General features: G+C 37.1%; 5 protein-coding genes across 10 annotated transcripts in view; 2 read left to right on the top strand and 3 right to left on the bottom strand.

Annotated features, from left to right (window-relative positions):
* Window positions 1-1916: 1916 nt before the first annotated feature.
* On the bottom strand, window positions 1917-2801 carry LOC121970809 (dof zinc finger protein DOF1.2-like). Its single transcript, XM_042521776.1, has one exon. The coding sequence runs from the start codon at window positions 2728-2730 to the stop codon at window positions 2050-2052; it is 681 nt and encodes a 226-aa protein (XP_042377710.1). The 5' UTR covers window positions 2731-2801; the 3' UTR covers window positions 1917-2049.
* A 7535-nt stretch (window positions 2802-10336) lies between these two features.
* Window positions 10337-13583, top strand: LOC121970807 (VAMP-like protein YKT61). Its single transcript, XM_042521774.1, has 6 exons — window positions 10337-10703; window positions 11359-11456; window positions 11869-11973; window positions 12684-12749; window positions 12922-13008; window positions 13303-13583. Exons 1-6 carry the CDS (start codon window positions 10493-10495, stop codon window positions 13351-13353), a joined length of 618 nt encoding a protein of 205 aa, XP_042377708.1. The 5' UTR covers window positions 10337-10492; the 3' UTR covers window positions 13354-13583.
* Window positions 13584-22585: 9002 nt separating this feature from the next.
* Window positions 22586-37172, bottom strand: LOC121970806 (putative aconitate hydratase, cytoplasmic). The gene is made up of 20 exons (XM_042521773.1): window positions 36799-37172; window positions 35058-35162; window positions 34268-34428; window positions 34099-34191; window positions 33304-33489; window positions 33003-33164; window positions 31174-31318; window positions 30945-31087; window positions 30365-30421; window positions 30193-30272; window positions 30015-30090; window positions 29353-29538; window positions 29016-29083; window positions 28816-28934; window positions 28589-28710; window positions 27267-27365; window positions 25763-26242; window positions 24819-24917; window positions 24445-24687; window positions 22586-22961 (listed from the first exon to the last, which is right to left on the bottom strand). The coding sequence occupies exons 1-20, from the start codon at window positions 37106-37108 to the stop codon at window positions 22887-22889; spliced, it is 3009 nt and encodes a 1002-aa protein (XP_042377707.1). The 5' UTR covers window positions 37109-37172; the 3' UTR covers window positions 22586-22886.
* A 14561-nt stretch (window positions 37173-51733) lies between these two features.
* Window positions 51734-64835, top strand: LOC121970805 (starch synthase 3, chloroplastic/amyloplastic-like). Its single transcript, XM_042521771.1, has 16 exons — window positions 51734-52145; window positions 52722-52782; window positions 52867-54198; window positions 55270-55463; window positions 55605-55875; window positions 56563-56738; window positions 57548-57655; window positions 58516-58625; window positions 59377-59482; window positions 61545-61715; window positions 62451-62579; window positions 62920-63102; window positions 63244-63375; window positions 63449-63560; window positions 63948-64071; window positions 64542-64835. Exons 1-16 carry the CDS (start codon window positions 52044-52046, stop codon window positions 64669-64671), a joined length of 3441 nt encoding a protein of 1146 aa, XP_042377705.1. The 5' UTR covers window positions 51734-52043; the 3' UTR covers window positions 64672-64835.
* Window positions 64836-66180: 1345 nt separating this feature from the next.
* LOC121970803 overlaps window positions 66181-72089 on the bottom strand; it is a 7252-nt gene continuing 1343 nt past the window's right edge. For 3 of the 6 annotated variants that reach the window (XM_042521770.1, XM_042521765.1, XM_042521769.1), the window contains 7 exons: window positions 72064-72089; window positions 71279-71450; window positions 70716-71013; window positions 68214-68286; window positions 67971-68061; window positions 67690-67769; window positions 66801-67598 (listed from right to left, as the gene is read on the bottom strand). The exon at window positions 72064-72089 is cut by the window's right edge. In XM_042521770.1, coding sequence (XP_042377704.1) covers window positions 67344-67598; window positions 67690-67769; window positions 67971-68061; window positions 68214-68286; window positions 70716-71013; window positions 71279-71450; window positions 72064-72089 — 995 coding nt within the window. In that variant the 3' untranslated portion in view covers window positions 66801-67343. Of the gene's footprint in view, window positions 66545-66800; window positions 67599-67689; window positions 67770-67970; window positions 68062-68213; window positions 68287-70715; window positions 71014-71278; window positions 71451-72063 lie in introns of those variants that run through there. The other 3 variants (XM_042521766.1, XM_042521767.1, XM_042521768.1) reach the window with 3 other exon arrangements.

The raw sequence follows: 72089 nt of genomic DNA, 5'->3' as shown, positions 1-72089 counted from the left end.
AATTTAACTACTTTAATTGATTAACATCTGGTAATCGATTAAGATCACTTTTTAATCAATTAAGACTCACAAAACTACAAGAGAAACAACTCTTTTTCTACGGTTTAAGTAGATACAAAGAGCACTGTTTGAAGTAAATTGTTCTATTGCGATCAAGTGTTCTCCATTGCTCTCCAGTGCTCAAGCTCAACTTCAAGTTCAACTTCAAGTGCTCAAGCTCTCACTAGTACTATAATCTCAAGCCACTCAAAGAAGAAGGTGTACTCAAAATCTTAATCTCTTGACTTCTTCTTTCTTATAAGGTATTCTGTTGAGAGGGAGATTTGTAGGTGATTGTCTAAGGTTTCTCCACCTTCGATGTTGATTTGAGAAGGAGAAGTTTCATAGTACAAAGTATGACTGTGGTGTGAAACCATAAATTAGTCACCTCAACGAGGTGGATACCAAATAAATACAATGAGTTAACATTGTCTTCAAATTTTTGCTGAGTAAATCAAGTTAATCAAGAAATCAAAGTATCTAAGTCATTCACCTCCGACCTAATACTTTATACTTACTATAATATTATTTCTTACTTTAGTAATTGCTATTATTATTTTTAAGTGATTTTTATAATTTAAAATGATTTTTATGAAGTTTAAACAAATTTTCCCAATAAAGAGCATTTTGATATAATAGTATTCCAGGTTTATAATTTATGATTCAAAATATTAAACTTTATAATTTAATTATAACTGTGTGTAGTAGCTTCTTTAGTAATTGCTATAACTATTTTAAAATAATTTTGATGAACTTGAAATGATTTTAATTTAATTTAATTAATTTTGATCGAATTAATAAAAAAATATTTTTAAATAATAGTATTTGTGTATAATAATTTTGATTAAAAAAATAATTAAAATTTCATATTATAATAGCAATCGAGTAGCTACTATAACATCATTAGGATAAAGAGTATTTTGGATACAAAATATATGATCGGCTACTCTTGATCTTTTCAAAATGGAGTAGAATTAGGGGTGGAGCCATCCTTGTGCTTGGATGGTCTCCAACCCCTTTTTTTTTTTTTTTTTTTTTTTTATTAATAATGGCTTTTAATTTTATATTTTTTTTTAGTTTCATCACAAACCATTGTTCATTCCGAATTGTAGTCAACCTCAAGTAATCAACGTCAACCTAATAGGCAAAAGGTGGAACCGCCACCCTAGCGGTCCCCTGGCCCCGGCCCCACAAGATTTCAGAGGGAGTAAATCACGGTTAATGCTGGGCAGGATAGGTGACTGGGTGTCGAAGGAATTTTTGACGCAGCAGACCAGGGTTTTATCTCCGAGTGTAACTGGCGACCTTCGACCCCACGACTTCATTGGTAAGCTGCAGACACTTAACCAGCTGATCCAGCTCATGGGGATAGCGTCAACCTAGTAGGGATGGAGCCAAAGGAGGAGCGATGAGTGCAACCATCGCAATATAAGTTATAAGAATAGGAAATGAAAGAGAGATAAATAGAAAATAATAACATAATCATTTTCTTTCAACATAAAAACATATCTTTCGTTCCTCGATATGGAATTCTTACATCTGTCCTTGCCCTGATAATTTTGAATTTGACTACGCCCTCGAGTAGAATGCATTTGGTATGATATGAGTGGGCTAGCAAAAATTTCTCGAAAAAATAATATCAAAATTTTATGATTAATAAATAAATTAAATAAATAATTGTTGTCATTGTCGTAAGTGTCGCAATCTAGAGTGATGGTTGATGTAAAGCGTATACTTACTCTTAGGTCCACTCCATGTGGATTTCATCGTGAGCTATGTGATCTAGTTTGTTTCATTTCACTATCATCCTCATAAAAGAGAAAGTACAAGTATTGAGTGAGCGAACCAACTTGATAATAATTTATTTTTTTTTCACTAATTTATTATTCACTTATTTGTATTTGAGATAATATATTAATTCTCTATATTTCCCCCTTTTTAAGGAAATAAATGTGTATAAATATATTTGAAAATTACATGAGATGGGGTAAAACGAGTGAAATCGTGAACCTAGTATTTATAAAAAGCCTCCAATGAGCTCCAATCATCGCCGTTCAATAGAAAATCCGGATGATGGATCAATTCGAATTCCTCCAAAATTGGGCTCGTGAATTCAAAATTGGGCTCAAACTGGGCCTGACCCAGCATTCCACCGTCACAGTCGGGCGGTGGCTGAGCGATCTGTGCGCCGCCGAGTTGGTAGTTTCTGGAACTCGACTCGCTCGACGTGGCCACCGCCGGAGGTACGGGATCCAGATCGGGAGGGCGCTGGCTGGTGTACTTGGCGTATAGAGCCTCCAGGTCGATGTTGCCGCTGGAGGCGGAGGCGGAGGCCGAGTCGGAGTCCAAGGCGACGTCGTTTAGCATCAGATCCGGGCGACGAAAGGGGATGGTAGGAGGAGATACGGTAGAGGAGGAGGAAGAAGACGAAGAAGAAGATTTTGTGCGGCGGTTCTTGCGGCATCCGCCGCCGACGGGAACGTTGCGGAGGGAGCCGCCCTTGGTCCAGTAGCGGCGGCAGGACTTGCAGAAGTAGCGGGGCTGGGCGAGGCTGTAGTTGTTGTAGTAGCAGAACTTGGTGTTGGGCGAATCGCAGCGGGGGCAGTTGGGGGCGGCCTCCTTCCACGGCCGCTCCGCGATCGGCCGGGAGGCGTAGGGGAGGAGGTCGACGTCGTCTGCCGAAGGGAACATGGGCGGCGGATCGACGCCGGAACCGTAAGGAAAATAAAAAAAAAAGAAAAGAGGAAAGTGAGGTCACCGGAGGGGGTGAAGGCGGGGTGGGTGCGGGGGTATTTATAGGCGGTTACGGGGTGGGTCGCGGTCACGAGCGTGCGCCTCGCGTGCTACTGTTAAATTTCTATTATCCTCCAAATTTATCAAAAATGTCCATTTCACTTCCTTAAATTTTGGCGATCACGAAATTCTGAAGCTACGTTAAAAGGAGGATAAATTTCAGAGCTTAAACGAAAATTTCTATTGCAATTTTATTTTATTTTTATTAAAATAAAATGTGTTTTCGGTTTTATTTACTTATTTATTCTATTAAAATCAGGTGACAGTGGCAGCGTAGTCGAATTGCAATTGGATTCGCATTTTTTTTAACAAAAAAATAATAAAAAATTAAAACGCACACCCACATGCAATGGCTGACGTGGATGGGTTCGATAACTAGAGAGGGAGGGTTGGACGAGTAGGTAAGTAGTTGGGTGGGTGATCTTTAGGTTGACATTCGGACAGGGATAACTCATTCGACATAGGAATTAATTAAACATGTGGTTTTGTTTAGGTTAAAAATAGTCAAAGGAGTATTATTATTATCGGGCTGGCAATGTGTTATTCGCAATCTTGACTTATTTAACACGATGCATTAATTGTTATGGAGTTGTTAGCGTTCCAAGTTAAATCGATTTTATTTAATTAATTAAAATTATAAATCACGATTTGCTCCTGATTCAATGAACTAACCTTCTCTCCCTCTCTATCTAAGATACTGCGTGCCCGATGGATTAGTCGATCGTCAGTCAGTCGCTGTCTGTCCTACTTAGGTTAGTACTAAAATGAGAATTTGTTTTCATGATTTGCGATGTGTTTTGACTTGTTTTTTGTTTTTAATCTGATTTTCGATTCATTTTAATGAATTTGTACTTTGATAATCGAGATTCGCATGTAATGGCTTCAGTCCATCGTGTACTTGCTACTGACTCAAGCTAGGGGCATGACCTCGATGGTCGGCAACCCAAGCGCGCACCTGTCTTGGCAACTTGAGCATCTGCCTAGCTCAGCCACTCGAGTACTCAGTTAGCTGAGTACCTCCCCTAGCCCAACAACTCGAGTGAATTAGCTCAGCCTCAGCTCCCAAAGGCATCTCGACTCAAATAGGTTAGCTGAGTAAAATGATAAGTTTAGATATTTTAATGAGATTATGTCAAATAGTTTCAAGATTGATGACTTTAAAAAGTCACTGCTCTTAATTGAGGTTCTGGAATCTAAGTCTTAAAGCATGATTGTATTCAAAAGGCTCTTAAAAGTGTAATAGTTCTGGTTCAAAATGACTATGAAGATTTCTAAAATATCAACCAATCTAGTTGCAATTCACTACAATAGGCATCTTCAAAACATTTCAAAATAAGGTCGCTGCTTTGCAGCTTCATGAATATAACCATATCCGTGGCATGGATTTCATAGTTTAAATAAAAAAGTGAGTCTTGAAATTGACATAGTATGGTAAAGGTGATTTGCTTGTCTTTAATGCCCTCATTAATTTATCCCTAAGTTAATTCGAAAAAGATAAATCATGAATAAATATTAACTATTAGTACAAATAGTCAAGATATTTTAGAAATTTAGTTCATTAGGTTACCACGTAATGGTAGCACAAGAAGAATAACAATTAGACAGATGGATATAATGAAAAATAATTATGATTTTAGTAAATATAAAAGATATTTTTATCCTCTGTATTTTCTATCAAGTAGTATTTTACCTCCTTGAATTTAAAAAATAATATTTAATCCTCCTTTAACCAAAGTCAAATGTAAAAAAAATTGTAAAAGATAATTATGTTCTTGTCTTTTTAATATTTTTTATAATCTCAAAAGAAAAAATAAAATATATTGAATTTATTGATAATTTATGTTTACTTATGTTTCGTTAGTTGATATATGAACAAATTTTAGATTATTCAATATCCTAATTGATATTTTCATTAATATTGATTTATTAATTAAAATCAATAAATTGTACATAAACTATAATAATATATAAAGATTAATATTTAATTATACGAAAAAAATAAAATTAAGTAATTTAAATGTATATTTTCGTCACTCCGGTTGTGCAATCTTTGAATATAATATATGATAATTATTTTCTTCACTTCCTCCTAAATTTAAAATTTTAAATCTATCCCTATTCACGATTATATAAGGTTCGTGAAAATATTTGAAAGTATAATTTTCTTTTATTACGTGATTGGTAATTTTTTTTTTGTCTTCTTCAAACTCTTTTACTTTCTCATGCATGCATGTGAACTTCACATCTTAGTTCATCACTGATTTAAGCGTCAAAAAGAGTAATACTTGTTGGAGCAATCCCAATGGTCCGCGGGACCATGTGTTTTGGTATTTAGGTAAAGGGTTTAAGTTAGGTTTACCCTTGTTATTTGATATGTGTACTTGAGTTGTGCAGGACTGCAGGTGACACATATGACTCAGGTTGACGACTTCGGGTCCGGTGAAGGATGAGCATCCGAGGGACCGTGAACAAGGCAGCAAGGACAATGGCCGAGGGAAGCGACTTCGAGGCATACGCGAAGGATGGCATTGGGGACAAGTCGCGAGCTTGGATGCATCCGAGGGACGAGAGCCAAAGGAAGTAGGCTTGAAGGCAAAAGGTCAAGGCTGCAAAGAAGAGTCAAATGAGTCGTGAGGGTACGAGTGCATGAGAGATTGTACTCGGAGTAAAATCTTAGTTTTAGGGGTTTACTGTAGCGGCAATGTAGCAGTACTGTAGCGTACTATAGCAGTTACTGTAGCGCACTGTAGCAGTCGACTGGTGATGGATCAGTCGACTGATGCACTGTAGCAGAGCCGTTGAGATAGTCGTTGGGCTGGCACCAGTCGACTGGTGCAAGGACCAGTCGATTGGTAACGGGCAAATCAGGTTCTGATTTGTTCCAAGCTCTATAAGAAGGAGCTTGGTATGGCCGGCCAAGGTGACGAAATTGGACTTGGTTAAAGTCTAATTAGTAGTCTACTTGTGCTCAAGAGATCTTTGTGTGCCAAGAGATCTTGGTTGGAGTTGTGGTGAGGTTTCTCCACCCACAAGGAGGTTGAGCTAGCCGGAGTTTGCCGGGGACTAATCCACCGACGGATTGAGGGATCGTCCACCTTACGGACACGCCGTGGAGTAGGAGCAAGTTATCTCCGAACCACGTAAACACCTTGTGTTAGGGTTTGTGTTTGGTTTGTTGTCTTCTTCCTTCTTGTTTTTAGGTTAACTTTCGTATTTGTTAGTTTGTTTTTGTATTCCGCTGTGCACTAACATTATAGGAAGTAAAGTTTTGGGTGAGATGCTATTCACCCCCCCTCTAGCGGACGTCAAGGTCCCAACAAGTGGTATCAGAGCGAGGGCGCTCTTCTACGAACTAACCGCCAAGAGAGCAAGAAGCTAGAGGAAGAAGAAGATGGAGTCCGAAGGACCACTCGGATGGGATATCCGAATTCCACCTCCGTATGACAAAGAAGACTTCAATTATTGGAGGAAGCGGTTGGAGACATGGTTCCAAATGGATTGGAACAAATGGGTTGTCTTGAGTGACCCATTTGAAGCTCCTACGAACAAAAAGGGGAAGCCCCTCCGACCTCGACATTGGACCAAGGAACAAAGGGAGCAAGCGGAGGCGGATAAGGAGGTAACAAAAATTTTGTTAAATCTATTACCTTCTAATATCATTGTGAGTGTAGGTGAATGCACAAGTGTATGTGATCTTTGGAAAAAGATCATTGCTTATCATGAAGACACGTCACAATTCCAAGGAGTAGAGGAGTCCAAGGAGAAGGGCTCATTGGTCCAAGAAGAGAAGGACCAATCCGATGTTGACATAAGGCCAACATCCGAGGAGGAGAAGGAAGATGAGGAGGTATCATCCACATCATCAAGGGAGGAAGAAGTAGAACCGTCCATATCTTCAATTGAAGGGGGAGGTCAAACTTCGGATTCGGACTTCTCGGTAAAGGAGGTAAACCCTAAACTCACTAAAGTTAATTTAGAAACTAATGTGAGTTGTAGGAGGAAGAAGAAGAAGGAGAAGAAGCACATTAGGTGCTTTACATGTGGTGAGTGGGGTCACTACCACACAAAGTGCCCAAGGAGAGGAGAACTCAAGAAGTTGGCGCATTTGAGGATGTGGGAAAAGAAGTGGGAGAAGAAGAAGAAGAGGAGTTCAAATCAAGGGGGAGCTTCAAGGGTAAGAGAGGTATACCCTAATTTGAAGTGTAATTCAAATTCGAATTCTTATGTTCCCATGTATGCTAGGAAAAATAATGATTATCATTATATAGCAATGAAAAATTTTGGTTTTAAATATTATAATAGAAATAGGGTAAATGTAGATCATAACCCTAGGAGACCCATTTATGATAAATCTAGTAATGGTAGACCTAAGGAGACCCAAGACATTAATCCTAAGAAGGGAAGACACATGCCTAAAAAGGGTAGGTCTAGGAATGTCTAAGGTGGACATGTTGACTCTAGGGTTAGGAACCTAGAAAGGGAAAATCAAGCTTTGAAGTCAAAGCTTGATAATTTGGAGAAATTCCTTAAGAGATTCATTATTGGATCTAAGGAATTAAATATGGTGTTGGGTAGCTAAAGACCCAACCATGATAGATCGGGCTTGGGATACCGATCTAGTCCCTCCAAGGCTAATAAGAGATCATATGCTAGGGTGGCAAATGATCATGGCAAGGGAGAGTTCTCCAATGCTAAGGGAAAGTCTTATGCTAGGGTTGCATATGACTATGACAAGGAGAAGTCAATAAATTGCAAGGGAAAGTCATTTAATGGTAAGAAGAAATTAACCAAGGACAAGGTGTCCAAGGTTAAGAAAGTTACGTTTGTAGGCCAAGTGTCACCGGGGGTGGACCGATGTTGCCTAGCCATTGTGGATGAATCACCTAGGGAGATGGCTAAGGCTAAGAGCTCTAGGGGGAGCTCAAAGAGTCAAATTGGGACCCATGGTCAATGGATCTCAGGTGGGTACTATTTGGGAGTCTAGAGGAGCCATGGAGTGTGCCAAATGGTTTGGAGACGAACTTGAGTCTCAAACCTAGGGATTTGGCACACATGGATTGTGTTTCATGCAAGAAATATGACATTTGGGGTCATATAGTATGATAATTGGTTTTGGATGTATAGATGTCATATAAACCAATGCTAGGGATGCATTGTGGGTTGGTATGGGCAAATACATCAAAAGGAAGCCAAAACTAGGACTTTAGGTCAAGGTTCAATTGAACCATTTAGCTAGTTTTAGATTTTGTGTCAATCTTGGGATTGGTAATAGATACATTTTGTAATGTATTTTTCCCAAGTAGAAAAGGGTACAATAGACCTCTCCACAAAATTTGGAAATTTTTGGAGGTCTAGGGAATTTCTGGTGCATTTCTGAAGTTGGCCTGAAAAGACTGATTTTTTCATAAATAGGGTACCAGTCGACTGGTACAGATACCAGTCGACTGGTAACAGTGTTTTTGAGCACAGAATGCCTCTGTAAGCTCATTTTGTCGATACCAGTCAACTGGTAACAGTAGATTTCGACCACAGAATGCTTCTGTAAGGTTGTATCGAAGGAGGCAGTCGACTGGCACTTGGGGCAGTCGACTGATACCAGCCTGATATTATTTTTCAGAGCTGTTCTTGACCATGTAAACTCGTTTAGATGTATGGAATCTATGGGGGATAAATACATGAGTTTATGGTCAGTTTGAACGATAAGTTTTCAACAATTGGGATATTGTTGGAGAACTTTTTGGATGTTAGGCAAATGGGGAGAAGTAAGGTTTAGTTAGGAAAACCTTAGTGCCTTTGCGTAGGGGGAGCCTTATGATAGGTTCTTAAAAAGCCTTGTGATAAAATCCTAGCTCAATGGGGAGCCTAGGTGTAGGGGGAGCCTTGGCATAGGTTCCAATGCATGGTGCATTTTTCATTCGGCGGTTGCCAAGTGTGTAGCCTTAGCAACGTAAGTTCATTCGGCGGTTGTCAAGTGTGTAGCCTTAGCAACGTAAGTCCATTCGGCGTTGTAAGCCCAAGTGTGTAGTCTTGGCATCGTAAGTCCATTCGGCATTATAAGTCCAAGTGTGTAGCCTTGGCATCGTAAGTCCATTCGGCATTATAAGTCCAAGTGTGTAGCCTTGGCATCGTAAGTCCATTGTATTAGCATGTTTATTTGCTATTTGTTTTCCCTAACTTAAACGTATTGCCAAACACCAAAAAGGGGGAGATTGTTGGAGCAATCCCAATGGTCCGCGGGACCATGTGTTTTGGTGTTTGGGCAAAGAGTTTAACTTAGGTTTACCCTTGTTATTTGATATGTGTACTTGAGTTGTGCAGGACTGCAGGTGACACATATGACTCAGGTTGACGACTTCGGGTCCGGTGAAGGATGAGCATCCGAGGGACCGTGAACAAGGCAGCAAGGACAATGGCCGAGGGAAGCGACTTCGAGGCATACGCGAAGGATGGCATTGGGGACAAGTCGCGAGCTTGGATGCATCCGAGGGACGAGAGCCAAAGGAAGTAGGCTTGAAGGCAAAAGGTCAAGGCTGCAAAGAAGAGTCAAATGAGTCGTGAGGGTACGAGTGCATGAGAGATTGTACTCGGAGTAAAATCTTAGTTTTAGGGGTTTACTGTAGCGGCAATGTAGCAGTACTGTAGCGCACTGTAGAAGTCGACTGGTGATGGATCAGTCGACTGATGCACTGTAGCAGAGCCGTTAGGCTAGCACCAGTCGACTGGTGCAAGGACCAGTCGACTGGTAACGGGCAAATCAGGTTCTGATTTGTTCCAAGCTCTATAAGAAGGAGCTTGGTATGGCTGGCCAAGGTGACGAAATTGGACTTGGTTAAAGTCTATTTAGTAGTCTACTTGTGCTCAAGAGATATTTGTCTGCCAAGAGATCTTGGTTGGAGTTGTGGTGAGGTTTCTCCACCCACAAGGAGGTTGAGCTAGCCGGAGTTTGCCGGGGACTAATCCACCGACGGATTGAGGGATCGTCCACCTTACGGGCACGCCGTGGAGTAGGAGCAAGTTATCTCCGAACCACGTAAACACCTTGTGTTAGGGTTTGTGTTTGGTTTGTTGTCTTCTTCCTTCTTGTTTTTAGGTTAACTTTCGTATTTGTTAGTTTATTTTTGTATTCCGCTGTGCACTAACATTATAGGAAGTAAAGTTTTAGGTGAGACGCTATTCACCCCCCTCTAGCGGACGTCAAAGTCCCAACAATACTGACAAAAGCCAATCCTGACAAGCTTTACTTTATAAAACACTGAGAGCGGATACACCGACAAATCGATATCATGTAATTAATTTTTACATTAATATATTTTGTTTCTTCTTAAGATTATAAAAAAAATTATAAAAAAGTTAAAGACATAATTATCTTTTATAAGTTTTTTTTACATTTGACTTTTGTGAGGTTAAATATTATTTTTTAAATAACGAAATAAGGGTTTAAAGGTATTTTCCCAAGGTTTTAATTTGAATTGGTCGGAGAGTTGGCGGAATCGAACTTCTTCCACCCCTTTTGCACCGCCATCTTTAAGGAATTGTTCGATTCCAAGCGCGTGAGGGGAGCTTGAGATCGAAGGGAACGGAATCCCGTCTCTCGATCTCTTCGCCTTGCGTCCGCCCCACGCGTTTCCTCTTCCTCGCTTCGGGACAGGGGGACGCCGCGATGAGGGTTACGGCGTTGGTGATCCTCAATTCCGCCGCCTCGTCGTCATCTTCGCCTGAGGCGGCGGACCCGGTGGTGCTGGCTAACGCCACCGACGTCAGCCGCTTCGGTTACTTCCAGAGATTCGCTGCCCGTGAGTTCATCCTCTTCGTCGCGCGTACCGTCGCCAACCGGACGCCGGCCGGCCAACGCCAGTCGGTGCAGCATGAAGGTATTCCCTCGATTCCCTACAAATTCGAGTCTTAATGTTTTATTTTCTTTATTTTTTGTCTCCGCAGTTTGAATCTCAACATCATTTTCTGGTTCGATTACCCTAAACCTTGAGGGATTAAATCGTTCCGCTTATTGCGAATTTTTTGTGCACTTTTTGTGATTTCTTGGTTTAAGGCATTATCTGCTATGATCATCAATCTTGTCGAACAAACTACCTTAGTTTTAGTTTCGTTATGCAAAATGCAGAAATTAAAATGAAATACAGAATCCAAAATATATTAAAAATACAGAATTGCAAAAATATAATTGGTGCAGCGCTGACACCAGAATGCCAGCAGAGGCGGCTTCATCAATGACGAACACAGTTTCCTTGAATTAAACCGTGAGAAGGAATCACAAGAAGCTAGAGGGGAGCAGAGAAGAGGCTGTGGATTCCTGTTGGATGGATGATTTCAGCCTGTATTTATAGACTTAAAATCTAGGCAACTCTAATTTCTGCTCAACCTTCTTACCTTAATTTTTTGATTATTCCACTTTGAGCCATTCGTAATCCATTTACATTGACATTTCTAACAAAGTTTTTCGTAAATGAAGTATTTATCCTTCTCAAACTACCCTAGTTTATAATCTATAAAAAACATTCTTCTGTATAGAATACAAGGTGCATTCTTACAACAGACATGATCTTTGCGCTTTGGCTTTCATGGATGATCATTACCCTGTGCGAAGCGCCTTTGCCCTCCTAAACCAGGTATTGATTCATAATGTTTGCCTGTAACATTGTAATTGTTTTGAGATTTTTTACATCAAGTTATTCTGTTAGTATTGGATAATTTATCTGTGTGCACCTTTACCTCAGGCAAATGATTGTGGCATTGTGCTATTCTTGTGAACCAAGTTGTAATGCCTTGTTGATATTTAAGTGCCGTTTGAGGAAATCTATTAGAATGGAGACTCGTTCGAATTATCCTGTTGTTTGCTTGTATAGATAAATGGTGTTGCATGACACGCTAATTTTAAATTTGTTCCGAATAGTAGTGTGCCGCTTATTTAGGTAAAGGTTGTTGAAGGACTCTTGTCACTGAGATCAGAGGAGATACTATTTGATCATTTTGATGTGTCTTTGCTAATGATAGGTTACTTCAATACTTTTCATGTAATAGATACTGGATGAATATCAAAAGGCTTTTGGTGAATCTTGGAGAGGTGTAAAGGTTGATGCTACTCAACCTTGGCCATATCTGACTGAAGCATTGACAAAATTTCAGGTTTGTTCCTTTCTAATTACTATAAGGCAAATAATGACATGGAGAATTATTATACTGCTCATTCCTCTAATTCTGAAAAATAAAATTTAAGCCTCAGTCCTACCTCAACAACTCACTGGCTCATTCGACTATTGGAAAATAGTCATTTTAGTCTCTTAACAAGATCAAAAATAAGAGGTAACTATCTTATCTGTAATCCTTAAGCTGATGTTGCATCTGCAGAGATTGTCCACGTGGCTGTGCTAATCAGCATTGATATTGAGGCATTGCTAAGTTGTTTATTTGATTTTTTTTGTGTATTAATATTCCAAAATCCAAGGTGTACTCGGTACTTGTCAAGCGAGATCCTCTTATAAGTTGGTAATTGTCGTAAATGTTGCATTCATGGGTATTAAATTATCATCATACAACAAAATTTGCATTTAAGAGTCTGAGTTTATAATGCAATTTTAAAGTTCAAGGTCGATCCTGAACCTGCAAATTCTGACTTTCATGTCAAAATAAGGAAAAACAAGAAATAGAAACATTAGACTGCAGACTATTCAACTCCTTAACAAACAAAGTTCAGAACAATAGTGATTCGCATGCAGAACCTTATCAATGTGAAAGTTCATTGCAATGACGTTTGTTGGTTAACTATTACTTGAATTTTCATACTTAAGTTGAAGTGTTGTTTTTTTTTTATGTCTTTTCCTTTTTTATTTCTTCAGGATCCAGCAGAGGTTGACAAATTGTTTAAAATTCAAAGGGACTTGGATGAAACTAAAATTATCCTGGTAAGTTATTGTCAATGAAACTACTGTGGATTCATAATTTTGCAAGGTTTTCTTATTGGTTCCTTGTTAAAGTGCGTTATCTAATCATTAGAAATGTGACCGTTAAGAAATTGTGCTTTGGTCGCACTTACAAATATATTTTTTTCTCATTTTGATTCCTTCTGTTTTCCAGCATAAAACTATTGAGAATTTATTAGACAGAGGAGTGAAATTGGATGATTTGGTTGAGAAGAGCTCAGATCTTAGTGCTGCATCACAGGTAATGTGCTCCTCTAGTTGAAGTAGACAATCCAAGCTTCTGTATTATTAGGAAATTCAAAACATAAGCTCAAATCTGATGAATAAATCTTTCTCAGTAGGTCTGCTTGTTATCTATCATATATCATTATGGAATTCATTCCGCTTGAAGAGTAATATTGTTATGGCATAGATATCTTCAATCCGAATTGAGGATGCACGCTTGTGTTTTGTAGAACCACACGCTAGACTCCATATCTTACTCTACTATGGATCATCTGATTGATCTTGGTATCATTTTGTTTATTTGGCACAGATGTTCTACAAGCAGGCCAAGAAAACAAACCAATGTTGTACGATGCTATGAGATGATGGTAACTTTATGCTGCTTCACGCTTCTAATTTGATTGGAAGGCGAGTTTGCTTATATAGTGGCATATTGATGTGGTTGTTTAGTCATGTTGTTTTATCTTGGTTACTAAAAAATTCTCAAACATTTTGGAGATATGTATAGGTGATACTATAATGTATAATTGTAAGTTTACGGGAAGTACAAACTGAACAAGTTGTAATATCACTCTCTTGATTGCATGTGTCCATCTGTTCTCTTTTCTTTGATTTGTTGCTTGTGTTACTTCAGTCTCATTTCCTTACTTGTGGTCATCAAACTACTTGCATAGTTGCATCATTCTAACTGTATTGAATTAGTTTTCAAATTTTTAATTTAACCTGTTGAACTGATTGATTCGATGTGATTTAGTAGAGAAGAATGGACTTGCATAGAATCTCAAAAACAAATTCCCTCCTACCAGAAAGTGCCCCATTCTATTACCCAGTCTAGGGTTGCCACTCAACACCCTCATCGAGCCTGTTTGGACACAGTCAAGTACAATCGAAGACTGAAGGCAGTGCCATTTCCCAAACCATTCAGAGAAGACCTCGTCTTCCCTGGCCTCACAATTTTGTGGTCAGCTTCGGTGAAGAAGGTACTGAATGCCATATCTGTCAATTATTTCTATTGTTTGTTTCAAGGATCAATACTTGTTTATATCTTGGACAAACATAATAACTAAACCTCTGTTAGGTGCTTCCTTTGCTTTCTTAAGTTGGCATAATGGGACAATTAGCAATAACATAGTTCAGTGCTGGTTTTGATAGACTTTATTTTTGGCTTTTCTTGACATATTTAGTTAGAATCGGCTTCTTAAGTGTCTCACCAAGCTAGCCATGAGCCAATGACAATCTTTTACGTGTATGACTTGTTCTCGAGCTTTTCTGTTTGCATATCCATAGTTTTGCAGTCACTGTCTTAGTCCCCAATCTGTCTGGATTCTTGTTCTCTGCTAAACTGTTAGATTGAGGTGAATTAACAGTCACTGCTTGATGAATCATATCCGATTCTGAGTAGAATTTATTTGATCTTAGTGAAGTTGATGATAGCACTCCTTGTTATTTCTATATATGTGATCTTTTTGCTCTGTTTGTAGAATAGGTTCCAAGAATTTGACTTGAATGTTTTCCCTTTGTTATAGCAAAGCAGACATCGTCATCTTCTTTGGAAGCCTCATTCTTCTCGGCTATTAACTCTTTTAGAGATAGAGCTGTCATTTGTATGCTGAAATAGAATGTTTAACACAAGCATATGAAACTTTAACTTTTGAACGAAAATCTTCCAGATCTAACTTTATTTATCCTTCAACCAAATAATTGTTTAACTTTGGAAAGAATTATTTATTCAATTCAAGGCTTATCTCTTCTCATACGACTCTTCCAAGAATTGTCTCTTCTTGTTAGCTAAAAGTTATTCTTGCTTTATTTATTTATCATGCCGAGTAAAGTGTTATTATATATATATTGTTTTATGGTGGTCCTTTTTCTTTTATTTCTGTTGACCACTTTTTTGTTTTTTTTCTTTGGACGAATTTGATTGAGTAAACGTCGTCCCTCAAACACAGACTGACTGACTGATGGCTTAAAAAGAAGTGTCGAGTGGCGATCAAAACATCCAATGTAATTGAAACAATAGTGGAAAAAAAATATGCCTTTTATTATGGCTCCACTTTAGAAAATTAGAAAATTATGAATAAAATAAGACGGACACTCTTTTAATTTTATTATTATTCTTATTATTCTTTAAAAAAATCAATTAAAATTTTGAATTAATTGCTTTAACTTTCTAAATCTATATCAGACAGTTGTTGATGAATAAATAGTAGGATAAAATCTAATTAATTAACATATTTCCCGGTTCGATGACCAAATGCCACGAAATTAAGCTTCTCACGGTGGACGAAGTCCTCCGGGGAGGCGCTTATCCCCAACCCAGTCTCCCCTGTCTGTCTCGCTCCTCCTACATTTACACGCCAATCTCCAATTCTGCTTCTCCATGGAGTACTTGATTAATGCGTTTCCGGAAATTGACGCGGCGAAGCATGCTAGTTCAGCTCAGCGGCGACGACGACGGAGACGTCGTCGTCGTGTCAGTAATTAACAGCGCAGAGCAGCAATGATGCCGTGAGCAGGAGGACGGAGGAGAATGGCACCGTCGCCGATGAAGCATCGACGGTGAGAGCTGCAGAGAAAGAAGATGAGGAGAAAAGCCTGCAGCCGAGGAAAAGGCGGAGGAGGTTACGGCCGTTGGCGGAGATATATAGGGTGACCGTGCCCACCGTTCGTGGTCGGCGAAAGTGGCATGCAGAATTTAATTCAGGTCATTAGGAAAGGATTAAGAAAGTAATCCATCGATTCTACGCTGCGTACCAATGGATGTAGTGATTCATTCTCAGGACCGTAAATTATAGTCTAGAGGATCTGTGCTTCCAAAATTTCAAATGCGAAAATACGAATAGAGACAGCCAAGAAAGACGTTAGGTAAAGGAAATTCATGTTTGGATTTTCACCGAGAACAAGCTTGTCGTAATAACAGAGTCAAAAATTAGGTTCTACTCGGGCTAAAATGACCTATGGGACTGATAATTATAATGGACCCAGGCTAATGGTGTCAAATTTACTTAAAAATAATAAAATATAAAGGAATAATTAATAAAGTAAAGTGGTATTCAGTGGCCAGGCTAAAGCTCGGGTACAGCAAAGCGGGCTTTGCCCTTGGCTGGTGGGACTTCGCCCAAAATGCTTTGGTTGAATGGGATGGCTACGTGAACTTGCATGGAAAGGATGGTAGAAGGAGATAGAGAGATTGATCATGGAAACATTCTCTTTTATCCCATTAATTGAGTAAAATTAAATATGAAATAAGAATTTATAAAAAAACAAAGTTGTGCATTTCTTGAGAATTTAATCTTAATTTAGTAGCAACAATATTACATACAACTTGACGCGATCAAGAGAGCGGTTGGAGTTTGCTCGTCTCCTGGTGGAGGTTTCGATCATTGGGGATAGAATTCATGATGTACCAATCATGTTAACTACTGGAGCCCAGGTTGATCTTAGGATTGTTTATGAAATGGTGCCCGAATATTATGAAGTTTGTAAGAAGATTGGTCATCGAAAGGAAGACTGTGTCGCGGTGCATCTCAACCAAATATGACTGCACCTCATGCAGGAAGACCTAATCAGCGGGTCACTAGGGGAGAAGGAGATCGCAACCGAGATACAGAAGTCGGGCAAGACAAACCAACCAACAACCGCAGAATGTGGAGGAATCAACGACACAGAATGGATTGACAATTGTGATGGTGCATAGTCCTAAGCCCATGGCGATTGAACCTCCCCTAGGTCATGAAGAGGTGGGCACGTAGCACGTACATCATGAAGAGGTGCCGAATGCGGAAGAGGAGTTGTTTGTTATACCGGAGGTTTCAAGTAACAAGGAGGTCACTTCCTCTTCAGCGGATCATCAGTCCCAAACGGTTAGTAGTGATACAAATCGATCCTCGGTAGAATCATCTTCAGCTGCTTCGGCACAATCATCTTCGGCTGCATCAATGACACTGGGATCATCTTCTTCAGCATCCTCTCAGGCTGATTCCATGTGTAAAAAAGGGAAGAACAAGGAAGTGATTGGCAGTACAGTGCCCCTACAAAGTGGACGACAACTACGGGTCCGAGCAGCTCGACCGGGAGGTGTAAAATGAAGGTAGTCACATGGAACATTAGGGGCTTTCACAAGTCCCTAAAACATGGGGGGGGGGGGGGTGCACCACCTCCTCAAACAGAAAGATATTCAAGTAATGACATTATTGGAGACGAAGTTGGACGACAATTCTCTTGACCCTATTATGCGTCGGCAGTTTTCAGGTATGGGGTATGTTCATAATTTTAATATGTCTAATCATGATCGTATACTGCTTCATTGAGATATACATAGAGTTGATATGGATGTGCTCTCAACGACCAAACAATTCATTCATTGTCAGATTCGGTGTCAAATTTCCGGGAGGGACTTCTTAGTGACATTTATTTCTGGATTTCATTCTATTGTTACTCGGAGACTGTTATGGGAGGCTCTTACGGATCTTGGGGAGTCTATTCAGAACCATGGTTGATTCTTGATGATTTAATTCTATTATATCGACATTGGATAGACAAAGGCGCTCTCCAGTTACCAATTATGAAATGTGGGATTTCCAAACTTATAGTCAAGTATGTGGTTTGGTGGATCTTCGCTCCATTGGATGTTGGCTCACTTGGACCAATGGTACGATTTCTTGTAAATTAGATAGAGCTTTGGTAAATTATTTTTGGTTATTGGTAGATTTCGATACTTATGCAGAGTTTACGGTGTCCGGGTGTCTCTCGGACCACTCTTGCACCATAGTACACACTCTAGCGAAGGATCAACCCCCAAATCGACCTTTCAAATTCCTTAATATGTGGTCACTAAATGAAGGTTATACCGAGCTTGTGATGGACTCATGGTCACCCCCGGTTATTGGGAATGCTCAATTCATTCTTAAAGTGAAGTTGACACATTTGAAAAAAAGATTAAGGGAGTTGAATAAAAATAATTTGGGGCATATTTCGAAGAAGACAAAGAGAGCAAATGCAGATTTAGAGGAGATACAAAAGAGATCCTAGTAGGAGGTACTATTCTCAGTGACTATGATCATATATGGAGGAAGGTCACTCTACTTGCAGAGGCAAAAAATAATTTTATCAACAACGTGCGAAGAATATTTAATTAAGAAGCTTCGATAAGTGTACTAAATTCTTCCATGATGTAGTAACGCGGAACAATAAAAGGCATGCCATCATCACACTCACAAAGCGAAATGGGGAGCAAACATCAGGCTAAGGTGAAGTGGCAGATGAATTTGTGGGCTTCTTTCATGATCTACTTTGGAAAAAGGTGGCGTACGGACAGTAGTGGATTTCTTGGAAGAAAACTCACTCATGGTCTATCTGAGGACTTAATCAAGTCGGTGGAGGTAGAGGAAATTAAAGTAGCCTTATACGACATTGGGAGTGACAAAGCACCGAGTCCAGATGGATATGGAGCAAAATTTTTCACTTCGTCTTGGGATATTGTTGGATCGGAGTTTATCACAGCCATTCAAGAATTTTTTCAGAGTGACAAACTACTCAAATAATGGAACCATTCATTGATATCTTTGGTGCCAAAGGTAGACCATGCCCCGAGAGTTTCAGATTACTGGCATATCTCTTGTTGCAATGTGTTCTACAAGGTCATTGCAAAGGTACTGATCGGTTGATTAGCGGGGGTTTTGGGGGACTTGTTGGATCCGACGCAAGTGGTTTTTGTAAAAGGGTGATCTATTGGTGACAACATTAATCTCACTCAGGAGTTGCTACGAAAGTATGCACGTAAAAGAATCTCCCCGAGATGTATGATTAAGGTTGATTTGCAAAAGACATTTGATACAGTAGATTGGGATTTTCTCATGGCGGCCCTCGTTGGTTTTGGTTTTCCCCAACGATATTGTGAATGGATTAGGGAGTGTGTAACTACGGTCTCCTATTCTATTTCTCTAAGTGGAGACATTTATGGATTCTTTAGTGGGTGTCGCGGTCTAAAACAAGGTGACCCCCTATTTTCCTTACTTTTTAGCCTATGCATCGAAGTATTATCACGTAGGTTGCCTTCTTGTCATCCTCTTTTCACTTCTATCCTATGTGTAAAGAGGTTGGCATCACACATCTTGCATATGTCGATGATTTGATGTTGTTTGCACGGACGGATGAGCCCTTAATAAAAGTATTGGCGAATTGTTTAGAGGTTTTTAGCAAAGCAGGACTTCGAGCTAATTCATTAAAGTCTCATATGTATATGGCGGAGATTGATGATAGAATGAAGGACCGATTGCTCCAACTTATTGGATTCCAAGAAGGAACATTTCTATTTTGGTACTTGGGGATTCCACTAGCGGCGGAGAAGTTGCAGATTGTAAACTGTGGACTATTTACTTGATTCTATTACAAGGAAGATTAATTCTTGGCCAAAGCATACTTTACCTTATGCGGGGCACTTGGAGTTGGTGAAGATGGTGCTTCAAGGTGTAGTGTATTATTGGCTTTCCATGCTCCCTATTCCCGGCGGTGTCATTGAAAAAATCAAAGCAATATGTCGTACCTTTGTGTGGTCTTCAAAGCATCCTCCTATTTCTTGGGACACTATGTGTCTTTCTCGACATGATGGTGGTTATAGACTTCGAGACCTCCATGGATGGAACGAAGCACTTCTTAGCAAGACATTATGGGAGATTCAAACTAATGCAGATTCACTATGGGTAAGATGGGCGAACCAATATTATCTCAAGAGAACTGATTTTTGGCAATGGGAGATCAAAGCCTCAGACTCTTCTCTTATTAAATGGCTCGTGGACATTCGAAACAAAATTCGAAGGGCTACAAATGGAAGCAGAGAGACGAGCTTGTTGATGGGTGAGTGGTTTAGGGGAAGAAATAGTAGAACTGCAAATGCATATAGTTTCTTCATGCCGAGAGGTCCTGAGGTGTCGTGGGCATCATTAGTTTGAAGGTCGAAAATTATGCCGAAACATCGATTCATTCTATGGTTACTTGCACATGGGAAGCTACAAACAACAGATAAAATGTCATATGTAGAGAACAAGACTTGTATGCTTTGCTAATGTCAAAATGAGTCGAATGGTCACTTATTCTTTGCGTGCTCTATCACATGTGCTCTTTGGAACAAGGTGCGGAGATGGTTAGAGATAAATCATGAAGTTAACTCAATAGAGGAATTATTTCATATCCTTAGCCAATACTACAAAGGTGTGAGCCTGAGAATGAAGGCGAGGTATCTTGGAGTTTCTAGTATGATATATGTTCTGTGGGAAGCTCGCAACAGGTGTCGCTATGAGGGAATAGTTCTTGATGTTGATAGAATGTTGCGCAAGGTCCAAATTCATGTTTATCGTTTTGTGGACTTATGTAGAAATTAGTGATTCACTTCACAAAAGCATGGACGGAACAAATTATAAGATTGGTGTAGATAGTGTTGATGTTGATTTCATCGACGAATCAATTTCATCGACGAAAGGAGAAGGTTGTACGATTTAATGTTTAATTTCATCGGCGAATGGATTTCATTGGTGAATGGAGCAAATATTAATTCGGCGACACAAGAGAATCTTGAGCAGATTTTACAGTAGTAGCGTTGGGGGCACATGCATGCTTGGATAATTTTTAACGTTGGTGGCATATGATGATTGATTTGATAGATTTTTGTTGCATGTCTTTGTATTTGTCTTTTGATTTTGTATGTGAGGCATAAGAGAGAATGGTGAATAGATCCATCTTAATTAATCTATCTAGTTCGTAGCAAATGACTCATGGTAAAGACAGTGTCAAATCCATTGATAACTGGAGCTTTGCCAAAAAGCCCAAAAGGGTGAATAAATCGACCATAATGATCTATCTAGTTCACAGCAAACGGCTCGCGGTAAAGACAACACCAAATCCGTTGATGGATGGGGCTTTGCCAAAAAGCCTAAAAGGGTTCATAGATCCACCATAAGGATCTATCTAATCCGCAGCAAACGGCTTGTGGTAAAGACATGATAAATCCGTTGATAGATAACCAATTGCTAAAAGTGGGGTAACGATCTATGGTGGGATGCTTTGAAGTGGCATTTTATGCTACTGACCGTAGGGTGTTTGCTGTCCGTGGTTTTGATACTCTATCCGTTGTCCGTGATTTTGTTGCTCCATTTGCTTTTCATGACTTGCTCTTCGTGTATGATTGTCACACTTGTTGTTCATAATTTGTAATGCATGTAATTGTGTTTGTGTGATATTATGTATGTGTGATTGGTGAGTGGTTTGACTTTGTTTTTTATTGCAATATGATATATCAGTGGATTGTGTCACGTGATGTATCATGGTGAGAGGGAAGTTGAGTGCATGATGATGTAAGTAAATTGAGTGATGACAAAGGAGTTGACATTAATTATAAAAGATAAATTTCTAATTACTATGTATGATCTGACATTCGATTTAAAAGTTTTTTATCTCTCAAATTAGTTTTATATAAATGTATCTATTTCCATGATAATATGATAAAGGGATGATATAAATTCATTTATTTATAAAGTAAATTAATTTTAAAAGAACTTTAACAATTATTTACTTAATTTTTTATAGAGTTTAAATAAGCTTACATGTTGCATAATTAATTTTAATATGATACTATAAGAAAATAATAATTGTCTAAAAAAAGATCACTAATATGGGTTATTGTCCCACTTAGTGCCTTTTTATTTAATTGTTCCTAAAGTAATCTCAAAAATTAAGAAGGGAAAAAAAACTCTAGAAAAAAATAATTGTGTAAAAAAATTCTGAGAAAAAAAAATAATGCATCTCATATGAGGTTATGTCAGGATGTCTGATATAATATGTTTAAACATTTAATTACGTGATGATGAAAACTTTGTTTAATATTAAAATAGAGATATCAATATTAAAAATATTATTGTGGAATTAAATGTAAGATTTCTATTTAGGGATGGTTAATTGTAAGTATCCATCCACATCTTCACACTAAATATTAGTCAGATTTTAATTTTTATAGTTAGATATGACTATTTGTGACCAACAGAAATTTGTATTAAGTAGCTATAAGAAATAATATTTATTCTTATAAGATGATTACGATTTTTAAGGTTATTTGTTTTCTGCATTCAAGTATTTTTGTCCTTTTTTTAAATCACTCAACTATTTTATTTTAAGTTATACTACGAATTTTACTAGAAAATAAATCAAGAAAAAATCATCTACCTGTTAACTATACCGATTTTATTATCTTTCAATTTCAATACTCGGAACAAACGTCACATAATTTCCCCTAATTCAAATATTTAAATTTCGTGCCTGCAATCGAGAGGGAAAAACTACGAAAATATCAGAGGAATAAGTTGCTTGGCGTTTTCCCCCAAGTTCAGTACTGACTAAGATCATGGTCACTAGGCCCTAATTTGATCCAAAACGTACTAAATTGGATGAAATTGAAAACATCCACAAGGCCAGGAGGTTGACTCAAAGATCCGAATGACATTTGCAAGTTCAAAAAAGCAACGTTAAATCACAAGATTGCCTAAATTTAGAAGAACCACTGTCGGAGCTCCTTCAGCAGGAATCACTGATAATTTAGGGTTGCATTTTTGGTGACATTGCAAAATCAAACAGCATATATATTTAATCTCAGACGTCAGGAGTTTAAAGTCATAACCCTACTGTCATTTGTCAATCTTACTGCAAATGAACTAATCACCATGCAATCCAATCCATTTAGCAAACGGGTGATCGCTACTGATAAATCTAGCAGAGGAATTACTCCCTTTCAAGCTCCTTTATTTGAAATTTATTCGAACCGCCCAACACTCTGACCGGAAGCTGACCCGTCGTGGCATAAAGACAAGCAATGCTAACAGCTTCAAGTTGCCAAGAGAAATGTGCTACTCAATGATTAGAACTGCTCAAGTTTCTGATGACAAACGGGAGAATCCCTCCATGGTCGAAGTATGCCAGCTCCACCTGCAGAGTAATTTGGATACAAGATAAGAACGTTGAAGCATTTCAAGAAGAGGTAACGCGGTCTTTCTGCTAAGATACGAGCATAGTTCGCATTCAACAATAAACAATAATTTTGGTCAGTTACTTTTCCGATCTATATTTTTCAAGATAATAAAGTCCACTTCAAATAGGACATTGGTATTTGAGTGCATTATCAGGTTTCTGTTAAACCAAATAATTGAATGTGGATGGGTAACATTCAAGACAGCTTAAGGAAAACTAGAAATCAGCATCATGCTGTTATAACAATTTCCACATTCTAATGTCAAACTTTGATTAAACGAGCAAAATGGAATGTGCTAAAGACTCCAAGAACCCAGGTTCAAGAATGTTTAATACAGGCAAGCTCATTTCTAAACTACTTAGTGATGCAAAAAAAGTTGTCAAAGTCGATCGATCTTAATATGAAATGCCTATGGTTGAATAAGGATCAACAAGAACTGATTGAATTCTGATAAATATATTGATGTATCATTAATATTTAATATTAATTTATAATAAATAATTATAGCATTAATTACAGCTTTTGTTCAAATATTTAAAAAGTATTATCATTGATTTAAAAAACATTCAATGTATCAAATTAATCTTCTTAATAATAATTACTAATATTTATATCATTAATTATCAGTATTTATATTATTAACATTTAGTTGTGTAGTCTAAAATATGATATCAAACAACATTTAATATTAGCCTATTTAAAATACAAATATTAGTTAAATTATTTACTCAAATAGTATTAAAGCAATGACAACTAAGTTGAAAAATTATTAAAACATCTATTGATGTACATCAAACACCTGTATCTTAAAATTTTCATCATTTCATAAATTATGTTCGTATCCGTTCCAAAACTATTAAACCAATCTAGCCGATATCTAAAATTTCAGAACATAGCGAAACAGAAACTAATAACAATATATCAGCATAGCAATCAAGCTTATTCGGCATAGAAAATATATTTTCTAAAGCAGGGCAACTAAAAACTAAATGTAAATGGTGCAAACAAAGAAACAACTAAATGAGAAGTCTAAGATAAAGAAAATAGCAATGATGCAGGTACAATAAAGAATGAAAATGAAGGCCCAAAATTAAAAGACTTGCATAATTGGAAAAAATGAAAAGCAATATATCTCAATTAAGTAGAGCATCTTAAGAGATCATATCGGAGTCAGGCAGGAGTACTGGAGTAGTCATATAAGAATGTTGAGATTTAGAAGCCAGATATAAATTAGATCTGACGGTGAGCATTTTTTAAGTTGGGAAGGATAACATCAACATAGCCTTTGATAAAATGAATTATTTATTTCTCAAGATTCTGATCTGTAGATGTCAACTAGTTTCATAAAGCAATAATTTATAGATGAAACTTTACTTCAAATCCATTAAGGTAGCAACTTAATATATAGCCAATAGCAAAAGGTTTATCAGTCAGTATTACCTCGGTATCATATCGAAGAGTACATGTGAATGAGTTCCCTGTATCTGTTACAACAGTAATGTCTTGTCCCGGTCTTATGTCACTTACGCTACTTGGAAGGTCTATTGTGTAACGCTCATGTCCAGTTAAACCCAGTGAATCGGCATCTTCACCAGGCTTGAAGCAGAGTGGGATTATACCCATTCCCACTAAGTTGCTACGGTGGATCCTCTCAAAACTTTTAGCAATCACAGCTTTAACTCCCTAAAGAAAGAAAATAGAAAAACGGCATCAGATTATATATATGATGCAGGGGTGCATGCATAGTATATTCATATATTTACAAACCACAGCAAAGCCAAATATTGATGATGAATCATGCCATAGAAACTCACCAACAACATTGGGCCCTTCGCAGCCCAATCACGTGAGCTCCCGCTACCATACTCTGCTCCAGCCAAAACTATGGTATCATGTCCTTCAGTCTTGTATCTCTGAAAGAACATAGGATATAGTCGAGTCAAGCCATAATTATTCCCATGGAATTTGAAAGTGAAAATACATATTGAGCTCAAATTTGGCATGCACTCTATGAGGTCTTGCCATTAGATCACACAACATGTTTGTTCTAATTTCTTAACTATTAGAAGATGGGTCAACTACTTAATCTGTTGTATATTGTATTGGAATTTTGCATGTTGCCATAAAAGAAAAGACCAAGAAACAATAGCATTACTAGTTGAAAAAATAGAATAATTACTACCAGAAACAATTTCAATGCAGCAACACAGATGAATAACAATTTTCCTGAATGCCAATCTATGAAAGAAGAATGAAATTCGCAATGTGCTAATCATTTAGTGTAGTTCAAGTTACACCATGCATCCTTAAATTAGAAAAAAAGGCTATGTATCAATCCAAGGCATTGGCAAGTTTAGCCCAGTGGGTACCATGTTCCATTCTGCTAATAATGTAACCTCTCCAACTCATTTTTTAAACCTTTTGTGACTTAGAAACTTCAGTATTATCTTCAATGACTGTTAGCAGCATATATATGAATTCATAAAATATCACATAGGATTAACAAATTTTCTGGCAAAAATGTGTGATTAGAATCATAAATATAACCTGTAAAAACAAGAAGCCACCTCATGAAATAATGATTCAATATCGCAAGTGCCTTCCACATTCAACAGAATTCAGCATCGGCATTTTGATTATGATAAATTTAACATGTAATTCGATTAGGTACTTCAGATCTAACTGACTATTGAATATGTTATTTAGATAAAAAAAAAATTGAAAATTAAATTCTAAGTATCTGATTCAGTGGAATTACCATTGCTGCATCAAAAACATAGAGTTTATCCCCTGTTGGAATATGAATAGTCTTCGGTCCCACTTCCCCATTCAAGAATTTATTGACAAGACGAATGTTTGCGAATGTTCCTCTTGCCATTATTTCATCATTGCCACGCCGGCTGCCATATGAATTGAAATCCTTGCGGTCTACACCACGCTCAAGCAGGTATTTTGCAGCAGGACTATCCTTATGGATGCTACCAGCTGGTGATATATGATCTGTTGTGATGCTGTCGCCGAAGTTCAATAAGCAATATGCATTCTTCACTCCATGAGGGCCAGGTGGGGACCTAGTCATGTCCTTAAAATATGGTGGTTCATGAATGTAGGTAGACTTCGGATCCCATGAATAGAGGGTTGTCACTGGGACAGTCAGCTGATTCCACATAGGGTTGCCTTTTGTAATTGCTTCATATGTACTCCTGAACATTTCAGGCAACACGCTCGATTGCACAACCTATAAAATTTTCTCCAGCATTACCAACATAATCCCAAATACATCCTGAAAAGTTCACTTTAACAGCAAAGAAAGTAGCCAATAGTTTTTGGAGAGTAGAAAACATCAAAGAAATGAAAGAAAATTTACTAAGACAACTAGAGAGTTTCAAAAATTATAAACTTTTCCACAATTATGATACATAATTTTCCAAAATATAAGGTGATAATTAAATCCCAAATTAATATATGAAACATACAACATTAATTGGTGTGTGCAACTATTTGGCAGCACATGTATCTTACACTTCAATATAACTCTATATAATATGTGCTTTATATTTGTAGTGATATCAATGCCATCCAAATCACTTTCGACAAGTGCTCTTTGGTTACACCACATGACTTCTAATTGATCAACTATCATAGTAATCCCCTGAATATTCATCTGAAGACACTCTCATCTCTGCAACAGATATCTTGTCTCTTGATTGTGTAATATTACAGTTCTTGAGACAAAACTACAACTGATAAAATAAAATGACTAGCTCTACCATACCCCTACAAAATTTTCATTCAATTTAAAGCACATATGACAATCATACAAGACTACAATGACCCTCTTGATTTTAACTAACCAAACTTTTATCATTTGAATATGATACACTCCACAATCTTAAACTGGAGCTAAAATAACATTTTACTTAGCTTAGACCTTCAGCTCAACTGCAACTCTAGTTTGAACTAACAAGAAGGTTTTGGCCAGGATATAACATATTCAACACGTACTCATTTTATAAATAAAGACATATAGTTGACATAAACCCATAATCATAAGAATCAATTGGTCTGGTTACTAATAGTTATACTATTAGTAACTATATTCTCTTAAATGTTCTTAACCGTACAAGTGTAATTGCTAGCTAATGTTTTCCATTTTAAAACCCCATCATAATAATTGTATGGGATCCCATCCATATGCTTTTCCTATGTCAAAACCAAATTATGTGAGATCATATGAAAGAGATGGCAATCCAAGTATCTACCTGTGCAATCTCTTCGGTGGATGGCCATATATCCCTGAAATATATGCTTTTCCCATCCTTCCCTGTACCAATTGGTTCTTTCTCAAAATCAATGTCGACCTGAAATACAACTTACAAGGTAAGATAGATATTAAATAAGAAAATCTATCAAACTGTATAACCAGATAAATAAAAACATTTTGAATTTTCTTTATCATTTCAGACTTGTCAATTGAAACTTGAGTCAATTATTATAAGATCTACCATTTTACCAGGAGTGTAATAAGTATCCTATGTGATCCAGATTGCTAATGAATAATGAGTAGATAATTTTCACTTATCTAGGTTCATGCCATGTCAAATTTTCATATCATTTAAGCAATATAAATAAGTGACCATTTTCCAACAGTTCCATGGACAGTCATTCATATTCCCCAAGGATAGGATGGAAAATGTTCACACCCCATTACACGTCATGACCGGATCTGCAATTTCACATGTTAGAGTTTGAGCTAAACAAATTCAGGTCACAAACGAGTTACCTCAATTGTGACCCACAATTAACCAGGTTTGGGTTGGAAAATAAATGGGGCCAATCCATTTACGGCACATTTATAAATATATAAATATTAGTTAATCTTTACAAGTTATAAATATCTAAATCTAATATACAAATTACAAATATACAATATAATAGCATATAAATTATAATATGGAAAATAATTAGTACATAGTTTATATTTAGAATTTATTTAACCACCCATTTATGACTTATTTAATTAACAGGTAAGTCATAGTAGGTTGCATCACATGGTTTGTTTAATCTGTCTAATTCATAAAAGGATCGACCATTTATAAACAGATTGTATGTTTTATGCAGATATGAGATTTTCAATCTTGTTCATTAAACAGGCCATGTTTGAATTTGGATTAAATGAGTCATAGGGCAAAGAGTCATGATCTGCCAGACTGAATTGTTACCCCTAATTCTGCTGGCAAATGATACAGTTTGATAGATACAGCTTTAATTCACATTTTTAATCCATGAAATAATAGATAATGTCCCAGTTGCTAAGCATTATGTTATAGTCTTATAGCTCGAAATTTCACCTTAGAGAAAAAGGAGTAACAAGAACTTTCTATTTGATAACAAAGACATTATATTTGAATATCACATGCTCCCATCTAACATCTGATATGTGAAAAGCTAATTAAGATATTTTTTTCACTACTAAAAGCATTTTAACAATATCTCTATGTACTAATTCACATACTAGAAGGCATTGGAATTGGCGAGTTCAACAAAAAGAAACAAGCACTGTCACAAAGAGGAAAAAAAGTACCGTTCCAGCAAGTGCATATGCTACAACTAGTGGAGGTGAGGCCAAATAGTTTGCTCGTGTAAGTGGGTGGACACGCCCCTCAAAATTCCTATTTCCGGAAAGCACAGCAGCAGCGACAACATCTATGATAAGAAAAATCAAGGATAATATTTAGACTTAAATATATAGACAAAAGACAAGAGTAACATGTTCTCATCCTTTCAATTATCCAATCAAACTCAACTTACCATTATCTGAAATGGCAGCAGCCACAGACTCATCAAGGTCCCCAGAATTTCCAATACATGTTGTGCAACCATATCCGACAATATGGAATCCTTGCTGATTTAAATATTCTTGAAGGCCACTACAATTATACACAATTTCATCAATAGTTGAAAAACATGAAAAATCAGTTGACAGATGTGACCACTTCAATCTGTAATACCTTTTGAGCAAATACTTGGTAACAACTCCAGAACCAGGGGCAAGGCTTGTTTTCACCCAAGGCTTAACCTGAAAATCAAGGAAGAAAGATCACTATATGTATGAAAACAGCAAGTACCAAAAAATAAATATTTGTACAAAGCATGAGATACAATGAGATGCTCAAGAAGCATAACAAACAACAACATCAAACTATCATCTTATAGTAAAGACAGTCAATATCCAAATGCATAATATTGTTAATATAATTTAAGTTGGCTATTAAGGCCTCGACATTTTTTCTTCTAGAAAAAAAAATATTTGGATAAAAAGGTATATTTCTTCCATTATCAACTAACCTGAAGACCCAATTCACACGCCTTCTTTGCAACAAGTCCAGCACCAAGCATGACACTTGGATTTGATGTGTTTGTGCAGCTTGTTATTGCTGCTATGACAACATTACCATGCTTGAGCTCGGCAGGTTGGCCATGAAAATCAAACTTCACAACTTTTTCTTGTGATTCCTTGGGCACTGCAAATCCCTGCAAAAGCAGCAATTCGTTAGTGACCAATCAACAAGAATCAAAATTAAACAATAATCAAGATAACAACTGAACTGGTCATAATCAGTAAAATGACAGTGATTGTATTGCAAGATAGGGCATTGATGAGACACTTCCAGCTTCAAAAACTATCGGTTCTTGATAATTAAATAAATGAACTTCAGAAAATGTAGGACGCAATGCATCTTTTTCAGCATTGCAACTTTCAAGCTTAAAAATGTACCAGTTGCCATCTACTTCATCACTTATCCCAAATTTTTGATAGAAAATGACACCATAAACTACAAAAATAAAAAAGAAACAAACAACAAAGATTGTACGTCTACAGGAAGCAGATTAGCGAAGGTTGTTCATGGCCTCGCTAAAAGATGGAACTAGGCATTAACCACCACTAGTGAGGAATAAAACCATCTAAGTATTCAAAAACCACTGCACAGTTCAACAAGGACTCTCACCTTGAATCCAACTTTGTTGTCCAGACAAGAATGCCAATCTGCTTTCATCTCTTTTAAGGGTACACGATCATGAGGTCTATCATCATTGAAAGGAAAAAATAAATAAATGCATTGGTTTTCTTGACAAAGAAATGGATAAGAAGGGAGGGTAGGTTGAAAGATAACAGCAGAGATCTACCTTTTAGGACCTGATATGCAGGGCTCAACATCTGTAAGGTTTAATTCTAGATAAGATGAATAAACCCTTTCCTTCTGAGGCTGCTCAGACATTCAAACAAACACAATTGAGCATGGATCAACAATTGATTTGATTACGCAATGAAAGCTTGTCATTGCGGTTAGTGTCTTACCTCCTTATAATCAACAAACATTTGGTTTGCACGCAAATAGGCCTCAATCATAGCCACCTGTGGAATGAGTTTAGTAAGATATCTTTGATTCAAAGTCAAAATAAAGAAACAATCTTGTGCACAAATATTAAAGTTATTAAAATGACCGACCATAGCAACAATTTTTTCTAAGAATGAGTTAAGTAGCCGAATAAGCACACAACTATTCATATTTAGAGTGCTTCACCAAAACATACAAATATTAGATAAGGTGACCAATATCATTTGAATTTTTTAATTTAGCTCACTTGAACCAACTAGACTGTTACACCAGATATGTTCAAATCCATATGATTATCACACATTGGATATGTTTTCTGAACTTGAATAGTCACTCAGTAAGTATCATGATGAACCATGGTCCCATTACACATCATCCCCTTTCATGAAATTTGCGCTCCTATCAATTCATTGTTAGATCAGTTTCTGAAAGGGTAATATGCATTTCTATGTTGAAGAAATGATATAGAAAAACCGACATAATAGTTTGGGACTATGTAACAACATTATTTTCAGTACAGACAAGCATAAGTATACTCACAGTCTCATCACTTCTTCCAGTCAACTTAAGATATTGCAAGGTGACATGATCCACAGGGAAGAAGCCCATTGTTGCTCCATATTCAGGTGACATATTAGCAATTGTTGCCCTATCGGCCAATGATAACTCACCCATACCTTCACCTGTAGCATCGAGTCAAAAATAGTTAGACAGAAAAATTTAAGGATATAAATTTTCCACATTCCAAGTGAAAGTCAAGAACCATTACCATAGAATTCGACAAACTTGCCAACAACTCCATGTTTCCTCAATATTTGGGTGACAGTCAAAACCAAATCTGTTGCTGTGACACCATTTTGTAGTTTCCCTGTCAACTTAAAACCTACTACACCAGGCAAGACCATGCTCATGGGCTGAAAATACAAGAATGCAGTATTAAAAAAGCAAAATTGAAAACATAAGACTGTGTTTGGTTAAGAAAAATTAGTCTTTCTAATTTCTGTTCACAGTTTCTAGAGAGGGATAGGGGAAAGAAAAGGCTATATACTAAACAATACCAGCAAGATATTTTTGAGATTTCAATCAATACTAACAAAAAATCCGAATTTTATAGTAAACACAATAGGAAAATTAATTGGAACTTTGGAAGTGCTAAAATGGTGAACAATCAGCAAGAATGTTACATAACTGCTTGAAGAAGACAACATACAATGCCTAAAACTAGAGACAAAAGAGCTAATGGTGGAATAGTTAATAAATTCCTATAGCTTTCTATTAGTAGGGAATATCTAACAGTCTAAAGCTTCAAATATGATTAACTGACCTTCCACAACCGACTGCAAGAACACACAGAAAAAGGAAAACAGAAACCAGCATCAAAAGAATTTGCAGAAACACTGTAGAACCAATGCCCTCTTATTATAATATAAAATGGTAAAAAGATGGAAACATGAATTCCTATAGTGCATAAGTGCTTTTACCAGTAAGGATATGTTTTAAATTAACAAACCACAGTGCAGTGGCTGCTTCAACAATCAACTAAAAAAATGGCAAGAAAAGACCAAGATAGATGAATTTGAACAAACACAAAAAGCATACTAAAATATACAAGCCGCATCCAATTGTTTATAGTTTACTCAATTAAACTCAATAATACTACATAGTTTTACAGAATGGATAATAATTTTTCAACATTTTTAAAACAAGTGAAGAAGCATTTTTAACAGTTATTTTGTCAAATCTACATATTTGACAAGCATAAAGTTCCTGGAAACAAAATCATGTTTCAGCAAACAGATAAAAACATCAAGACATAGGATGGTCAAACATGCAATAATTGAAATTGAATATGATTAAGTTGTATTTAGCCTGTTAGAACTGCAACATCCCACATTAGTGGACACACACATTGCCAGTTTCCCACGCATGGAGTAAATGGTTACATATTGAAAATAGAATCACAATCTGAAGTGGGGATTATGTTCCTCTATCAGTAAATAGATTTCTTTACATGCTTCTTCGTTTGTAACAGTAGAATCCCTGGTGCAAGTAAATATAATTCCAAACAGTTGAATGTACGATTGACTCAAGAAAGATCCTAGTATAAATTAACCTTCAGAGAATGCAGTAAAAAGAAGCTTCTTTGAGGTGGCTGGAGGTTTGTAGGTCATGCGCCTGTTCTTTGTACATAGGGAATCATATATTACTAAAAACAGATATTCTCATTGGTTTGCTTTCCTTCTGAAAAACATATAATACTTAGTTGTTCTACATAGATGTATATTGTTCAGTATGAGAACATCTTTCATTAGATTAAACAGTATGAGCTAACTCACCCGAAGAAAGAAAGTTGATCTAGCTACAAAAATAAAATAAAACTAAAATGAAAATGAAGTAGAATTTGCTTTTAAAAATAACATTCCTATGCACATAAGGATTGCCACAGTAGGTCTGAGATCTAGAGCACAAGAGATTGCATTGGCATGTTGAATAGTATCACCTAATCAATCAGAGGAACACTAGAATGTTTGAGAAGACAACAAGAAGCAAGGTACATCTCCAGCTCAGGATGTTGCTTTGGATGTTCAATAATATTACCTGACCAAGCATAGCAGCCTCAGCCTCAATTCCTCCAACTCCCCAACCAGCTACTCCCAGTCCATCAATCATAGTAGTATGGGAATCAGTTCCTACCACACTATCAGGGTACAGGATACCATTGGTGTTGAAAACAACTCGACCAAGATACTCTAGATTAACCTGGAATAGAAGACGAAATGCACATATATGTGCAGTTAAAATGAAGTCTCGGCAGTCCAATAGTGGGGAAAAGAAAATTCTAGGTTGTTCACTCAAACTAACAAGAGTTTCACCAAATCGTTTAACAAACAAATCTAACCTGGTGGACAATGCCAGAACCTGGTGGAACCACCAACATATTCTGGAAAGCAGTAGATCCCCACTTTAAGAAACCAAATCTTTCCTTGTTCCTTTGGAATTCAAGTTCCATATTGGCTTGCACTGCATTCTCGGATCTTGCTACATCTACCTGGACTGAATGGTCGATTACAAGATCTACTGGAACCTGAAAGCCAATACACATTATACCAATGACAAGCAATTCAGATATGTGCAAATGATAAATCATAATGCTTATCATAATCTCTATGGAAAGGCTGATTACCATGATAAAGGATAAACACAGTGTACTAGTTGAAAAATAAAGAAGAGGAAAAGGCTGAACTGAATGTAAAAAGGCATAGATATTCTGTGATAAAGAAAAATCAGTCATATGCAAATATTTTGACTTTAAGGATAGAGTTTAATGTTCCTTGCAACTTCCAGTAGCACAATTCTGAAATTCAGGACATTCAGAACCAACTTACATATTGAAATTAATCAGCCTATACAAGCAAGTGCAACTAAACTTTGGTTTAGATGCAAGTCAGATGGACAAGTATTGCAAGATTGTAATCCAAGAGAAATTTATTACCAGAAAGTACAGCTAGTTAGGGAAAATCAAAATGATCTAAAGTACAATGACGTTCCCAACATCAACCAGAAAAAAATATGATTACAGAATGAAAAACAGGGTAACCCAGCATGCACCAAAGGAGTACAATGGCATTCCCAACATCAACAAGAGAAAAAAAATACAATTACAGAATGAGAAACAGGGTATCCCAGCACGCACCAAAGGATTTATCTTATTAGAATCACTACCCAACTTGTTCATAGCATCACGCATACAAGCAAGGTCAACAACAGCAGGGACACCAGTAAAATCCTGTCAAAATAAATAAAAACAGTTTAGGACACACAACAAAAAATCAGAAATTAGGGTGCATGTAACCTTGACAAACCTGGAGAAGAACACGAGCAGGCTTAAAAGGAATCTCTACCAACTTAGGGGAAGTGTTCTCCCAATCAATTATCTTCTCTACATCGTTCTTAGTGACCTGAAAATTATCACAATTCCGGATAGCCGACTCCAAAAGGATTCTGATAGAGTAAGGCAGTCTATCTGTCATCCAGAAAATGATTGGCTCTTTGTCAGACAACAGTAAAAAGATCGAACAACAAAGCAGATTACCTATTGATAAGTACCAACAATAACTCTATGGGGAGTCAAAGCTCTGGAAAAATGAAAAGAACATTAAAATAAAGAATTCTTTTGATGTAAAAAAAATCAAAGAAAAAAGCTTTGATCAAAGATAACTTAGAGAACGGCTATGCAGATCTTGTGATTTATTTATCTTAATCAGATCTGCTAATCAACAAAGCCTTATCCAGTACCTTACTTGTATTGCAGTCCAGAATTCTTCTTAATAGACCAAATAAATTAGAAAGATTACCGGCAGTCATGTGTAAAATTGTATTCTATAGCTCTAAATTATTAACAAAATGCATGCAAATTACAATTATCTAGTAAACTAAGAACTCAGTAAATGAATATATATTTGCCATATCCATTTGTTTCTTTGATGGTAAGCTGGAACACCAGTTAAGTAGAGATGGTTCTTCTAACTCTCTTTGTTTTAATATTGTCATGAAGAAAGGTCAGAGCTTGAGACTTCGAAGAAGCAAAAGTAAATCAACGTAGCTACATATAGTATCAAAATAACAATCACTAACACATTTAAACAATGATACCTATTCTTGGATCATCTAAAGCAGGTAAGCTGAAGTATTTGCCATATTCACCACCACCAGGCTTTGGAAGACCCGTCAGGATACTATTGAAGGCATTTTCAGTAGCTACATCCAGAAAAGCACAATAAATGAAAAACAAACAATTTTCTCATAATATAATGATATACAGTCAGTTGTACTATAAATAATTTCTTTGTTGATGTTATCAAAAGAATGTGCATGCAAAGGCAAAAAATGCAAAAGAAAAAATGAAATGTAAAGACAATTGGAAAAATTCGTTTTAGTTCTTAAGAATGCATGATAAGTATGATAAGTGTGATAAGTATAGTTGAAGTGTAGCATGCAATGACCAATCCCTCATATGTGTATGCCTAGATAGCACCAATTCTGTAGCTCCTTACCAAGGATCATGGATTTCACCTTTTCAGGTTACTCTAATAACAGAGATTTAATCTACTCCCCATATCCTTGTAAACACCTGACAGTCTGATGATGCACCCAACAAACTGATACTGACATTACTAGTCAGAAAATTGTTCTCCTATTGACTATATGGAAAAGACTTAGAACATGAACTGTCAGAAGGAGAGATCCATACCTAGATGGTTGTAATAAATATTTGGGAACATCAAAAATAAACAACCAGTCATGCAAATTCAGCTATCTAGAGTGATTTCAAATGAAAAGGAGCAACCGAAAAGAAATACTTAAGTTCATAGAAAAGCCAACATTAAAAAATTAGTTATTCTTACATATATGCTTCAAAATTGATTTTTGGATGAACCACTATAGATTTAAATATAATGTATACATCACTAGTATATGTTCAAATTTGCAAGATACCAACAACAACAACAACCAAGCTTTATCCCACTAGATGAGGTCGGCTAAATTTGCAAGACAGCATTATAATTAATATAAATAAGTTAAAACATTGAGAGTTTTAAACTTGCAAATAAATAGAGCATATTCCTTAAAAAGGGACATCTTAGGTATAAGAAGTATGTTAATGGTAATTTAATTTGTTTGATGAAGGAACAAACTCCATAGATCAAGTTCCATTAGGAGAGGCAGACATAGATTGATGATATTGATGATAAGACATAACTTGATGATGATGACGTTAACATCAATTTTGCATGAAATTATTGCATAAACTGATAAATGCATTATGCATGTGCATGATAAGAGAATGCTGTTATTGCAATTTAAAAAATATGTTAATACCTTTGCTAACATTTGAGATCTAAGATAAATTAGTTATCCAATTTTGCAAAGCATGTTCATATAGAATATCAACACTTTGTTATGGTGAAGCTTGTAAACAACTGCATTGAGACATCAACTACCAGAAATATAGTGATATGCGTTGATGACGAAAATTTAGACCTTGCTAGGGAACCAAATAAAATATTCCTTTCACAATCATGTCACAAATCTAAATTTTCTATTGCTTTGACACCAATAAGTCGTATATTATCTCATCAATCCGTTATGACCCCATTTTCCAGTCAAAGATCACTAAGATCCACTAGCTGACTATTGTTTTTAATTCAAAAAAAAAAAAAAAACTTGGTTCCCGATCACTTGAGCGACTGGAGAGACAGAAAAAAAAGAGAGTCAAGCCAACCAGTTCAAAACTTCAAAGAACCATCAAGTTTTAAACTTCCCACTACGTGTAAGATTTCTTCAAAGTAAAAAATTTCTTGCGGATAAAACTAGATCCGAGAGTTCTGCATACCGACGGTCGCCATCTTCCTACTGAATAAGCTATTCACGGCAGCGGAGCCCCTGATCTGAGCACTGGAGAAGATCGGGGATCTCCAACCGGAACGCGAACCTGCGCTCAAGCTAACCCGCGATCTGGGAAAGAAAGAACTGCAGGATCTCGAAAAGGCGACGGATCTCGCAGCGGAGGGCAACACTCGAAAGTTCGACGGAGAAGCGAGAGATCGGGTAAGGGACGGCGAGGCAAAAGACGAAAAACGAAGCGCGGAGGAAGCAGAGGGGTGACGCGCACGGAAGAGTCCAGAGGAGGCGGCTTTATACATGGTTCAGGGAGCAGTGGCGCATCAAGGCGTCGTGGGGTGGGAGTGGTTGAAAAATCAGAGCTGTGAAGAAGACGCTACGGCACCCTAATAAACTCCTTTTATTGTTTTCTAATCTCATCTTATTTCCTATTTTAAACAGAGTGGTAAAAAAGTAATTTTATATTCCCTTTATAAATAAGGCAAAAATAAAAAAAAATACAATAATGACGAGGATCATGAGATCCGAACTAACCGAACGTCGTCCAAGAACCACGGGGAGAGCATCACAGAGTGGGTAACCTAGTGGGTTGGTCGACGAGATCATCTTGTCGGTGTGCTTAGTGGGGCCCAAATATAATGTATTGGCGAAGGTGGGACAGTTACTGGAGTATAGAAGTGGGTCATTTGATGTGCAGAGGGATGGATAATGACGCTGACGTGTACAATGTGGGTTGCGTGCTGCTCTTTTGCACGGCAAAATGGCAAAACCTATTTTATACGAGATTTTTTTTTTCAAAAAAATATATAATTAATTTATATATTCAATGTTTCTAAAAAAGTTAAGATATAAATCAAATTTTATCTTTAGAAATCCCATATTAAACCTAAGAATTTGAGTATATACTTTGGGGAAAATAATCAAAGATATAAAATTGCATGATAATTAATTTTAAAAAAATATCATTTCTCCAATTGGATAGGATTAAAAGTACATCTAAATTAATTTATAAAGTATGAATTGTTCCATAAATTTATATTTCTATTTAAACTTTCTATTTTGAATAAGACTACTATAATAGACAGTTAAATTTTAAAAAATACCTCAAATAAATTTATACAAACATTACTATTATAATATAATATATGTTTGATTTAATTTAAAAAATATTTTTAATAATTAGACAATTAATTAAATTATACTTTTTAAAACTATATAGTATTACTTTAATAACCCATTAATATATAATTTTAAACGTAAATAAGGTTGTTAATTTCATTAGATGATTTTTAAAAAAAAAGAAATTATTGTGGTATGTCCTTTATTTAGTACATTAGAGATGGTGTTAGGGATGTAAATGAATCAAACGGTTCATGAGCTATTCGGAGCTCGATTCGGTAAAAAACTCGTTCGAGTTTGTTTGTTTATCTTATCGAGCCGAGCTCGAGTTAGGCTCGTTAACTTTGATAATCGAACTAATAACGAGCCGAGTTTAAATTGTTCATGAGCATGATAATTCTAAAATGAGCCGAGCTCGAGCCTTATGATAAAGCTCGATTCGAGCTCGAGCCGAGCTCGAACCGAATATAACTTAAATGAGCGAGCTCGAGCTTAATACTATTCGACTTGGTTCGATTCATTTACATCGCTAGATTGTGTTAAAATGGTTCTAAACCTCAATATATGTGTAACTTGACTCTATGAGAATGTAAATTGATGATGACATTTGTTGTCTCTTTGGTGTAAGCGACCTCAAATATGTCTCTAACTTTGACATTTGCCATATAGTGATAGAATAAAGTCTATCCATTTCGGTGTATGATAGCTTTCAAACTCTATTTACTTTTCCGTAACAATTTGAGTGACAATTCTAGACACGTAAGAGACATTGACATATGTACTAGGTGAAAATTATTGAATAGCCCTCAAACACAATTAGATGATTAAGAGGTGTATTTTTTTTGGGAAAATAAATTAAATAAAATTATTTGGATAAGAGAGGGTAAGGCTGAGAGATATTAATAGGAAATTTTTTATTATATTTATTATGATCCGATGATTAGGATAGGGGGGTTCACATTGGTAGAGGTCAACAACACGTGGGTAGAGAAGTCAAAGTCCAGGGGGCCCGCCAATGGTTCCTGCCGATAGGAGACAAGACTTGACCTAGTAGCCGAGATAGCAGTCGAACCAGTACGTAGTCGAACCGAACCGCAGGTCGGGTTGCCGACGCTCTGAAGAGGAGTTGGGACCTCGAGACAGCTGCCGCCGACGGGCAGCATGGTCGGTGACCGGGTCGTACAGAGAATCGTACGGTGGAAGTTTCCACTATCCTGTTAGGGATTTGCTCGGACAGTTACGGTATGGCGTCAGACACGCTTTTCTGATGTCTGACGCGGCCACTCCAAATATGCTTTGATGAGCGTGCACGCTTTGGGATGTGTGCACGCATCCCCCCGGGAGCCCTATATAAGGACCCCCAGGCTTCGACGGAAGGATGCATTCTACATCACTGTAGCTACAGTTTTCATTCTTGTCATTCTTTCTTTCCGTCGGAGTTGACTTGAGCGTCGGAGGGTCGTTATCGGGAACCCCCTCCCGGCTCGGTTTTGTGCTTGCATGTTCGCGCCGAAGGTTCGTAGCAGTCGAATGTCTATACGTCATCACCGGGTGCGCCACATACCCAGCGTTCATCGACTCAGCACTCGGACATGATCAAATTGGCGGCATCTGTGGGAACGCACCTGAATCCGAGCTGAGAAGATGGAAGAAGTTGGACGCCAACTCATGGTGACGCTCTCTCCCGAGGAGCTCGACGCACTCATCCAAGCACGAGCTGCAAAGATGGTCGAGCAACAACAGAAGGCTCAAGCCGAGCGGATAGCACAGCAGGCCACCTCGGTTTCTGGTGGTCGAGCGGCGATGGAGGACCGGCCGTAACAATACTCTACCTGGGCACAGAACAAGGGGCAGACCGGCACGCCAGGAGACACGCCGCCCGCCCCTATTCCGTTTCATCGGGCACTGTTCCAGACTCTGTCGGAGCTGGCCCTAGCCAACCAGGGATCGTCCGATGAAGCACCCGTGCGGGACGCCAGGAAGGAGAAGGCGCCGCGTGCTAAGTCATCCCCCGAGCGGGTCAATCGCCAGTTCTCCGAGGCGATCTTACAAGACCCTCTCCCAAAGCATTACGCTCTCATATCGATCGAAGAGTATAACGGTACAACCGATCCGAACGACCACCTCGATAAGTTCGATAATGTTGTTACTCTTCATCAATACACCGACAGAGTCAAATGCAGAGTCTTCCTCACTACATTGTCCAGTTTGGCACAATACTGGTTCCAGAGGTTGCCGGACGGATCAATTCAGAGCTTCAGAGACTTCTGAACGGCATTCCTTCATCACTTTGCCAGCAGCCGACGCTACCAGAAGACCAACGTCAGCCTTTTTCCATGAAGCAAGGGCCAAGAGAAACTCTCCGAGCCTACATCCAACGCTTCAACCAAGCAGCTATGGACATCCCCGCAGTCTCGTCTGAGACAATGATGCATGCTTTCACACAAGGCTTAGTCGACGAGGACTTTTTTCGCTCGCTCATCAGGAAGCCGCCTCGCGACTACGACCACATGCTGAAAAAAGCAAGTGAGTATGTTAACGTGAAGGAAGCGCAGGCGGCCCGAAAGAAGGAAGCACCAGGCGAGCCTTCGGCCCAGACCGAACGGAGACCACACATCAACCAGCAACCGCCGAGAGGACCACGTGCCGAGGGGATGAGGCCACATCAAGATTCCAGGTCGCCCGCCGTTCAGCACATTGCGGCCGAGCGGCCTAGACAAAAAGGCAAGGTATGGACGCCCATGTTTTGCAAAATCCATCAATCAGCTACTCACAACACTCGAGACTGCCGGAGTCTCCCCCCGGTCAGCCAACCTGAGCCAAAGAACTATCGCCGCCGATCACCTTCACTGGACAGGCGAGATCATCATCAGAACACCGAACGGCGAATGGCCAGGCGTTCACCTGAGCAGCATCACCATCAGCAGCATCATCACCAGCCGAGGGTCAACCCCCGAGCCTCACAGGAGCGAGCAAGACCATTCGCTCGGGAGGAGGAAAATAGAAGTAATGCCGCTCGAGACGAGATCAACATCATCGTCGGTGGACCGACGGGCGGTGACTCGAATCAAGCCAGAAAGTCACACGCCCGACAACTCAGGATCCACGCGGTTGGCTGCAGCCAAGAACGGGCATCCAGACCCGAGATCAGCTTTGGTCTCGGGGACCTTGAGGGAGTTGAAGTACCCCACGATGACGCCTTCATCATTCGAGCGGTAATAGCTAACTACACTATTCACCATATATATATATTGATACAGGCAGCTCGGTCAACATTATCTTCAAGAAGACGTTTGACCAGCTTCAAATTAACCGAGCCGAGCTATTGCCAATGACGACCCCGTTATATGGGTTCACTGGCAATGAAGTCCTTCCGATTGGGCAGACCAGGTTGGCTATCTCGCTAGGAGAAAAGCCGCTACTGAGGACGTGGACCACTAACTTCATCGTGGTCGATGCCCCCTCTGCCTACAATGTAATATTGGGACGATCGACCCTCAATGAGTTCTGGGCGGTCGTCTCAACCTTTTGCCAAAAAATCAAATTTCCCGTGGAAGATCGAGTGGGAGAAGTCAGGGCGGAAAGGCCGACCGGAGGCCACCACATTCATTGCGTCCAATCTGGAAGAAGAACGAAAGGAAGAGTTGGTTAGATGCCTCCAGCAGAATCACGACGTCTTCGCGTGGTCAACGCACGAGCTACCAGGAATCTCGCCAAGCGTCGCGTAGCACGAGCTACACGTCCAGCCAGACGCTCGTCCCGTCAAGCAAAGGAAGCGGGACTATAGTGCCGAGCAGAACGTCATCATACGAGCGGAAGTTGAGAAGCTCCTGGAGGCCGGCCACATACGTGAGGTATAGTTCCCAAGTTGGTTAGCGAATGTAGTACTGGTCTCCAAGCCTGGCAACAAATGACGGGTCTGCATCGATTTCCGTGATCTAAACAAGACATGCCCAAAGGACTTCTACCCTCTGCCCCGGATTGACCAAATGGTGGACTCGACCGCTGGATGCGAGCTGATATGCATGCTGGATGCTTATCAGGGGTACAACCAAGTGTCGCTCGCCCATGAAGACCAAGAGAAAGTAAGCTTCATTACGGCGGACGACACCTATTGCTACAACGTAATACCGTTCGGACTGAAGAACGTCGGTGCTACGTACCAGCGACTCATGAACAAGGTGTTCTGAAAGCAGATCGGGCGAAACCTAGAGGTATATGTTGATGATATACTCATTAAATCACTCTGAACGACCGACCTCTATGTAGATATAGAAGAAACCTTCCGAACATTACGGACGTACGGGGTCAAGTTGAACCCGCAAAAGTGTCTGTTCGGAGCAAAAGGTGGTCGTTTCCTAGGTTACATAGTCACCGAGCGAGACATTGAAGCCAACCCTAGCAAGGTCAAAGCGCTACAGGATATGCCGTCGCCCAGAAACTTGAAGGAAGTCCAACGCCTTACGGGTCGCATAATAACACTCTCGGTTCATCTCTAGGACGGTCGATCGGAGCATGCCCTTCTTCAGGATCCTGCGCCGAGCAACCAAATTCAAATGGGATGAGGAATATGACCGAGCATTCGAAGAGTTGAAGGCCTACCTAAACTCATTACCTATATTAGCTAAGTCATCTGTCGGAGAGCCTCTCCGCATTTATTTGTCTTCAACCAAGCACGCGATCGGTTCGGTGCTAGTCCGGCAGAACGGCGAAGAACAGCCAGTGTATTTCCTTAGCCACATTCTAAAGGATGTTGAGTCTCGTTACACTGGTCTTGAGAAGCTTGCCTTCGCACTTGTTCTCGCCGCTCGGAGGCTCCGACCCTATTTCCTGGGGCATACGATCATTGTCATGACAAATAGTTCCTTAGGCCGAGTTCTGCTGAATCCCGAGGTGTCCGGACAACTGATCAAATGGACCACGGAGCTTAGCGAGTTCGACATACAGTATCAGCCCTGGACGACTATCAAGGCGCAGTCATTGGCAGACTTCGTCACTGAGGTACAAAATCCCAAGCCCGAAGCTGTTGGTTGCTACTCGAAAAACCTAGAGGTTCCACTGTACAAAAATTTTGTATAAAGGTCTGAACCTTTTCCTAGCTACCATGTATTCTTTTAAATTAAATTTTGGATCGCCTGCGGAACTTAACACGTTTGATCCAAAACTTAATCTATTTGTTCTTTTAGGTTTTGACTTGGGTCTCCTGCGGAACTTAACACGTTCAACCCAAATCGCTTTAAGTTATTAATTTCCATAATTGGTTCCCAGTACTGACGTGGCGAGGCACATGACCTTCTTGGATATGGGAGCAACCACCACCGACTAGACAAAACCTTTTATAGAAAGCTAATATTTAATTTCCTAAAATAACTTTAGGTTAACCGAAAAGAACAATCAAATCACAAGGATAAATAAAACAAAAGAACACAATATCGAAAAACATATTCGAAATACTAGAACGTAAGCCTCTTGTATTTGGTATTATTTCCATAAATAACTAGTATGATGCGGAAAAGGAAAAACTACTAGTTATACCTTCTAGAAAGACCTCTTGATCTTCTATCATATTCCTCTTCTAACCTCGGACGTTGTGTGGGCAACGATCTTCCGAGATGAGAAACCACCAACCACCTTCTTCTCCTCCTAGCTAGGTTCGGCCACAAAGAAAGAAGCTTCACCAAGGAAGAAAATCAAAACACTAACCAAGCTCCAAGAGATGCTAGCTTTCTCTCCTCCTTCTTCTTCTTCTCCAAGTAGTATCCGGCCACCACAAGAGCTCCAAGGGAAGAGAGAGGTTCGGCCACCACAAGAGGAAGAGAGGAAAAGGATGGTCGGCCACACCAAGGAACCAAAAGAGGGAGAGAAATAATAGAGGTTGTATCTCTTGAAGGCACCCTCACCCCTTCTTTTATATTCCTTGTCCTAGGCAAATTAGGAAATTTAATTACAATAAAATTTTCTTAATTTCCTTGACATGATTTAATTGAGAAAAATAAAATAAAATTTCCCCAATTAAATTCAAGTGGTCGGCCACATCATGAAGAACAAATTGGACAAGTTTCAATCAACAATTAAAACTTCCTAATTTGTTTCCGAAAATTTTAAAATTAAAATTTCTCTTCAAAAAAAAAAAAACTCTTCATGGTTGATAAAAAGAAATTTCCATTATTTTAATTTTTCAACATGTGAATAATTTTTAAAGAGAAAATAAAATATCTCACCAATCTACAAATAAGGAAAGAGATCTAATCTCTTTCTTTAATCTTTTGTAGATCTTTTACAAGAGAGATATTTTAATTTTAATTCTCTTTAATAAATTATGTCTTCCACATAATAAAAATTAAAATTAAATTTCTTTTTTAATTTAATTTGGTCGGCCCCCACTAGCTTGGGTTCAAGCTAGGGCCGGCCACCCAATTTTATACCTAGGCCGGCCCTAGCTTGGTTCCCAAGCTAGCTTGGCCGGCCCCCTTTGGGTGAGTATAGAAGGTGGGTATAGTACTCTATAAATAAGAGACTACGATAGGGACCGAGAGGAGGAATTGATTTTGGTCTCCCGATAAAATTAAGCATCCCGTGTTCGCCCCGAACACACAACTTAATTTTATCAATAATAATTCATTCCACTAGAGAACTATTATTGAACTACCGCACCAATCCCAAATTACATTTTTGGGCTCCTTCTTATTATGAGTGTGTTAGTCTCCCTGTGTTTAAGATATCGAATGTCCACTAATTAAGTGAGTTACTGACAACTCATTTAATTAATATCTAAGTCCAAGAGTAGTACCACTCAACCTTATTGTCATGTCGGACTAAGTCCACCTGCAGGGTTTAACATGACAATCCTTATGAGCTCCTCTTGGGGACATTATCAACCTAGTATCTCTAGGACACAGTTTCCTTCTACAATCAACAACACACACTATAAGTGATATCATTTCCCAACTTATCGGGCTTATTGATTCATCAAACTAAATCTCACCCATTGATAAATTAAAGAAATAAATATCAAATATATATGCTTGTTATTATATTAGGATTAAGAGTACACACTTCCATAATAACCGAGGTCTTTGTTCCTTTATAAAGTCAGTATAAAAGAAACGACCTCAAATGGTCCTACTCAATACACTCTGAGTGTATTAGTGTAATTATATAGTCAAGATAAACTAATACCTAATTACACTACGACCTTCTAATGGTTTGTTCCTTTCCATTTTGGTCGTGAGCTACTATTTATAATTTATAAGGTACTGATAACATCATCTTCTGTATGTGATACCACATACTATGTTATCTACAGTATAAATTAATTGAACAACTACAACTAAATGTAGACAATTTGACCAAATGTGATTCTTTATTCATAATGAATGTTTACAAAGCTTAGGCTTTCAGTATACACTCCAACAGAAGCCACCTGGAAGGTGTACGTAGACGGATCATCCACTCGGCAGGGAAGTGGGGTTGGCATGCTGCTGGTTTCCCCCAACGGAGAACGAATGCACCTGTTCATACGGCTGGACTATCGAACAACCAACAATGAAGCAGAGTATGAGGTGCTAATAGCAGGGTTGCAGGCCGCTTGGAATGTGGGAGCTAACAATGTTTTGATTCATTCAGATTCACAGTTGGCTGCTCAGCAACTTTCGGGAGCATTTGAGATAAGCAACGTCATACTCAAGCTTTATGCGGAAGCCTTCGCCAAACTGAAAGCCGGTTTCCGAGAGGTGGTGATACAGAAGATCCCCCGAGTGGAGAATCAGGCTGCATATATATATGAGCTGGCTAAGCTAGCCAACTCGATATCACCGATCGTCATCGAGCAGCTAGTCGAGCAGGTATCTTTGGTTGCCCACATCGACCGGATGGGGGGGGACTCACATTTCCAAATGACTGGCGAACGACTATAATAGAGTTTCTGAAGTCAGGAGCAACGCCGTCCGATCGGTCGAAAGCGCATCTGTTCAGAAGGAGAGCTGGTCGGCTCTTCCTCATTGGCGACCAGCTCTACAGAAAAGAGAGTCAAGCCAACCAGTTCAAAACTTCAAAGAACCATCAAGTTTTAAACTTCCCACTACGTGTAAGATTTCTTCAAAGTAAAAAATTTCTTGCGGATAAAACTAGATCCGAGAGTTCTGCATACCGACGGTCGCCATCTTCCTACTGAATAAGCTATTCACGGCAGCGGAGCCCCTGATCTGAGCACTGGAGAAGATCGGGGATCTCCAACCGGAACGCGAACCTGCGCTCAAGCTAACCCGCGATCTGGGAAAGAAAGAACTGCAGGATCTCGAAAAGGCGACGGATCTCGCAGCGGAGGCAACACTCGAAAGTTCGACGGAGAAGCGAGAGATCGGGTAAGGGACGGCGAAAAAGACGAAAACGAAAAGCGGAGGGCAGAGGGTGACGCGCACGGAAGAGTCCAGAGGAGGCGGCTTTATACATGGTTCAGGGAGCAGTGGCGCATCAAGGCGTCGTGGGGTGGGAGTGGTTGAAAAATCAGAGCTGTGAAGGAAGACGCTACGGCACCCTAATAAACTCCTTTTATTGTTTTCTAATCTCATCTTATTTCCTATTTTAAACAGAGTGGTAAAAAAGTAATTTTATATTCCCTTTATAAATAAGGCAAAAATAAAAAAAAATACAATAATGACGAGGATCATGAGATCCGAACTAACCGAACGTCGTCCAAGAACCACGGGGAGAGCATCACAGAGTGGGTAACCTAGTGGGTTGGTCGACGAGATCATCTTGTCGGTGTGCTTAGTGGGGCCCAAATATAATGTATTGGCGAAGGTGGGACAGTTACTGGAGTATAGAAGTGGGTCATTTGATGTGCAGAGGGATGGATAATGACGCTGACGTGTACAATGTGGGTTGCGTGCTGCTCTTTTGCACGGCAAAATGGCAAAACCTATTTTATACGAGATTTTTTTTTTCAAAAAAATATATAATTAATTTATATATTCAATGTTTCTAAAAAAGTTAAGATATAAATCAAATTTTATCTTTAGAAATCCCATATTAAACCTAAGAATTTGAGTATATACTTTGGGGGAAATAATCAAAGATATAAAATTGCATGATAATTAATTTTTAAAATATATATATAAAAAATATCATTTCTCCAATTGGATAGGATTAAAAATACATCTAAATTAACTTATAAAGTATGAATTGTTCCATAAATTTATATTTCTATTTAAACTTTCTATTTTGAATAAGACTACTATAATAGACAGTTAAATTTAAAAAAATACCTCAAATAAATTTATACAAACATTACTATTATAATATAATATATGTTTGATTTAATTTAAAAAATATTTTTTTTAATAATTAGACAATTAATTAAATTATACTTTTTAAAACTATATAGTATTACTTTAATAACCCATTAATATATAATTTTAAACGTAAATAAGGTTGTTAATTTCATTAGATGATTTTTTAAAAAAAAAAGAAATTATTGTGGTATGTCCTTTATTTAGTACATTAGAGATGGTGTTAGGGATGTAAATGAATCAAACGGTTCGCGAGCTATTCGGAGCTCGATTCGGTAAAAAACTCGTTCGAGTTTGTTTGTTTATCTTATCGAGCCGAGCTCGAGCTCGATAGTTTTATCGAGCCGGGCTTGAGCTTAAGGATATTCGGCTCGTGAGCTCGCGAACATGTTCGTTTATAGGCTCGCGAGCCAAAAAAAATGAGCTTTAAAACGAGCCTTAAATCGAGCCTTAAAACGAGCCTTAAACGAGCTAAAAAATGAGCTCTAAAATGAGTCAAAAAATGAGCTCTAAAACGAGTCTTAAAATGAGTAAAAAAATAAGCTCTAAAACGAGTCAAAAATGAGCTCTAAACGAGCTCGAAAATGAGCCCAAGCTCATTTAACGAGTTAGGCTCGTTAACTTTGATAATCGAACTAATAACGAGCCGAGTTTAAATTGTTCGCGAGCATGATAATTCTAAAATGAGCCGAGCTCGAGCCTTATGATAAAAGCTCGATTCGAGCTCGAGCCGAGCTCGAACCCGAATATAACTTAAATGAGCCGAGCTCGAGCTTAATACTATTCGACTTGGTTCGATTCATTTACATCGCTAGATTGTGTTAAAATGGTTCTAAACCTCAATATATGTGTGTAACTTGACTCTATGAGAATGTAAATTGATGATGACATTTGTTGTCTCTTTGGTGTAAGCGACCTCAAATATGTCTCTAACTTTGACATTTGCCATATAGTGATAGAATAAAGTCTATCCATTTCGGTGTATGATAGCTTTCAAACTCTATTTACTTTTCCGTAACAATTTGAGTGACAATTCTAGACACGTAAGAGACATTGACATATGTACTAGGTGAAAATTATTGAATAGCCCTCAAACACAATTAGATGATTAAGAGGTGTATTTTTTTTTTTTGGGAAAATAAATTAAATAAAATTATTTGGATAAGAGAGGGTAAGGCTGAGAGATATTTATAGGAAATTTTTTATTATATTTATTACAATCAAAATGCTCTAAAATTAACCTTTTTATTTAAAATAGTATTTATTTATTTATTTTTTAAAAACATAGCCTTTTGAGTGTTACAGGTGGGTCCAGCTCGTTGTGGCCTGTGCATGGCCCGGCCTGATCCACAGACTGAACCGCGCGTGACCCGACCCAACCCGGCCCATAGGCCACTAGCTCGAACTCTCCGTGGGCCGATCTAACCCCTACGATCCCGAGCATGACATAAACCGGGGTGGGTCCCGCAATCGCCGCCACCTCTGCCAACTTATCCGTATAATTAAATTACGGCAATTTACCAAATCACGCATCTAGATATATTAATTGACCAAAAGGCGTATGCTACTTTGGTATTTACCAAAGGACGCATTTTTTCAAGTGCACTTCTCTTTTTATCCTTCTGACCAATCAAATTTTTTTTTGTCGTTTTTCTTTTCTCCCTCTTCTCTTTCCTATCTCCTCTTTCATCAACGACATTTAAAATTTAGTTAATTTTTTGATAACATTTTAATACATTTAGATAAGCTAAAATAAACTATGAATAGCAAATTTGAACTCCTTGCAACATCAGGAATCTACAGGAACTAAAATGAATGTAATCTGAAGTCTCTAGGTCCATTAGTGGGTTCGGTCAAAACTCACTAATGGACCTAGAGAGCTCCGATTGCACCCATTTCAGTTTCTATGGATTCTTGGTGTTGCAAGGAGTTCAAATTTGCTATCCATTATTTATTTTGACTTTTAGAAAATGTTAGAATACGAGAAGAAAGAATCAATAAAAAAATTTCATATCAGGCTCACATTGGGCCTGATATGATTCATATCAGGCCTAACGTGGAGCCTTTTTGCTGATTTTTTCTTCTTATATTTTAACACCTTCTAAAAGTCAAAATAAACAATGGATAGCAAATTTGAACTCCTTGCAACATCAGGAATCTACAGGAACTGAAATGGGTGTTTTTGACCGAAACCCACTGATGGACCCAGAGAGTCGATCGCACTCATTTCAGTTCTATGGATTCCTGATGTTGCAAGGAGTTCAAATTTGCTATCCATTGTTTATTTTGACTTTTAGAAGGTGTTAAAATATAAGAAGAAAAAATCAGCAAAAAGGCTCCACGTTAAGCTCGATATGAATCATATCATGCCAATAGGCCCAACGTGGGCCTGATATGAATTTTTTTTGCACCTTCATAGGGAGGGTGAAATCAAGTAAATCCAAGTAGGGTAGGCCGATCAGTGGGTTTTGACCGAAACCCACTGATGGACCTAGAGACCTCAGATTATACCCATTTCAGTTCCTGTAGATTCCTGATGTTGCAAGGAGTTCAAATTTGCTATCCATTGTTTATTTTGACTTTTAGAAGGTGTTAAAATATAAGAAGAAAGAATCAGCAAAAAAACTCCACGTTAGGCCTGATATGAATCATATCAGGCCCACGTTGGGCCTGATATGATTCCATATCAGGCCCAATATGGATCTCACTCTATTAAGAATTCTCAATTGTTTTAGGAACTCTTCATTTCCAATATAGCATTTTATTTTGACTTAAATCTCAGTTCATGATGTATGTCTTTGTTGGGGGTTTGAAAAATTATGCGGAAAAACCTTAACTACTGAATACCTCTTCAAATATGTTGGATTGGATATTGAAAAGTAATGTTTTTTGCAATTCCTCTACCTTTTGTTTGGTATCTTTTTCCCATTTAAATAATTGACACACTTTTCTTTCAGCCTTCAGAATTTGGAGTGGTGTTTCTTTGTCCTTTTCCCTTATTTCTCGTAAGTGATCTCATTTTCTGGATTAATTTTCTTTTACAAAGAAAGAAGAAATAAGTGAGTCATGACTTATTTGCAGTTACATGCTAATAGAAGAATTAGGTCTATCTGGTATTGTGTCAATTCTATTTATTGGAATTATACGTATCTTCTCTTTTTTCAATAACTATACTATGACTATTTGTTCTAAGTGTTTGCATATGTATTTCTTATAGGTAATGAAACATTATACATTCTCTAATTTGTCAGAGAACTCTCAACGTTTTGCTACTGCCTTTTGCCACTTGATTTCATCACTAGCTGAAACATTTATGTAGGAAGATATGCATTGATGCCCTTATCTATTTTTCTACTTAGAGCAATCATAAATACATTCATTATGAAATGAAGAGTTCCTAAAACAGTTGAGCATTCCTAATAGAGTGAGATCCACGTTGGGCCTGATATGGGATCATATCAGGCATAACATGGAGCCTTTTTGCTGATTCTTTCTTCTTGTATTTTAACACCTTCTAAAATTCAAAATAAATAATGGATAGCAAATTTGAATTCCTTGCAACACCAGAAATCCATAGAAACTGAAATGGGTGCAATCGGAGCTCTGGACCTAGAGACCTCAGATTACACCCATTTCAGTTCCTGTAGATTCCTGATGTTGCAAGGAGTTCAAATTTGCTATCCATTGTTTATTTTGACTTTTAGAAGATGTTAAAATAAAGAAGAAAGAATCAGCAAAAAAGCTCCACGTTAGGCCTAAAATGAATCATATCAGGCCCACGTTGGGCCTGATATGATTCATATCAGGCCCAACGTGGGCCTGATATAAATTTTTTTTGCTGATTCTTTCTTCTTATATTTTAACACATTCTAAAAGTCAAAATAAATAATGAATAGCAAATTTGAACTCCTTGCAACACCAGGAATCCATAGAAATTGAAATGGGTGCAATCGGAGCTCTCTAGGTCCATCAGTGGGTTTTGATCGAAACCCACTGATGGACCTAGAGACCTCAGATTATATCCATTTTAGTTCCTGTAGATTCCTGATGTTGCAAGGAGTTCAAATTTGCTATTCATAGTTTATTTTAGCTTATCTAAATGTATTAAAATGTTATCAAAAAATTAACTAAATTTTAAATGTCGTTGATGAAAGAGGAGATAGGAAAGAGAGGAGGGAGAAAAAAAAAACGACAAGAAAAAAGTTTGATTGGTCAGAAGGATAAAAAGGGAAGTGCACTTGAAAAAGTGCGTCCTTTAGTAAATACCAAAATAGTATATGTTTTTTGGTCAATTAATATATCTAGGTGCATGATTTGATAAATTGCCGATTAAATTATTAAGATGGAGGCGGGTCACGAGCTTCCCTCGTTGCCCGTTCGATCGACGCCACCTGTCTCGCCCAAAAGACCTCTTGGCTTTTTCCATATGCGCTGATTTGAAATATTCCCGCAGAAAAAAATACCGGCAAATTAATGATTTAAATAATATTCTGGGTCGTTTTGCAAATGTTTGACGGCTGCAAAAGCCTCTCCCAGGTTGTCCGCTCGCGGGGACTTCTTCTTCGATCACGTCGGCGATAATTCGAAAACCCACCAGCTAATTCTCTGCCCTCGAATCTCCAAATCCAAAATTCGGAAAAATTCTCCCTCTTTATTTGTTCATTTAATTCATTTTTGAATTCGTCAGCTTTGATTGAGCCCTCTACTACCGGCTTAAAGCCCTCTGGGATTGTAAATCCTTTATAAACACGGCGCCGAGGCTGCTCTGCGTTCATCTGGATTCTGGAATTCGCAAATAGGAAGCGTAGGCGATCTTGGAACGGCGAAAATGGCGATGTCTCTACAGCCGCAGTGGGCGCTATCTTGCCGGAGAACGACCTCGGCGAACACCCGGGTCAGGGTGATGCCGGTTCTCGGGCTTTTCTCCCGCGTAAGTTTCCTGCTTTCGTGTTTTTTTTTTCCTTCTATCTCTTAGTTCTCAGTGCGGTTTGGGTTTTAATAAGGTTTGCTTTCATTGCTGAGTCCGAAAGGTGCTGTCTTTGGGGTTTGATTTATTGAGTAGGAGTGATCTGTTTGTTTTCGGTAGTTGCCGAATTTGAGTATTGGTAATAATGCCATCCTCGGTGACAATTATTAGGTTGGTTACACATTCGCTGAATTGAGTTTTTTTCCCAGAAAAATATGGTTTTTCGTGTGTTCTTTATTCATCAGATATATCCTTTTCGATGTTCTTTTACTTGTGATTTATTTCGAAGTTTTTTTTTTCTTATATAGTTTGGCCGATTTTGGAATTTATTTTGATCGTAAACTAGATTGCAGTTCCAAACGAGAAGTACGCCAATTTGAAATACCAATGCTACTAACTTTTTTTCTTCTTCTGGGTGGTATGAGTTATTGTATTGTACACTGTTGTTTCAATAAGATGATCACATATGATTAGCTAAAATCCTAATAGTGTGAAAAAAAGAATTCATTTTTTTTTATTTTGTTCATGTACTCTCCACAGTCATCACTAAGGTATCAAGAAGTTAGAATCAAATTTATACCTTGTGCGCTGGCAAGTTCAGGTAAATAATTCACTTATCATTTGAAATCAAATATTTTATCCATAATCCGGATACATTCTTCAGGTTTTGATTTGCATTGTGCAGACTATTCTAAAAGGCACCCCAAAAGGATCTTGATCCCAAAGACAAAGGCTTCTTCTACTCCAAGAGGATTTGCTCCTATAGCTAGACCATTGGTAGGAACGAGCACTCAAAAAAGAGATCAAAATGACACCGAAGACAAAGAACCATCGCATACTCCTAGCAGTACCCTAACCGATAAAATATTTACTAGGGATTCACAAGTGGCTGATAAAAATTTCTCAGGCATCCCTTTTACTGCTACAATTGATACTGAATGTGATGTACCTACAGTGCTGTCTGGCAATGAAGAACATGGACAAGGTCTGGGAACTCTGTATGTCAAAGTTGATCATAGTGACAAAATAATAGAAAATGGGGAAAAGAATGGCCAGTTCAATGAAGTGGAAAGGCATGTGGCCCTTGGTAATGATCAGATAGGCGGAATATCGATATCAGAAAAGACATCAATAGCTGATCAACAGGAGGAAAAACCCAGTAACCGTGAAAATAATTTTGATAAAGATGACACTGATTTTGGGGACTCATTACTCAAACATAGAGAAGAATTTGATGCACTCAAACAAAGAAAACAATTGGAGGATCTTGCTAATGAAAACTTCTCAAGAGGTAATAAAATATTTGTGACTCCAGAAGTGGTGACTCCAGACCAAGTTATCAAAATTTTCTTGAACCAAAATTTATCTGTATTGGCAACTGAAACTGAAATTTTAATCAAGGGTGCTTACAATGGTTGGAAATGGAAATTTTTTACAGAGAAATTGCAGAAAACCAATCTTATAGGAGATTGGTGGGCTTGTGAACTCTATGTGCCTAAGGAGGCATATAGAGTGGATTTTGTATTTTTCAATGGTGCCGATGTATATGAGAATAATGATTATAAAGATTTCTCTATATCTGTAGAAGGTGATATGGATGAAACTAAATTTGAAGAATTCTTGCTTGAAGAAAAGAAGAAGGAGCTTGAAAGACTTGCTGCCGAGGAAAATGAAAAGAAAAGGCTGGCAGAAGAGCAGCGCCAGAGGGAAGCAGAAAAAGCTGCAATTGAGTCTGACAGATTACAAGCAAAGACACAAGTAGAGAAAAGAAGGCAGGGATTGCATCATGTAATGAAATTGGCTTCACAATCAGCTCACCATGTATGGCAAATGGAGCCTAGTTTATTTGAAGGTGGTGACAGGATTAAACTGTATTATAACAGAAGTTCACACCCACTTGCCCATGCTTCAGAGATTTGGGTTCATGGAGGTCACAACAACTGGAGTGAAGGACTGTCTATTGTCAGGGAACTTTCCCGTTCTGAGAAAGTTGATGGTGATTGGTGGTGTGTTGATGGTATGTGTGGTTACTTTAGCATTTTTTTTCAACCTGGATATTCAGTCTTCTTGGACTCTTTTTAATCATGCAACTAGGCACTTCCTTTTCTGGATAAGCATTATCATGGTGCTGATCAAGCTTCCGTTTAGATATTGTTGATATCTTGTCTTCTCTAATTTCACATTCGAATTTGATGAACCTTGTTAGAGCCCCAATTATTCTTGACCCTAATTCAGATAAATCCTGTCCGTCTTTTAATAGGTCTGCTGCATTAATCCATATGTTTGTGACAGTTTATTTTTGCTACCTGTGACATTCTTCCTGATTCTTTAGACAATATCAGTTGATTTAGGTCTTCCATTTTCTACACATTGTGCATGATTGACCAAGACTTCATGTGAAGTGAACACTGCTTTTCACTTTTCAGATCTCTAAGCTACAATAGTTATCAGAGCCAGTCACTCTGTGTACTTTGTTTGCACATCTTAATTACATTTGGTTTTGTATGTGTGTTGAAAAAACAACATTTGATGAACCTTGTTTTCCTGGCATATGCATTATTCTTCAAACATGGATCAAACAATTCTTGAAACTATCATTTCTGTCTTTATCATGGAAAATTCTGCCATCAGTGGTGTTTTAGAAATTGTTGTTTTTTTTAAAAAAAAAATGCAGTATTTTTGTGCAAGCTCAATCCTTCAATTCATACACAGATTCAAGGTTAAAGGAGGCTATTTTAAATTGGTCAAAATGTGTAATCTCTGGATTTCAAGCACTTATGTCCTAAAAAACATGAAGCACCTTCACTCAGACATATAATATATCTTAAATTGTTCTCAATTTGGAGATTAGCTCTTAAGATTCTGACACAAGCTAGTCTATGGTTGGTTGTATTCATTTTGGTGTGTTTGTCATTTGGTTGCTTGACAATTCATATGTTGTTGACGACTATAAGCAATAATAGTTAAATATTTTCTGACAAAACATAATTTAGTTTTTGCTTACACCTTAACCTTTTGTCCTCATTGCTTAGTAGAACATTAACATACTGTTCATGCCACTATTCTTAATAATTATTTCATTTCACAGTTGTTGTGCCTGATCAAGCAGTGGTTCTGGATTGGGTTTTTGCCAATGGACCACCAGGAAAGGCAGTTTGTTATGACAACAACAACCTTAATGACTTTCATGCTACTGTACCAAAGGGCATGCCTGATGAACTTTTCTGGGTTGAAGAAGAGCAACGAATCTTCAGAAAGCTTCAAGAAGACAGAAGAAAAAAGGTAGAGGCTCTTTGTAAAAAGATCGTGTATTATCTTGTAACTAATTCAATATTATATTTGATACCTGAGCAAACAAAGAAATTTTCCTGTGTTCAGATTCTTTTTTTTTTTGTTTAATCGGAATCATGTTTATTTTCGCAGGCTGAAAAAATTGAGCGCGTGAAAGCTGAAACAAAGGAAAGGACAATGAAAATGTTTTTGTTGTCTCAAAAGCATATAGTGTATACTGAACCAGTTGATGTGCAAGCTGGAAAAATGGTCTCCATTTTTTATAATCCATCTAATACTGTCCTAAATGGAAAGCCTGAAGTTTGGTTTAGGTGTTCATTCAACCGTTGGAGTCACCCTAAAGGACCTCTACCACCTCAAAAAATGGTTCTGGCAGAGAATGGTTCACACCATAAAATAACTGGTTAGATTTTTCAAGTCAGAATTTCTTAGTTTCCTTTTCTTTTTGACTATTTTTTGTTCTTGATGTCAATATGCTATCAAATATACTCTTAAAGTATTAAGGGATTCTTTCTCAATGTTCTTTAGTATTGATACTATTTGATGTTTACTTTAGTGTGCATCTTTCTGCTAACACAAGAAATAGGAAATCCTGCTTTTAAGCACTGATGCATTCTTATCCATGTTGAATGAAATTCTTATCTTGGCTTGTTGAATAAAGTTTAGTTCTATTCAAATTTGTCATTTTTTGGTACTGTTTGCTTGATGTGTAGATCTTTATCTATAATATAAATTTTCTTATGATTGGTGTGCTTAAAAAACCTTTTAACTGTTTCCTTGTATCCAACCAATAGTTATACTGTTCATCTCATGGAATGTTGGTATGCTTGTGGAATGGATCTGATCAGGTTTTCCCTTGTTTTTTTGTTATTGTTTTGCCTTGACCTAGTCCATCTTAGATTGTCCATTGAGTGTTTATATTAAAGAGCCTATAGGTGCAAGTCTTTTGATGCATTTCAAGTCATTAAATTGCTTCATTTCTAGACTACTATGCTATGGTACGCTAATGTGGATTTATAGTAAATATTTATGTTAAAGTTTGATGGTCAACAATTTCTGAATTTTAAATTTTCTTTGTTTATTTTTGCAGTTAAGGTCCCTATTGATGCCTATATGATGGATTTTGTTTTCTCGGAGAAGGAAGATGGCGGACTCTATGATAACAGAAATAAGATGGATTATCATATACCTGTCACGGGAAGCATTGCAAAGGAACCACCTATGCACATTGTCCATATTTCTGTTGAGATGGCACCTATTGCGAAGGTAAGGTCACTTGCTGAATGATTGTTGCCTTATATCTAGGTTGTGAATATAATTTGGGAAGCTAAGTGCTCGTGTATGAATATCAATGTCGGCAACTTGTGCAATCAGATAAACTTTAATCAAATTTATGGAATTTGTTTGTCATGCTTTAAATGTTTCATATACTCCTGCTAATTAATACTGAATCTGATTTTTTCACCTTAATACTAATTCTATATTGTCATGCTCTTATTAGACATGCTTTTTGTGAAGCTTATTGTTATAATATGCTAAAAACTTAAACCTGTTTTATTAGGACCGACATAGATGAGAGAACTAACATATCAACTTGTTAGACTCAACCACAGATGGAAAATGCTTACGTCTAGCTTAATAATGGATCATCTAAACTAATAAAGCTTCTTTATTGGCTACAACTTACTGCATGAGACTAAAGTGTCACAATCTTCCCTGTTCAAGGATTGACGTCCTGTGTCCTGCTAAGATTTAAAGTCTAGTTCATAGTCTAGAATCAACCTTAATAGGTGGCTTGTAAGGCCAGTGGTGTCTGTAGCGACATTTTCCAACACATCTAGTGCTAATTGTCACAATGGCTTAAATGAGAAGATGATTTGCACAATTCCGAGTCCAATTTTGAGTGACCTTTGTTTTCTATTTCACCATTTAAATGACCCCCCGATGAATGTTTGTTTTTGTTTCTATCAGTTTATTGGATTATGATAAAGTGAGGATGTGTAAACTTAAATATTTTTTGGTTATTTTCTTTAATACTTGATGGTCAATTACATACCTATGCTATCCTTTTGCAGGTTGGTGGTCTTGGGGATGTTGTTACTAGTCTTTCTCGGGCAGTTCAAGATTTGGGCCATAAAGTTGATGTTATTCTTCCAAATTATAATTGTATGAATCTTAACAATGTAAGATCATCTTGCTATTTTCCATCTCATCCTTTCGATTATGTTGATTCCATCTGAGTGATCTATATAAATATCAATTTCATTTGCTATAGAATTCTACCAATAAATACAGATACTAATGAATGGCAGTCGTATGTGTGTTTCTTGTAGGTTGTGTGTATTTTGTTCTTTTACAAGTGGAAAATAGTTTTAACTTTTGATATGCTATTGATTTATTCTAAATGGAACTCGTTTAACAAAAGTTGATTATGAAGGTTTAAATTTCAATTGGCAATTTGGGAATAATTGTCTTTGAAATAACATGGGGAAGACAGTAGGTCTTTGTTCTTGTATATCGTACACTAGGTAAAGTAAATTCTAAGAACATGGTCGAAACCAGAAAATATACATGGAAGAAAAGTGCTTTCTCAGGGAAAGTTTCTTATGCCAATACAGTTTATAAACTGATCTGGCATCCTGGTGTTATCCATAGAGCTTTCTTTCTTCTGTTGTGTTTTTTAAATATTATAAATTTATATAGATTTTTTGTAAATAAATATACGAACTGCTCTCAGGTTAATAATGTCCAGTTCTAGTTCATATTCTGTCAGACAAGGTTTTGTTGATAAATACATCACTTATTTACATGCTTCAACAGTTTTCCTGTGCCCTTGTTTGGTAAAGGACATTTCTCACACATTCTCTATCGCTAAGACAATCTTTTCTTGTTTTGTTTCATTTTGCATTGGCCTCATGACTTTTAAGTTTGGATTTTTATTTTGTCAGACTTGCTCACTTGTTTTTTCAGCCAATGAGCTGTAGTAATCATAGCTTTCTTTTTGAGATCCCTGAATTTCTTTGACATTTTTGTAATGATTCAGGTGAAAGACTTCCATTACCACAGCACCTTTTCTTGGGGTGGGACAGAAATAAAAGTTATGTTCGGCAAGGTTGAGGGCCTTTCTGTATATTTTTTAGAGCCACAAAATGGGTATGTAGTAATTCTTTCCTCTTAATAGTGTTTGTTCATTCACATGGCTATTCTGAACATGATGATTTGAGCAGTGGAAACTTCAAGTTATTTTTTCCCATTTGGTGGGGGAGTGATGGGAGAGCTTGGGAATTGGCTAGCTAGCAACATAATATCAAATATTGGAGAAGTATCTTATCATTCAGCTTACACATTTGGTCTTCATGGCCTAGAACAAGCTGGTTATGAATTTGAGCTATTGAATGGTCAATCTGAGCAACGACTGATTCTATTCTGAGGCTGATCTGCCTATGCTAGGGGGACAGACTTAAATGCAATAGTATTGCAAAATCCTGATTATTGGAAAAATTAGAACTAAAAATATTCATGCTTCATGTTATAGACAAAGGATCAAGCATCTTGATCTAACATAGCCTGTGATTGATTCATCAATCAGCATTCCTAGTTTCCCCTACATTAGTTTAGCTTGTAATTTCTTTGTTAGGGTGACATAGATTCCATTGTGATCTGAGATTGTGGAATTGTGGTCAAGGAATTAAGTGTTAGATCAGGTCATTGATTTAATCTAACCAGCTCATTTTTAACTGCAACTGTTGACTTTACCAGATAGATCTGGCTTGAATGTACTATTTCTTGGATGCATTATTATCGGCTCATAATGTGGAGTGTTGTATTCTTTTATTATATTTGTAATACATTCACATTTGATAATGTGGTTGGTTATAGGTCATTATATTACAATATTATGCAGGATGTTCTCGGTGGGGTGCATATATGGTAGAAATGATGATGGGAACAGATTCGGTTTCTTTTGTCATGCTGCCCTGGAGTTTCTCCTTCAAAGTGGATTTCAACCTGTGAGTTAAACTGATGGCATACTTTCTTCACTTGTATTCTTTTGGGAGTAATATCCTTGTGCACTTCCATCAATTGTGTGTGATCATTTTATCTGAGAAAACAGTCCTATTAGTATTAAATTCAACACATAATTGTGTGATAGATGCATTCGTACATAAGAGACAACATTTAGTTGGCTGAAGTAAAAAAACCTTTTAGAAGAGAAATAATGGTTACACTATATGGAGTTTGCCATAAATATCGTACCTGAAATGATGGTTACACTAAAAGTAGCTTAATGGATTTGCATCTGTTTCTGATGTAAGTTGCTATAATACATTCAATACCTCATTAGAAGCTAGACTGTGATCGCATCTTTCACTTTCCTCTCACGCACATCTGCTTTATTAAGTTGTTGAACACATGCCACTAAGCAAATATCATCCTCCATGCTTCTACCCTCCCTTAAGTGCCTCATATGCATTCATATTTCCACCATATGTGAAACTTGTTTCTACAACAACAACAACCAAGCCTTTTCCCACTAGTTGGGGTCGGCTGTATGAATCCTTTTACGCCATTGAGCTCTATCTCCTATTATATCATCATCTATATTTAAATAAATTTTATCTTGTTTTATTGTTGCTAACCAAATCCTTTTTGGCCTTCCTCTTCCTCGTTTGATATGCATATTTATCATAGTTTCACATCGCCTAACTGGAGCATTTATTGGTCGTCTAAGTACATGTCCGTACCATCTTAAACGTGTCTCTCGGAATTTTTCCTCAATAGATGCAACTCCGACTTTCTCTCTAATGCTCTCATTTCTTATTTTGTCCATCTTCATATGTCCACACATCCACCTTAACATCCTCATCTCTGCAACTCTCATCTTCTTCTCATGTGCTCGAGTCATGGCCCAACATTCAACTCCATATAACATAACAGGTCTAACTGCGATTTTATAGAATGTGAAACTTGTTTCTGACAACAACAAAAGCCCTCACCTATAGATCAACTTCACAAAGGGATTGAGCAACCAACAAAGTCAATTGTCTGTCTATGTTGACCGCACTGCACCAAACCTTAAAAGTGCTCTCTAATGCTTCCTCATGTGCAAAGATATCATCACAAGAGATTCTCTGGGGAAATAATGAGGAAATAATTCCTGGTTTCATGAAGGATCAAATACAAGTTAATGGCTTTACCAATCAAACAGCAGTTACATAAACTGCTGTTGCTTCTTGTAAATGATGGATGAATTGTCCTGACAGCCAATTATTACTATCACCTCATTTGAAACTGGAAAGATATTCTTAGGCAATTGAGTGAAAGTCAAAATGCTCTCTAGACACTTCTAGATCATGTTTGCATAGAAATTCACTTTCTGTTTTCAAATCAAAGTATCTATGTTAAGCACATTCTCTAATAAAACTGTCTTCAAATCAAAGTATCTATGATAAGCATCATGGAATTAAGGACTTCAATTACATGCAATAGCATACTGTTGCTATAAAAAAGTGCACTTGATTTTCAGCGAGTCAAATAGACATCGCAAATACTGACTTTGTTAAGATGACATAATTACAGTCAGTTTCAAGTAAACACTCTTTTTTGAGGAAGTGCGCTTACTTATATCCCTTTCCCCAATATAGCTTGCAAAAATATTGCAGCTTTGATGAGAAAATCAAAACACTTGATTGGTGCGGACTTGCTATCCCATTGGGGTGAATTCAAGTCATTTCAGCAATGAATCTAATCTCTCTCAACAGGGATAAGACTCCTTCCTGTGAAATGCTACTGTGATATATCCATGTTGTACTGATCTTCCATCAGAGAAATACGCTCTGCATAAAATTTTCTATAGAAACAGCAAAGGATAGTTTACATTCTGAGTTTCTTTGGACCAGTACACTTACTATATCAAATATATAAGAATTTTTTTTTGATGAGTGTGTTACAAGTTTATCTCTCAAGCATGCTTCTTTTATCCTCAAATTAATCATAGCCTATATTATATGATGTGCAGAATGTTATTTTTATTATTTTTACAAATCTTAAACTTTTTTTGTTTCTGGGCAGGATATTTTGCATTGCCATGATTGGTCCAGTGCTCCTGTAGCATGGTTATTTAAAGAACACTACATTCACAACGGACTGAGTAATTCTCGAGTAGTTTTTACAATTCATAATCTTGAGTTTGGGATACAGAACATTGCCAGAGCAATGATGTTTGCTGATAAGGCTACCACTGTCAGTATCTAGCTTTCTTGAAATATTACTATTTTTGTAATTATGATAGCTGTTCTTTTTCCTATAGTTTTTAAATTGTGTACAATATTTTTTTTATGCTTCATATATAGTTTCCTTTTCACTTGCTATTCAGAAAAAAGTCTTATTAATTTCTTTTTCATTTTTATGTTTTTGTCTTACTAGATCTTTGTTGCAATCTGATTGTTCATCAATTGATGTTTCTGTTCTTTGGAATACTTTTCACATTGGGGAAGTGGTTTTCAAGTCTATCATGATAAATAGTAGTCAATATTACTGAAATTGTCATTACTTTATCCAGAAACAACCTTACCTATGCCCTCAAAAGGGTGGACCTCAAACTCAAGTACGACTAAAATCTACTTTATATTTTATTCTATGCATAACCCCACAAGCAATGTGGGACTGATCAAAGATATTCACGCCCACATTAATTCAGATAATATATTGCATTGTGGATTCATGCCTATTAGATTAGATGGTCTGAACACCACAAGCACTCAAGCAGTTGAATCTTGGTGTTATATTGTGTAAAATATTCATTAAAATGAAACTATGCTCTTTGAGCATTATGTTTCATATTTTGATTTAATTTGTAGATTCATGTTTAAACAGTCAGATATCTTCCTTAATTGTACTAGTTTTTTGAGTTCTACTTTGAATAGAATAAGACAAGCTTTTGCTGCAACTTATTCTTTTCTTATGTCTTCAATGCAGGTATCCCAAACATATTCTAGAGAGATTTCTGGAAATTCTGCAATATCTCCTCATCTCGGCAAGTTCCATGGTATTGTAAATGGAATTGATCCAGATATCTGGGACCCATGCAATGATCAGTTCATCCCGGTAACATCTTTGACTCTTTCAATGTCTTCTGGTACAATTTTGGCATTTATCTTTCTATATGCACAATTTCCTTCTTATTTGGGTTGCAATATTTTGACTGAGGACATGCTTAGAGTTATGTATATGCAGATGCAAACAAAACTATATATATATATAAACTAATTTAGGACATGGTTACATCTTTAATTTCCACCTGGGCTGAGAGTCGTTGTCTTGTGGTGCTTATTGGTTAAAGTATACTGAAGCATTTGCTTTTTATTAAAATGTTTTTAAGTAATAATTGATGTTAAAAACTATTTTCTGTTAAATCGATATCTTTGTTTGTTTCATGGAATTTTAGGTGTCGTACACATCAGAAAATGTGATGGAAGGTAAGAGGGCTGCTAAAGATGCATTGCAACAAAGACTAGGATTGAAGAGATCAGACCTTCCTTTAGTAGGTATTATTACCCGCTTAACAGTTCAGAAGGGAATTCACCTGATCAAACATGCTGTTTGGCGTACACTTGAACAAAATGGACAGGCAGGGTTTTCTTTGCTTTCTAAAGCAATGTTTTTGCATCCAATTATTTCATCTCATCATTTCTGTATCACCGCACTTTATATTACTGTATTTTGGGTAATTCTTTTGTACCGTTTCATAAACTTAATGACCTTGTTGCAGGTTGTTCTTCTTGGTTCAGCTCCAGATCCTCGTATTCAGAATGATTTTGTTAACTTGGGAAATCAATTGCACAATTCACATGCTGATCGTGCACGCTTTTGCTTGACGTATGATGAACCTCTTTCACATCTGGTAAGATGCTACTTCTCATGGAAGGTGGCCTCTCATTTTGATATAAGATGTTTTCTAATCCATTGTCCTTCAGATTTATGCTGGTGCAGACTTTATTCTTGTTCCATCTATTTTTGAACCCTGTGGATTGACCCAACTTATTGCTATGAGATATGGCTCTGTTCCTATAGTTCGTAAAACAGGAGGTGAGTTTTCTTAATGTCTCTCAGTTATTAAATTTCGTTAAAACGACAATATTAAGGTACAAAATTCTATATAGAGTAATAGTGTAGGTAAAAATTGATCTAGTGCCCATGTTAGTGTTTGCCTTTAACCCTTGCACAACTTCATGGAAATACTTGATCATTTAATGCACAAGGAGGTTTCATCTATAGAACTTATAGATAGTGTTGTAGATCATAGTTTCTTTTATTGATTGGAATCTCCAAATAGAAGCAGAATGGTTTATATATAAAGTATGACCATGTAAATTGCTTGCCAATAGTTTCTATGGATTTTCTACTCTTTATTTTTTATAAGGATTTGAGTTTATTTTCTTGAAATATTGTTCTTAAAGCTGTTGTCTTCTACAGGACTTTATGATACTGTATTCGACGTTGACAATGATAAAGAAAGAGCTCAAGCACAAGGCCTTGAACCAAATGGATTCAGCTTTGAAGGAACTGATGCCGGTGGCATGGACTCTGCCCTCAACAGGCATGTTTATTACTTGCATTAATGGGCTTCTTCATTTTACGTTGGTTATTCTTAAACCAGAAATTTGATTGGTATATACTTGAGGTTCTTTTCTTTTTGAAAGACAGATAAATTCCATTTTGGGGGATCAGAAAAAATTAAAATAAATTTCCATCTAACTTGAAATAAATATTAAACTGTTTAGATGATAACAATACTGTAAACTCAACATGCTAAGTAGGGCCTGCGTTGTCAATTTTGTTTGCCAAGTAATTAGGTACACAACTCACATTATACCAACATTTTGTTTGATTTGTACACCATTATTCCAATATTGTGCCACCTGCTATAACAATCTCTAATTTAGAAAGTATACATTTGTCGTTTAATTTGTACTGATAGCTTATTTCGACTTTCATTCCAAAAGATATAAACCGTTAGATCAAGCAACTGACAAGCAAATTATTTGATCTTATAATGGGATTTTCCAGAGCCTTCCCTGCTTGGTCCAATGCTCGGGAGTGGTTCTACTCGTTATGCAAGCGTGTGATGGAGCAAGACTGGTCCTGGAATCGGCCTGCACTGGACTACATGGAGCTCTACCATTCCACCAGGAACTAAGAACATCATGGAGAGAAAAATCTTGTAGACTGGTCTTAGAAAATCTCTGTACAGATGATCATTCTTGCAGTTTTTTACTTTCTAATTATTGTTCTATGTATTTATTCAATAGTTCAAATGTACAAGTGCTACACTACTCTATTGGTGGAATAAGTTTTAACTTATTTTTGATGATGGCAACTTTTGCAAATAGCTTTAATGTGCATGATATTGCATCTATGCCTTTGTTGTCATAGACCACAATTTGGGCAAGTAACCCTGTTAAATCTATAGAAAAGAGGGATTTTCAATGCCTCAAAAGAGATTATAATGACAAATAAACTAACATAATTTGCAATAGATACATACTGATACAATCATTTGTGCTTAGAAACATGAGTGAGGGCTAGGATACCTCAAAGTATTTCCTTCACAGCAGCCTCCTGTGCAAGAATTGGTCGCAAGGGATCTTCGTGGAAATGAATGGATCTTGGTGGTGTGTATGCATTCAATAAACTTGCTAGTCATATGGAAAAGAACATTTAGATGCAACACAATCTAATACCTCCTTGCAAACTGTTGTTATGTTACCAGCACTTCATGGAAAAGAATGCTCAGTGAATGGAGCGGGCAACATGGATACACAACCAGCAGTACTTGTTTGGTGTGAATGTCAACTCTTCACTTGTAGTGCCAAACAGCATTCCAAGCATCAACAATCGTAACTTCTGTAACTTTGAGACCGACTCGACAAACACGTGTTACGTTGCTTGCAATTTATTGAGCTCCTCTGGAAATTCTCTCTCAATCAAGAAGTGGACACTTCAGATGGTTTGAATGAATAACATTGTTATTTAATTTCTTCTTAGATTTTTATATAAAGAATTTTAAAATAAGTATATTTTTTTTTTAAGTTAACATATAAATTAGAATTGAGTATGTTTTCTATATTTAATTTTTTCCTACTTAATATAATTCCTCCTAAATTTAACACTATTTAAAAAGAATCTAATATATTTTTCATTCAATTAAGGACTTAGGTGGAAAAAAATCGTACTTAATTTAATAGAAAATATACTAGATTCTAACTTAATGTGCTGAATTTAAGAGAAATTATACTTATTTTAAAGCTTTTTATACTTAAAAAAATATGAGAAACAATTAGGTAATTAGTATCCATTATGTCTGGTTAGGGAGTAGAAAATTGATATCCATTCCATCTAAATTCAGCACCATTAAAAAAAATCTAATATAGTTTTCATTTAATTAAACACTATTTAAAAAGAAACTAGTATATTTTTTTATTCAATTGAGGCGGAAAAAGAATCATGCTCAATTTGATAAAAAAAAATATACTAAATTCTAGTTTAATGTATTAAATTTAAAAAAATTATATTTATTTTTGAACTTTTATATCTAAAAAATATAAGGGGCAATTAGGTAAATTAGTTATTATATTTAGTTAGAGAGTGGAAATAAAGATTTTTGACAATGGAGACTGTATGTAAAATTTTATTTATGATCGGAGACTGTATGTAAATTTTTCGATTTATTGGAGTTAAAAAGAGAGATAGAATCTGCAAAAACAAATGAGTAAGTCGTTTGCAACACAAATACAAACTGATATAGAAGAATGAAGGCTGATCAAGGATGAAAAGCAATCTATGACTGGGAAAAAAACCTAGAGAAATTAGGAAGACATAAAGCAACAAGAAGAAAAACACAAGAAAAGAAATCATTTGTTTGTCGATGGCTCAAATTCTCCTAGTGAAGTCAAGTACACGACACCTTACCACTGGATCATAAGGTCGTGGTCTGTTCATACGTGAGCACAACCATGCTCGAGGGCATGACACACAATGGATCCTCCAATAGGTAACTGATTGTCGATCTGCTGCACGCACAAAGCAAATGTAAGTAAGAAAAAAAAGACAGCCTGAACCCAGCGCATTGAACATAGAACAAACATGAAGGCAGAGCCACACATATAAGCATCTCAGAGAAGGAATTAGCAAAGACTGAGATGTTCCGAATGACTATCAGAGCCATCTAAACCTAGGCACCCCTAGTTTCCCACGAGAAAGTGCAATGAGTTCGATCACTAGCACAAGAAATTAGTCTGGGAAGGAAACGAGCCATTCCCACACAGCTTGATATAAAAGGAAAAGAAATACATAGAAATTGCCGGACTTTTACAATATGCAGTTTTTTACTACTAAGAATCGCTACAAATTGTTAAGTTCATTTAGCTCCATTACATACATGCATTCACAAACAACATTCTCATGGCTCCGAACTCTCATCTCTGATCACCTCATTGAAATCAATTTAAGAGAATTTATTTGGAAGACACTAAAGTCCTTCAACATAGCCCTCTTTAGGAGTGTGCTATTACTTGCAATCGATACAGAAATTACTGGAGCTTTTGACCAATAAACTGGGATGGGGAATGTACAGTCTCTGGCCTCTATCAAGCTAGTTAGGCTGGTTTTACTTAGAATATTGGGATATATATGTTGGACGAATAGCTGAAATTCCAATGAAAATTTTCTGAAAATCACTTTAATATGATTCGAGAATCTGAGCTTCAAGCCTTGAATCAATTGGGCACATGATTAAAAAAACATTGAATATAATTTGTAGTTGTTGCATCAAGCCATCAGCAAGGTACCTCAAAAGCAATATAAATCATTTCACCCATGTGGCAAAGGATTAGGACTTCGGATTTGATTCTCCAAATCTTGCCGCCTTATGTTGTTTCCATCTTCAGCTTCAGGAAGGTCTGTAGATCCATTCTGCTGCCTAATCTCATCTTGCCATTGTGTTGAGCGTGAATTTCTCCTAATTCTCCACCTTAGGTACTCAACAAGCAAAGAGTTTGTACTGATTGCAATGCCAAAGCCAGTGAATGAGGAAAGTAAGATGGAAAGAACAGCGCTTATTGATAGCTGCAATAAAAACAAGGATATGAGCTATTTTCAGCTGAATCAAGAAATTATAGTACATATTGGGGTGGGAAATCTGAGGAAATCATCTTACCGCATTATAGAAAATATGCGCAAAGAGGATCACAATTGCAAACTGGAAGGATGCATAGGCCCAAACATAGCTCCTGCTTACTGTCAATAGAACAGTCAGATTCATGTTTCAACATAAAGCTTATCAAACTGGGCTAGAGACTAGAATATAAAAACAACAGCAATGACAATCCTCGATTCCCCTGTTATATTCAATTGCACAAAAAAAAACTAATCGGGATACTGGATATATGAAAGCCATTACTAAACATAACAAGAAACAAAAGTAGAAAAATGTTTTACCCATTGTTGAAGCTATCATGGAAGAGAGGAGGCCCAGAACACAGGAAAAGGGTAATGATATGGCAAGAGCTCGGGGACCCAATTCAGTAACCTGTTAAATTAAAGTGTTTGTTGAAGTCACATGCAATCTGAATTCACCAAACTTAAATGGAACAAGTGTGCAAAAAATCATATGAAGAATATATTTTTTTGTCCTTTCAAGAGAGAAAGCAATGGGAAACTTTTGTTCTCGAGACGCCTTACCAAAAGTTGCTCCAGAAAGCAAAAATAAGCAAGCATGCTGACCATGACTAGAACAGGAACATCCTGCCATACCCTGTCAGGAAAATGCAAAAAAGATTAGCTATAGTCAAACTATACACACACATACAAATTGCCACAAGATTAAGCCAAAATCGGCTAAGCATAAATAACTATCTTCTATGAGTAATAGAAATGCATATATTCAAGGAAAACATGCAGCTCTAATCATGTTTTTTTTCCAATAGGCAGTTTGCAGCAAAAAATATGCTCAAAGCTTCAGATGAGAAACTTTGTTCATTGTTCCATTTCATAGAAATCTAGTAATAGTCTGTTCAAAACTTAATCCATTCTTAATTATTATTAGAGAGGTCTACATATATGACCATTTTATTTTGATATTAGGTAATATATGACAAATATTTGTGCCCTCTAGAGATCACCATTTTGAAAAACATTGATTTCAAGCACCAATAAATATCAATAGGTACAACTAAAATATATCATTCCAACCACTGACGGATATCAATACTATATCACTATGTAAACAACCAAGGGTAAATCTTATTGTGTCACCTGTGTCAACACAGTTTTGGTGAGCCGAGAAGATTTTATTTATGTAACTCCTTCAATTTTGTCTTTTGATCAAGGAGAGATGAAACACCATGAAAAGGGTTCGAAGTGAATGAGGGGACCACCAATTAGATCACCACCAACAACAAAGAGGAATGATGCTAAAGTAAAACAATCGAGATGTATCCAACTATCCATGTCCTTTGTTTATTCCATTTTAGTCTAAGTCCAACTCTTACTGATCAACCAACATATATTTATAAACGTGTAGAGAAATCAAATCCTAGGAGCATTATTTAATATGGTTCTTGGAAAATTGAGTTGATCTCATTAGGATGTTGTAAGAATCAAATGCTCTCATCCAATGCAGGAACTATGGTATAATTATTTGTTGAGATGTTTGCTATATATTTGCAATTTGATCCAAAATTTTAATTAAATTAACTTTCTAATTTGAACAAGCTAAGTGCAAGAAAGTTTGTTACACTTTGGGTTGATTTGTTATATGATTAAACTTTTGAGTTGATTTGTCACACTTTGATTTAAGCTAAAGTTTGTTACGTGTTGGCACAACATGATATTCAAAACCATACTCTTCTAGCTAGAGACCGAAACTTTAGCACGGAATAATATGTTAAACCTTGCTAGAATTCATCAATGCAAAATGTTTACTAATCAAATCAAACTTTTCTACGATTCCTAATAGCAAAGAGTGATTATAAAAATGCATATTTGAACACGATTTCCACATAAATACATGTGATAGAATATTAAATGGGATTGCATAGGCAACAGAAAAAAACTTTCAACTCAACTTTCAACTGATTGCAAACCATTGGAACAACTCATCCACTATCTCCACCTTAGCAAGCTTAGTTGAAAAGATTGTGCACGTTTTTAAAATATAGATTCATCTAAAATAGCATTTCCTTCTTACTCCTCCTATCATTAGGAAACCATGTAAGTTCAACTGAGAATATATACCATCCTGTAATCGAGAATACTTCTCTTTGTGACCATTATGATGCTATACAAAATTATGATCATTATGGAGGTTATTCTTTTTCATCTAGAATTGTAGTCTAATAGAAGACATTCAAATATAATAAGAGATCAACATACCAAACAACTGCAAAAAGAAGATGCAAGAAATGCCTTGAGGAATCCACTTTCTAGATGCATGATAAATTTTCTAGCAAGAGAATACAGATAATCTTACATAGAGATGTAAATGAACCAAATGGTTCGCGAGTTATTTGGAGCTCGATTCGATAAAAAACTCGTTCGAGTTCGTTCGTTTATCTTATCAAGCCGAGCTCGAGCTTAAGGATATTCGGCTCGTGAGCTCGCGAACATATTCGTTTGTAGGCTCATGAGCCTTAAAAGGAGCCAAAAAAACGAGCTCTAAAACGAGCCAAAAAACGAGTTCTAAAACGAACCTTAAAACGAGCAAAAAAAAACGAGCTCTAAAATGAGCCCAAAAACGAGCCCGAGTCCGCTTAACGAATTAGGCTCGTTAACTATGATAATCGAGCTAATAACGAGCCGAGCTCGAATTGTTCGCGAGCTTGATAATTCCAAATCGAGCCGAGCTCGAGCCTTGTAATAAAAGTTCGATTCGAGCTCGAGCCCGAATATAACTTAAACAAGCCGAGCTCGAGCCTAATACTGTTCGGCTCGGTTTGGCTCGTTTGCATCCCTAATCTTACGGTAAAATAGACTTCAAATAAATCTATATAAAAAACAGTGACTGGTCGATTAAATCAATAGGCTTGTTCAATCGTATGCTTAGGCTGATCCATTGTGGATCAGATTTTAGCTGCTTATGGTAGTTCTCTAGCATTATGAATATTAAGAAAGACTGGATATAGAAACACAGTTTCTCCCTCCAAGTTAATCATTTTAAGGATGACTTCCAATAAGAAAAGTAACCTGTACGTAGCAACTTCTTGCCGCTGAGTTGCATTTGAAGTGTGCCTATTAACCATTCGTTGATTCTGTAATCTCAGCAATGTCACTGGTAGGTTTGTTACTTCCTGTTTGCATACATCACATGTCTTATTTCCCTTAATACTAAACCATTTTACTGCACATTCTTGGTGTGCTAATGCAAGTTCCCCTTTGCAACTACACTCCATTTTAAGAGTTTCTCCCCCTTCAGCAAGTTCTACTAAACATATTCTGCATACAGCCTCTTCTTCTGGAATATCTTCAACTTCATTCTCAGTCACTGCAAAGCCATATATCTTACAAGTATCAGTTTCTCTCATGTTTAAATCAGCAATCATATACATGATCGAGATATTAGGCAGATATACAAGTGCGTGATACTTGGATAAGACTTCACTCTTGTCTCAAAATTTTTTGTATAATCATAGCCAGACAAACATATAAATAGATGTTCCTTCATCCACCTACTACTTACAAAGAATTGTATAAACAGAAATCAAATATCATGAATTAGAATAAGTGGATCAGTTCAGTTAATCAAGTACCATTGGCTGTCTCATTAGCATCACTTTCCATGGTAATATCAGTAGCAACAGGACGAGGAGTTGTTGAAATAACTCGCACAAAACCAATTGAATCCATTCTCTGCAAACCTGCATTTTTGGCATTTCCAGGTGCGGAAATTGATCGTCTAATCTGAGTCTGAACCTCCTTTTTCTGTTGGCTCCAACAAACACACATGGTAAACAGTGACAGGGTCCTTTAGTCACATATATGAACAATTAGATAAAAGTTCTCATTTATGTTATACATTAGAAGCTTAGGGAAAAAGTTTAGCAGGCTAACTTGGCCAGTTGCTAATAAATTCAAATTCAAGTTTAATTTCATAGTAATATACTAGTCTTCACTGCCAATTTATAATGTACTAGTTCCCTTTTTTGGTAGAAGCATGGCTAACTTATTAACAGTCTTGATTGTGCTCTACAACAATGACCAGAGGATTATGTGATCATGTTGTATATAGTGGAACACTAAATTGATTTACAAAATAATAACAAAGGGATAGGAAAAAAATCAGTTGGTGTAGCCAACAAAAATCGCTTAAGGTCATATACATCAAGAAAGTTGTAAAGTAGTGAAACATGGTTTGTTGTATATCTGTCTTGACCGCCAAGTATGAAACTCACATATAATATGTAGGATATTAAGAAACTATAATTGAAAGAAAAGAGTAGGGTTGTGAGTTAAAGAGAATATATGTAATTGGAGAGAGAACAAATGCATGGCACTAGAAAGTGTTTAAATTGAAAACTGAGGATATAAAACTTACATCGAGGAAAGAGACATCGACTACAT

The sequence above is a fragment of the Zingiber officinale genome, chromosome 4A (genome assembly GCF_018446385.1).
Source record: "Zingiber officinale cultivar Zhangliang chromosome 4A, Zo_v1.1, whole genome shotgun sequence".
NCBI lineage: Eukaryota > Viridiplantae > Streptophyta > Magnoliopsida > Zingiberales > Zingiberaceae > Zingiber > Zingiber officinale.
The sequence above is the reverse complement of the archived record's forward strand: the minus strand, read 5'-3'. Positions and strand labels throughout refer to the sequence as shown.

Coding starts and splice junctions, on each gene's coding strand:
- LOC121970806 (XM_042521773.1), bottom strand. CDS start 37,108: ATGTATAAAGCCGCCTCCTCTGGACTCTTCCGTGCGCGTCACCCCTCT. Junction 30,091..30,192: donor TGCATATCAGGTCCTAAAAG/GTAGATCTCTGC, acceptor CAATGATGATAG/ACCTCATGATCGTGTACCCT. Junction 29,084..29,352: donor CGTGTGAATTGGGTCTTCAG/GTTAGTTGATAA, acceptor CTTGATTTTCAG/GTTAAGCCTTGGGTGAAAAC.
- LOC121970805 (XM_042521771.1), top strand. CDS start 52,044: ATGGCGATGTCTCTACAGCCGCAGTGGGCGCTATCTTGCCGGAGAACG. Junction 55,876..56,562: donor TTCACACCATAAAATAACTG/GTTAGATTTTTC, acceptor TTATTTTTGCAG/TTAAGGTCCCTATTGATGCC. Junction 61,716..62,450: donor TTGCTGATAAGGCTACCACT/GTCAGTATCTAG, acceptor TCTTCAATGCAG/GTATCCCAAACATATTCTAG.
- LOC121970807 (XM_042521774.1), top strand. CDS start 10,493: ATGAGGGTTACGGCGTTGGTGATCCTCAATTCCGCCGCCTCGTCGTCA. Junction 11,457..11,868: donor CCTTTGCCCTCCTAAACCAG/GTATTGATTCAT, acceptor TTCATGTAATAG/ATACTGGATGAATATCAAAA. Junction 11,974..12,683: donor AAGCATTGACAAAATTTCAG/GTTTGTTCCTTT, acceptor TTATTTCTTCAG/GATCCAGCAGAGGTTGACAA.
- LOC121970809 (XM_042521776.1), bottom strand. CDS start 2,730: ATGTTCCCTTCGGCAGACGACGTCGACCTCCTCCCCTACGCCTCCCGG.